We start from the raw sequence: 72089 nt of genomic DNA, 5'->3' as shown, positions 1-72089 counted from the left end.
TCACCGAATAAGAAAAGAGAATTGGGGAAGGCATTGGAAAAGCTCTTAATTAGTATCCGAATTAAGAAGGGCAATTTTCTTACAATTGACATAATCAATCAATCGGATAATTAATGAGTAAAATGGCTATTGCTATCGATTTACATTTGGCTCATTAATAGCAATCGCGATGGCGTTAAAAAAAAAAAAAAGTTTCAATAGAACGGTCCAAAACGGCAATTATCAGGTTGTGGAATTGAATGTTCTAAAAGGCATCGTTGTTGAACGGTCCAAAATAGCAATAGAGGTTGCGAAATTGGATATGGGCAATACCATCTCTATTGCTACAGAACCAAACTAATAAGCGAGAACCAATTAACAAAAAGGTTGAAAAAAAGTTGACAAGGAAAGGTTGAAAAAAGGTTGAAAATGGTTGGAGCAAAAAGCTGAAGGCAACGATTATACAACTTTATATTTATATAATGGAGTTGAGTCCCCAGTAATTAAATTAATGGAGTTGACTCCCAGTCTACTCCAACTCCCCAACAATTAAATTAATTCTCCTACCTACTATATGTCTCATTTCAATTTCATATCAACACAAAAGAATACACTTTTACAATTTTATATAGATGGGTCTAGGCGGAGTGATTTCAAACCTTTTTTCTTTGGGCGCCAAATTGCTGCCTGCTATCAGAGCAACTGCTGGAGATCAAAACCACAAAATTGAGGTTGAATTGGAGAGATTGATGAGGATGCTGGAGCGGATCAGTGTCACGCTGTATGATGCCGAGCAGAGGGAGATCAGAGACTTGTCAGTCAAGCTGTGGCTGAAGGAGCTCAATAGAATTGCATATGATGCAGAGGATGTACTGGATGAATACCACTATGAAGTCTTACGGTCACATGTTGAAGCAAGACATGCTTCTCCACCAGATTCTCGTAAAAGGAAGCTAATTCAGGTAACTTATTTAATACATTTTACTAAGTCTCACTATCAGGTTCTAGTACAACCATATACCAATATGATGATCCATGCATATAAACAACATTGCAAACAACAAATATGTAGCAAAGACCTGTAATATATAACTACTATAATCTGTGTACATGAACTTTAATTATAGTAGGTAATAGACTCTCAAGGTAATTATTACTATCCAGGTTCCATACGGCATGCTCGATCAAATTCGGCAAATAAGGAGCAGGTTTGATGAGATTGCGAATGATCGGATAGCACTTCAACTATCTGAGGGAGATGGACCCAAGCATTGCATCAACGAATTGCAAATAGCTCCATCTAGCTCCATCTAGCCACTTTGTAGTTCAGTCGAATATCTTTGGTCGAGAAAGGGAAAAGGAGAAACTTATTGATTTGTTGTCCTCCGAACTAGATGTTGTTTCGGTGGTGGCAATTGTTGGCATGGGAGGCATTGGCAAAACAACCCTTGCACAACTTGCCTATAATGATCAAAGAATTCGACAAAGGTTTGATAAATTTGGGTGGATTTGTGTATCCAAGGATTTCAATGTTGAAAGGCTCACCAAGGAATTAGTGGAGTCTATTACAGGAAGTAAGTGTGGTCTTACAAATTTGAGTGCTTTGCAAGAGAAACTTTGGAATGAGATAAATAGGAAAAAGGTTCTTTTGGTTCTTGATGATGTATGGAATGAGAAGAAGAGTCTTTGGAATACATTTCAGGCCCCTTTTATGTCAGCAGCATTTGCAAAAATCCTAATTACTACAAGGAACGATCATGTCGCACGAATCATGCAAACAGAGCCAACATTGAACCTTGGCTATTTATATGCTGATCAGTGTTGGCGATTGTTCAAACATTATGCATTTGGTGGAATAAAACAAAATAAGAACCCAAAGTTGGTAAAAATTGGGAAGCAGATCATGAACAAGTGTGGAATGTTGCCCCTGGCTGTGAAGTCAATTGCCAGCCTTTTGAGGCATGAGGGGAAAGAAGAGAATTGGAAAGATATTTTAGAAAGTAACCTATGGGAGTCTGATGCTAGCAATGAGATATTTCCACCTCTTCAAATAAGCTATGCACGCCTTCCCCCATACCTTAAGCCTTGTTTTCTATATTGTTTCATGTTTCCTAAAGATTACTGTTACGATGTAGGAGATTTGGTGAAATTATGGATGTGCCAGGGTTTTATTGAGTTTAAAGGAAACAAGACCCCCGAAGAGATTGGTTTTGAATATGCACAACAGTTGTGCCAAAGGTCCTTGTTTCAAAGAGAAGACAGATGTGAGGGGAATGATTTCGTTCGGCCAAAGTTTAAGTTACATGATATTGTTCATGATTTAGCACGACTTAATTCAGAAAATGGATGCTATTCAATTGAGGCTAGTAAGCTCCCAATTGTTCCTAATGTACTGTACCATTTGTATATAGCTCATTATGTGAACCTAATAGATCCTATTCCCTCTGAAAAGTTCACTACTCTACGCACACTCATTACAGGCTATTCTGTCAAAAACTTTTTTAGTACTTTTGACCTTTCAATGGCACCAAAATTAAGAGCTCTAGAAATACGGGTATCTCGTTATTGTGAATTAGAACTTCTTTCCTCCATTGGTAATTTGAAACATCTTCGTTATCTTTCACTTAGTTATATGCTCTGTGAAACACTTCCAAACTGCATATGCTCCCTTTATAGCTTGCAATATCTAACTCTTAGCCATAGTCCGCTCAAAGAGTTGCCAACCGAAATAGGAAATCTAATTAGCCTGGAAGAGCTGATAATTGATCATTGTTTTGGCCTCCAAATGTTGCCTAGGACCCTTTGTCAACTCAAAGCCTTGAGGAAACTCTGTCTTATTAAATGTCACCTACTTAAAGAGCTTCCCAGTGACATGGGGAACCTAACAAATCTTCAAACTCTGGAAATCATTAGTACTGGTGTGAGTTATTTACAACCTAGCTTGAGCAAATTTGGTGGAATTCCAGCACTAAAGGTGAAGCTCAAATGTGAGACAATAGGATGGTTAAAGAATTTTCCTGATCTGGGAGGAACCCTTTGTCTACATGGATTGAAAAATATTCCCAATTTAATAGATGTCCAATGTGCTAACCTTGTGAGTATATGTAACTTGGAGCACTTGATACTATCCTGGAATGACATTTATTATCGGGACATAGATAGGAGTGTATTTAAGTTGTATATCAAGAGTTGTCAGAACATATTTCTTGAAGATCAAAGTTGTTTTTCGGTAATGGTTAATCTTCAGCCTCACCATAATCTTAGCAAACTACAAATATGGGGTTACGGTGGCATTACATTTCCAGAATGGATGGGCAGCCTCTGCAAACTAAAGTATTTGAGTATTACCTTATGTAATAGTTTGCAATTCTTAAAAGCAGAGTCACTTCCATTACAACTTGAAGAGATGAAAATTTATGATTGCAATCATCTAGTATCTATTTCTGGAATACAAAAGCTGCAATCCTTGGTGAAACTTACTATCGGTTATTGTCAGAACCTGTGCTCTTTTATTATCGAACCTCCTCTTGAATTGACAATGTGTCCACGGGAGAGTTCATATGGGAGCTCATCATTGGGGTTGACGAACCTTGCTTCACTCAGAAGTTTGCAGATTTCAAACTGTTTCAGATTACAAGCATTTGTGGATGAGGCACTTCCTGTAGAACCTTGCAATGTTGAGGTTTCTAATTGTCCTGGGTTAAGGCAGTGGTGCTTGCAACGTGGAATAAACTACAAGGTACTTCCTAGTTTCTATTATTTTATAATATTATTGTTAGATAATTTATGAGAGTGCCATCATATACTTTCTAAGCTTTATTCTTTTACTCGAATACAAAATTAAAATCAGACTATATTTCTTTGCTTTTTTTCTTTCCATGTGTATCATTCAACTCAGTAATTACATTTTTGGGTAGCCGTGCCATATGACTGTTATGTATAAGCTGTACTGGATGCAATATGTTTATCCTCTAGATTATACTGGGTTGTAAAAACGACAGTGCATACACCTCAGATGAAATTTGTAGATATGATGCCAACCATACTACCATGGTGACCTTTGTTGTCTTAATTCCAAATTTAAACATTCAGATCTTAATGTAACAGGAAGATGATTCATTTAAAACTGAAGGAGATGAAGAGGAAGAAATTTTAACAGTCCCACAATGATGATGATGATGATGATGATTGGACAACACTGGCCCAAGGTTAAGGGAATGGTGATCTTGCAATACAGCATTACATACAAGGTTCTTTCTAATATTTAATTTGCGATATTTCCATTAGATATTTAAGGAAAGTATCATCATCAACCTCATAAGCTTCCATGAGAAGCAACACTTTAAACATTATTAAGTATTTACAAGAGATGTTTTAACCCCTTTCAAACCTTCGACCTCTTACATAGGCCTTATAATTGAACAGGACGGCCCGTGGACAATTTTTGAATGGCTGAATTGTTGGAAATTTCGGAAGGATACAATGAAACAAAGAGAAGAAATTTGCTGCTGAAATTAACTTCTATTGCTTAATTAAAAACAGATTACAACTTCTCTATTTAAGGCATACCAAAATGTCTAAAAATAGAGACCACTTACTCCACTAAATGCACGCCTCAACTAAATACAGAAACCACTAAGCCTATTCTAAATTTAGCACCTCACTAATCTGTCCTTGCTATTATAAACATATACTCAAAATAACTTAGCACTACTAACAGTTATTCTAAAAAACGTACTCCTATTTTTGGATCAATTTTCAACACTCCCCCTTGATCCAAAATTGGTTTACTCCAAGTTTTAACATCATCTTCTTCTTCCTCATCATCATCGTCAAATTCTATGCCTTCTTCCATCTCTTCATCAGAATCCGATACAAGTTGGTCGTTGATACCTGCACTGGCTTCTTTAATTTCTTTCATTATCTCCTGAGCTTCTGTATTCTCCAGAATAGCCACACGAGCTGGTTGTGAGCCCAGGCCCTCTCCTTCATTCTCGTCCAGCTCATATCCTGTAAACACCTCACCATACTCATCTGCAACTTCTATCTCCTTTGGTTCCTCCGACCCATCTCCTCTGATTGGTATATTTTCATTTTCAGCCTCAACTTCAGTAGAATTCACAAATGCATCACCTTCTCTGGTCAGATTCTCAGAGTCTGATTTCTCCGTTTCTTTCCATTTTTCTCCCTCTGATTCAACTGGGACCGCAATTTTTGCATCTTCCTCCTCTGTGATTGTAGGCTCTTGCTCAGGATTGACTTCTACAATATGTAGTCTTATCAAGGAAAGTCTCTTTTCTTCTTTCTCTGCCTCCATCTGTACGGGCTGGTCAAAACATGATTCTGCCATCCTCAGCACTTGTGTATCAGTAATGGTAACCAGATCCCCATCAGAATCCTTGTACTTGATCAGCACAGATTTTAATGAAGGAAACATCTTCGTCACAATATCTCTCAACACCTTGAAACTACATTTTTCTGGAATCTGAGCCAGCCGTATATCTTGGTTGTACACCAGCTTCAACGACCTCTGACGAATGAGCCCTACATTCTCCACCTTGAGGGATTTTTCATCAAACAAAATATTTCTACTCACCATGATTTTGCTACTTTCTGGACTGCTGCCACCATTATCTCTTGTGTGCACTGCTACTGTGCCCTTGTTGCTTTCATCAATCTTGCTCTTGGTGTATGCCATGAAGAGTGCCGGTTGCTCATTTTCTTTTACAGCATAGCTTGCTTGATTCTCCTCCCTTTGCTTCTTGTAGCACTCAGATTGGTAGTGCCCAAACTTATTGCAGTAGTAGCATTGGATGTTCTTCTTGGCTTCATGGCACTCAGATTGATAGTGCCCAAACTTGTGGCAATAGTAGCACTCGATATCCTTCTTTGTTGTTTGTTGATGTTGACGGTTGTCTCCACTGCTCGTGCCTCTTCCACGACCTCTACCGCTGCGACCTCTTCCTCTACTTGAGTTGCCTCTGGTGAGGAAAGCCTTAGAATCATCCTTCTCTTCAGATCTGAGAAGTCGTACTTCATGGACTTGCAGCGAACCCATCAACTCGTCGAAAGAGTATGTGGACAGGTCCTTGGACTCTTCGATTGCTGCCACGACATGGTCGAATTTTGAGGTAAGGCTGCGGAGCACCTTCATAACCACGATCTTTTCAGCAAGATCTTCATCACAACTCTTGATTTGGTTGACGGTGGATGTGACTCTTGTGAGAAATGCTTGAACAGATTCGCCTTGATTCATGTTCAGCGTCTCAAACTCTCTTCTCAAGCCTTGTAGTTTTATCTCGCGGACTTTCGAACTTCCCTGGAATGCAGTTTTCAGGGTTGTCCAGGCCTCCTTTGCCGATTCTGCTGCTGCTATTTTTGTGAACACCGTGTCTACAACGGCTTGTTGAATGAAGAACAACGCCTTCGCATCTCGCTTCGTTGTTTCTGCTGGTGTGGGATCTGCGATCGGTGCTCCCGTCTCCACCAATTCCCATAGACCTTGTGACTTGAGCAAAGTTCGTATCTTGATGCTCCAGAACTCGTAGTTGTCTCCCTTGAACAGCGGAATCAACGGATTCGAAACGCTCATGTTCTCTGCCATGGTCGGATCTGCCCTGATCTCTAACCTGGCTCTGATACCAATTTGTTGGAAATTTCGGAAGGATACAATGAAACAAAGAGAAGAAATTTGCTGCTGAAATTAACTTCTATTGCTTAATTAAAAACAGATTACAACTTCTCTATTTAAGGCATACCAAAATGTCTAAAAATAGAGACCACTTACTCCACTAAATGCACGCCTCAACTAAATACAGAAACCACTAAGCCTATTCTAAATTTAGCACCTCACTAATCTGTCCTTGCTATTATAAACATATACTCAAAATAACTTAGCACTACTAACAGTTATTCTAAAAAACGTACTCCTATTTTTGGATCAATTTTCAACATGAATCTGGACGATTTTTTAATGGCTTGTTGAGCAGATCGTTTGGTTCCACCTTAACAGCACCCACCCCGCCTCCATCTCTCAAAGCTCTGTCGCAAGGCTGGCGACATCTCGTCTAGGTAAACTTTGTCTCTCATTTTTTTCTTGAATCTTTGTCTCTTAGTAAGGAACTTTGTCTAGATAAATTTTGTCTCTGAGAAAGAACGCACATGTCTCTTTTGTGCATAACCTCACCTCTATCAGTTTAAGGCCACATGATGACGTAATTTCAGTATATCTTGTTCCTTTTACCTTCATTTCGTTTTTAGGGTTTTATCTAGAAATTGTTTACTGTTGTTCTTGTTCCATTGTCACATGATGGATGTAATTGAATTTGACAGATCATTAGGTGGACGTTTTGACAAGAATTGGCCTCTTGCATTCTTTAATTCATGGTATTTGCTTGAGCTGGATGTAAGAGTTTCAAAGATTGATTAGATTCATGTTGCTCTGTCCAACACAATTTAAGGAACTCAGAGAAGTGGAGGCTCAACGTTTACCTACAAGAGAGTTGATTCACCATTTCCTGTAGGAGAAATGGCACCCTGTCGAGACGGATACCGGTAAGATTTTTTTTTTTTTCGTTTAACTTATCAGGGGTAAGGGTGATGTTTTATTTTCAATAATATAATGGGTAAGGGTATGGATAATGACTATTCCTTATCTTTTATCCTATACAGTAATAATTGAAAATACAAATTATGTAATTATAGATACAAATATATATTTATATGGAGATGATGAATAATATGATATAGTTTTATTCATGGTTCATATATATCTAATCAATAGCATCGTTTTATTTGTTTGCCCAACCCGAACCGTATTCGATAAGACGGGTACAGGTCGGATTTTTTCGCTAAGCTTATCTGGTACGGATAAGAGTAAAGTTTTTTTTTCATTAACATTACAGATAAGAATATCAAAATCTTTCCACCCGACCGGTTTTGTACCGGTTGACACCTCTATACTTACCCACATTCTATAGTGCTAAATAAATTATTTTGAAAACTGCTTTGCTGCATAATTATTTTTACAACTTGACAATTTTTTTTTATCAAAATAAATTAATTTTTACTTCAATTGTGATACCATTTCTGATTTATGGTTGTTAGATTTGTGGATACCCTTAAAAGATTCCCTATTAATTGAATTAATTAGGGTTGCTACCCTTTGGGTTGTTTGGTCACATAGGAATAAATTTTGTTTTAATGCCTCACCTGTACCCTTTGTTAGTACAGGTGCCTCTGCCATAATTTCTCTAACCACTTATTGGTGTAAATCTAAACTTGATGATTCTGATTTTAAATTAACCTTGGTATTTCCTGTGGTTGTTTCACCTTTGACTCAGGTAGGGCCCCTCATCATCATATCGAATACCGATACCTAGGAAAGGGAAAGCTTCCTGTATTCAGAGGAGAATCCTGCACTTGGTTTAGAGAACTATGATCTCTCTGACTACTTGAGGGATTGAGCTGAGATCGATGCTATTGATGCAGGTCCTGGTATTATCCCACTGGAGTCTGACTCTACTGATACTGGTTCTTCTTCTTCTAGTGCCTCTGATGCTGAGTGTCCCACTTGCTGTGCTTGATTTACTTTAGCTTGTATTTCATGCCTCCTAGATGTGTGTTACATCTTAGATGAGGTTTTATATTTTCTGCTATGCTCAGAGATTCTGTTCTCAGATCTCTGTTTTTGTAACCAAACTCAATGAAGTTTTGTAAAACTGGTGGGATTTCCCCACTTTTGTCGAAAAAAAGAAACATGTAATTTTTGCAGTTGGAATTAAAGGAATTGAGATTTCAGACATCAGAATTAGAGGTCATGAAAAATTAATACTATGTTTCTGTTCCTGAACCGGATTTCTCTTTTTTCTTGTGTCTGGTCTCTCCCTTACTTTTTCAATATCCAACAATAAGCAGATATAAACTGTGGCATTGATTGTGTCAGAATTCCTTGAATTCCATTGGTAGTCAAAATCTCAAATTATGGGTGCAATTTTTGGTCTAGTGACCAAAACAATGCTCTTTGTATGGGACATGTATTTCGTCTCTCTACAGACAGATAAATTTGAGATAGTCGAATTGTTTCCAGTGCTAAAGATATAACATGATCAAAATTAGTAAATTTTATTCCAGTTTTTTTTTTTTTTCATCTACTACAATGATGATATGCTCCTTAATTATCTGTAAAAGGAATCAAAAGACCTTTAAATTCTCAATATTGTTCATTTTAAGGTATCAAAATCTCTGTTATTTTTTTAATTGTTGCATACTAAGAAACGCTTTCAACCTTGTTATAATCATGCATACGTGATTTGAAATTGTGATATTTAATTTTTCTTATTTTTAGTCACAGACTTCCGAACTTTTTATATTTACCATTTAAAAAAAAGATAAACCTATAAATCTTGATTTTGTTAGAATTTCATATTTATCACGGACGCAATGACAAATGGCGGACAGAAATTTGACGTCCGCAAAGTGAAGTTGTGGAAAACTACTTTTTTCCACTCAAAGCCGCTGCCTCAAATTTTTTTGGTCAATCAGATTTCGTGGTTTGGTCAAAGTTAACAGGAAAAAAAAAATTCAACCCAATTTTTGTCCGAAATTTAATTTTGCGGCCATGTAAAAAATGAAATTTCTCAGATTTTGTAGTTTTCTGCAATATGTCGGTCTTTTATGAAAGAAGATTGCTTAGCGGATATTAGGCCTGGAAGTCACCTTCTCAACCGATTTGCTATACTTTAGTAATCAGCTTAGGTACAATACTTATTATGCTAATCGATCTATAATCTGTCATAAAAATCACCAAAGATATTGGCTTTATTTAATGAATCTAGGCTTGCATGATGTGCATAAAAATCACCAAAGATACACATAATGTCTGCCTTCAAGAAGTCCCAATAGGTTTAATGAACTCATGCGGTATGCCATCTGGCCTTACTGCCTTGTTATTTCCCAGTTGACAAACCTCCTTATGCACCTCTGCCTCAGAAAAAACGCTTTGTAAATGAGTCAGGTCGCATTCCACAATAGGGTAAAGCAAACCTATATTCAATTTGAGAATTGATCCTGAAATCGAGATTGTGTTTTGGAGATGATCTTTAAATACCTCCCTTATCAGATCTGGCTCTGTTAAGGTCACACCCGCTACCTCTAGGCCGGTTACCATATTCTTCCGTGCCCTAGAATCTCTCTCTCTCTCTCTCTCTCTCTCTCATCAGGTCTGAGATTTTGCATCCATGTCCTGCGAAATTGGTGAAATTATAAATGTCATTTTCTCATGTTTATCTTTTCTTTAGCACATAATTTTAGAAGCGTGGATGCAAGTATTGTTTGCAGAATATGAAATAAGTCGTCAGCAATCCAGAAGTACTACTGAATCAAACTGTATGTAATTAATTGCTAAGATATTGCAAAATTTGTAAATTAGTATTAAGTTTCTTGAAACTGTATGCTATATGTTGATATAATACTTGCTTGAAGTATGGATTTTGCACCATGTAATGTGATGCTTTATGTTGATGATATGAATTCAAACAATTCGATTCAAAGAGGTTAGGTCCAACTTTGCCTTCTCAGTCAGTTGTAAGATACATGGTAAATTTACAAAGAGAGTTGAGAACATTCTAGGCAGAGCTCATAAATTAAAAAAATATATATATAAAATCTTAACAAAGAAGAAACTTGAGCATACTTTGATAGTCAGATTGCAGGAATTGAGTAGTTGAACTCTTATGTTTTGATATATTTATCCTAACCGTTCCAGTATTCTATGTTGTTTCTGGCACGTACATGACCATGAATATGTTACTGGCATGATTTCGAGCATGAACATAAGTCTAATTCTTTTACTGTCTAGCGCCATAGGCCTGATTATGTTTTATGTTGCAACAGCACTAGCTTTGTGTTTAATAAAAAATAAATAAAAATAAAAATGAAACTACTAAACTACCCTTTTGTAAGTACACTAATTCAAAAATGCATCTGGTATTGATGTATAAGCATAAGCATGCTATTGAAAAGCACAACCCTTTTGTAAGTAGACTAATTAAAAATGAAACTGGTGTTGATGCATAAGCATAGGCATGCTGTTGGAAACTAACCTGTGCTATGTACCAGTAAAATTTAATCATGCAATGTACATACTCTATCCAATTGACACATGACACATGTATAGAAGACAGAGTTAAATGAAGGGCAATTTCGTCATAAAAAAATAGGAAAGCATATCTGAGTTGAACAATGATAGGGCAAATTTTCAAAATATAAAAGGAAGACATATCTGAGTTGATATATAATTCATATTAAAATAGGAAAGCATACATCACAATATATATAATTCCCAACAGAAAATTCATCCACATAATCAAAAAGGACATAAAAATCATTCTCAATGACAATTTTGTGATAAAATAGAATATTACAAGAACAATTAAAACATTTTTTAAGTGGAATATAAGCAACTACTCGTGCAATTTTGATGGAGGAACTATTATTGCCATTTATAGCTGCTTGTCGATAACATATGGGCAACAGACTTATTTTTTAGTTTGATGGACTGCAGGACAGTCAGATCCACTTTAAGATCAGTGCACACAAAACTTAATGTAAGTCCGCATGAATATTAAAGCAGAGAGCATGGATTATAAAACAGATCACACGGTACTGACAACATCCTTTGAAAATTGAAATAAGACTGGAAAATAATAAAGCCATCTTCTCCATCTGACTCATCCTGGACATCCTTTTTTGAGAGAAAGACTCATCCTGGACATCTTACAACTATGTTTTTTTCATGTGAAAACACTGAATCATACAGTACCTCCCGAGCTCAGGGAAAAAAAAAGTTGTTTTACATCCGCAGAAGTACTAAACTGTGGTGTCCGGGTTTTATTGTTTATTTTATTGGCTCTGCAGGACGGATTCCATAAACTATGGTGTCTGGAGTACACACTGTAACTATGGTGTTTTTCTTATCTTAAAAAATATTCAAATTTTCATCCGATTTTTATAAATAAAATTTATGAGTAGAATTGGAATGTATCATTGGTTTTGACCCAATCATGCTCCACATCTTTATTTATATTTTTTAAGGCGGAATAGTCAATTCGAACCGCTCAACATCATATTCATATTAAAATGTGTCTAGAGAAGACATTTTATATTTTTTTTTGTATTTTTTTACTATTATTTTAATTAGGGACATCACTATTATTGTATTACTCTGGACTATCGAAAAAAGTCATTTTGTACCCATCTAAAAAAATAGTAAAAAATTTAAAAATATAAAATTTGGTCTCCAAACACATTTTAATATGAAGATATTGTTGAGTGATTGAAATTGATTGTTTGGACTTTAGAAATAAAGATAAAAATAAAACAATACAAAACCAATGATGTATTTAACACTACTTTTTAAAAGAAATTATTGCATCTTATATGCGAAAGATTACGTTCTCTTCATCACGGCGATCAAAGTCAACAATGATATTAAGATAAGTAAATTAAACATCTCAAAAAGTTAAATTTCGCATATGGTTATATGCGCTTCATCTTGGAAAAAGCAAAAAACAAAATTATCTCAATATTTTTTTGGGTTAACTTAAACTTATGGGTCAAACATATACATATCCTGGAAATTGATTAGATCTTCTCTCCACTTTAGTTTTAAATGGATAAATGCTCCTTGTACACTTCCTATTTCACTTTTGGTTGAAAACTCGTAGATGGCATTGATCAACAATTTACAAGGTCCTATTATACAGGTTTTTTTTTGTTTAAAGTTATTTCCTTTAGGAACAAATTAAGAAAAAAATTGAGATTGCTTCATATTAATTTATTTCTACAACTATTAAGATTTTACAAAAAAAAAAACATCACTAATGTTTATAACTTTGAGACATTAATTTAAAATTTTTAATTGTTATCAAACTAAAATATAAAAGCCATCAAAATAAGATAATGCTGTATTGTTCTTTGAGTTGTAGTATTTTTTTTTTAAATTTAAGCAAATAGATGTACTTAACGTTTCTACCTTGTTTATGTTTACATGAGGACTAAATTGAGGAATAAGGGATTTAGTTCTTACTTAGACTATCAACCTCAGAATAGTTAGGTCGATATAAGATGATATAAGATGACATAAGCTTAACTTTATTCCGGTCCAGGTTAAAAATCAATTTAGGTGTGTTAACTTATTACGTTTGTGGAGCCTGCTGTAAGTAAAACATTATAACTTTATCTTTTGTTTAATTTTAGGCCTATTTAACTTTATCTTGAATCAAATAAAAATATATTAAACCTGCCTAATTAACATACAAAACTAGACTTAAGATTCAAAACATTATAAAATTGTACTTGCACCTATATATTTTCTCCAAAATATATTTCCACTTTATTATTTTTGTTATTGCTGAATCATGTTTCTATTATAATTTTTCATGCTCCGTGGAAATTTTGAAAAAGAAAGGCAGCTCAGTAGGTTAAAAAAATTTCAATAACCAACTATAAATAATGAAAATAAGATGTGAAAGGGCAAACGTGACTTTCTCAGAATTTTTTTCCTTACATCCCTCAATACATCAATGCTTTACCAGTCATCTCAATTGGTCTACCAGTCATAGTCCAATTTACCCCAAGAGATCAATAAATTATGGAAAGGCCCGTAGTATTTAGAATAAATAAAATTCCATAATATATCAGATAACAGAGAAAAACTTGCCAGATGTCAGTTGACAAGATTACAAGTGTTCTGTGACATTGCAAGATCAAGGTAAGTTTTGGGCTTTCTCTGTAAATGGTCTAGAAAACCCATCAAAGAGCAAACAGACTTATGGGTTCTATTTTGGGCCCATATATTCGGCCCAATTTTTTTACTTAACGAACAATGCAAACTAATATTAGGATATGATGGCTGGAAGGTGAGGTGTTTATATTTTCTGTTGGCAAAATTGAATTTGGCACTGTTTTGCATATTTGTATTACAAATGAGTAAATTACAGGAATAGTCCTTAAAATGTCAGTATTTATCATTTCGATTTTTATTTTTCAAATTTAACATTTTAGTCCCTGAAGTTATCAACTTGTACCAAATCAAAATTATGTTTAAAAAAAAAAGAATAATGGAACATTGATAGCAATACCCATATCACCGATAGCAATGGTTTGTAATCAATCTAGATGATACCATAAATATTCATGTCATTTTTATTGATCATTTGTATATCAAAATGTATATCTACAATAGAATATATATTAGTCATCATACTATTAATTCTGCATGCATGCACTCAGTATTATAGTTAATGAACAATAATTAAATAGGTTTGTGTGCTGTATATCCAACACTATGTAAGTTTCCATTAATTTGTTTTTCATTTTGTTGAATTTTATGTTGTTAAATCAGCAATATTCTATCATATACATAACTAAAATAAACATTTTTTAGAAGTAAGGAAATGAGAGTACAGGAGAAAATGAAAGTTTCATAAATTAAAATTGAACTCCCAATTCGTGAAATTTTGTGTGAAACATTATCCCAGAACATGTACTGCTATACACCTGCTATGAATATACATACAGCTGTTAAGAACATAATTGTCCAAATTTGAAGTTGCATTTATTGGCAATGAATTATCAAGAAAAATTGTATTTATAAAAAATACATGCATTATGCAAGCATAGTTAGTACTAATAAAATTAATTTCAACAGCATTTAATATTGTGCTCTACGACATGACATTTGACATTGAAAAACATTCCATTGTAGTCACATCCTCATGACCTCTTTGCGATATATGGAGAAACCTTGAATTGCTTGATGTTTTGCGATATATGGAGAATGCGATATATGGAAGCCTTGAATTGCTTGATGTTTTGCATAGTATCCAAACAAGGAGGGCAGTTTTTTTATAATACATATTATCAATCAATCGGATGATTAATGACTCAAGTGACCATTGCTATCGTCTTATAATTTCTAATTAATAGTAATAGAGATAGCCACCAATCTTTAAAAAAAATATATATATATATCAATAGAATGGTCCAAAAGGGCAATTATAATATTGTGGAATTGAACGGTCTAAAAGGTAATGAGGAATTGAACGTTCTAAAAGGTAGTGGAATTGGATAAGGGCAATTCCATCTCTATTGCTTTCACATCTAACCTTGCCTTCATTGCACTTCTCGGGTGGTTTTCTTTCTATGTTAATCCACAACCTTATTTCAATCCCACTGCAAGCACTCAAATATCATGGACGAACTCACCATCTCATACATACAACTTTACTTTTGATGGTGGTGCAATTGTCCGTTCCCTCCTCCTCCGGCTGAACTCTAAAGGTTATGGCATATCATTTGCTACTGGGTTTTACTGCTTCCCACCTTGTAAGAGCTTTTTGTTGAATGTAATCCGAGTCAGCAGCCAAGTCAGCAAGGCACATAAGAGCTGCAGTTTCTAGAAGCTACGTTTTAGTTGTAGGTCTATTTTTGTTAAGAATTAGTTGTAATCTGGTTGTTAAATTTAGGCAGAATCTTCTCTGTTTAGACGTGTTACAGCAGCATTATGTTGGGATTAGTGGGTTTCTAAATATAGCTGTCTGTAGTAGTAATAGTTGGTTCTAAATTTAGATGTTGCAATGCTTTAAATTCTGAAATCTTGTAATCAGGTAGAGAAAAAAAAAAAACACAAAAGTAGTAGAAGTTATTTTCCTTGCAAATCTTCTTCTCTGTTTACTCTTCCATAATTCCAACAAATTGGTATCAGAGCCAAAGGTTAGAGATCAGGGCAGATCCGACCATGGCAGAGAACATGAACGTTTTGAATCCGTCGATTCCCCTGTTCAAGGGAGACAACTACGAGTTCTGGAGCATCAAGATACGAACTTTGCTCAAGTCGCAAGGTTTATGGGAATTGGTGGAGACGGTGTTCACAAAAATAGCACATCTCGCTTCCCTGTTCGCAAGGTCTGTGTGAATTGGTGGAGACGGTGTTCACAAAAATAGCGCATCTCGCTTCCCTGTTTCTGTTGGTGTGGGATCTGTGGATACGGCCATAGATCCCACACCAACAGAAACAACGAAGCGAGATGTGAAGGCGTTGTTCTTCATTCAACAAGCCGTTGTTGACACGGTGTTCACAAAAATAGCAGCAGCGGCATCGGCAAAGGAGGCATGGACAACACTGAAAACCGCATTCCAGGAAAATTCAAAAGTTCGCGAGATAAGGCTACAAGGCTTGAGAAGAGAGTTTGAAACGTTCAACATGAATCAAGGCGAATCTGTTCAAGCATTTCTCACAAGAGTCACATCCATCGTCAACCAAATCAAGAGTTCAAGTCCAGTGCAATACCTGACTGAGTAGAATGAGATCTGAGTCCTCAGTTTTTATATAATTAGACACTTAATTATTTTTTGGCCCGGCTGAAAATTTTAATATGCACTACAAAAAACTGACACTTTTCGCGAGGGTAAAAAGTGACTTTTCGCGACGGAGTACCATCATAAACATATTTTTTCTATTCGCGACAGAGTACCGTCATAAATGCATTTTTTCTCTCGCGAAAAGTGCCTACTTTGTTGTTGTGCTAGGTCCGCCTCTGGCAGAGTTGATACCGACTCCAATTCCATAGAGGTATTCATTTCTGAATGGTTTTAACAACACACCGTCTGATGAATTTACAACTTCTTCTGGGGTCTAATGCTACAGAAGCAAATCAATAATGCTACCCAAAAAGGCTTTGACTTCTTCCCTTAATTTCCTTCGTTGCAATTCTGCTGTGCTTCTCTTTCTCTGTTAATCCACAAAAAAACTATCCCACTGCAAGAGCTCCGGAATCATGGACCGACTCAATAACTTCTAAAAGGCAACTGATCACTTTTAGTTGAGCATAAAATTAACATTATACAATACATAATTATTTGACATATTAGTCCAACGTTGAATTAATGATCCAACAATTCTTACACAATTGTTGAACAGATTTGGTTGTGAATTTGGTCAATTTGAACTACCAATATTTCTTCCTTCTCTGTTTATTTTTAGGTTCCATATTCTAACAAAATAAGTATAACAGCAAACCTTACTTTTTGCTTCAATTCGGGATTACTGAAAAGTATAAATAGAAAATTAAAAACTGTATGTAGCATTCATTAATTATATCTTTATCAGCTTCTTTTTCGAATCAAATAAAATTGCTTAATCATCTTTCTATTATAATCTTTACTTGCTCAGTGGAAATTTGAAAGAGGAGCAACTCAGTAGATTAGAAAAACATCCAATAAATATAACTAATAAAATTAAATTGTGAAAGCGCAAAGGTATCTTTCTCAGATCTTTTTTCGTACATCACTCCTGCACCAGTCGATCTCAATTGGTGTTGAATTAGTACATTTATGAAGAAATTATGAATGAGTACCAAATGTTGGAAATTCTAACTCGAATTGTGGAATTGGATATAGAAGAGAGGAGTTTATATAACTTGATTTCTTTTATCTAATGAAGTACACAAGGTTTACAAGGCTCTGATAACTCACGCCTCACTATGCTCTGATTCTATTATTTCACTTCTGATTGCATACATGGGCTCTATTTATATTCATACATGTCGGTGATAGAATCTTCCACACAATTCATATTATTTCTACCACCTTTGACTAATGTCGGTTTGGATCCTATATTCTAATATTTATACAATTCTAGATATTTCTAGGATACCTATACAGTATACACTACTGACTTCAATTTATTTTCTTGAACAATCTAGAAATGTGTTTGGGCCTTCGATGTTGTTATCTTCAACACCAAACCCACAAGAGATCAATAAATTATGGAAAGGCCCATAGTCATTAGAAATATATGGAATTCTTGATTACACCATTACAACCATACTTACAAAAAATGGTCTTTAGGATATTTGAGGTTCCAGAGCTTACCAGATAAATTCCATAAAGATACGAGAATTTTATAACTCAGAAGTGATCTAGAAAATCCATCAAAGAGCAAAGAGAATTATTGGCTCTATTTGGGCCCAGCAATGTATTAATTTGTACTTTTAAGGTCAATTAATGTACAAATTATGGCTTGCTGCTATGGCGTCTCTAGAAGCGGCATTAAAATTTTATATTTATCCCTTAAAAACTTCGAAATTATGTGTGCCTCCCTCTAAATTCATAATATCATATTTATCCCACTTTAAAATTTATAAAGTTCTCATTTTACCTTTTATTAAAATATAAAAATATGTGGTCTGTGTTCAGTCTTCTTAATTATGAACTTAAGAGGAAGAAATACATAATTTCTATGTTTTTGAGAGATATACGTGTAAGTCTCCCTTTTTCTTTTTATCGTTCTTTTAAGTTGGGGAAAAACGATAGAAAAGAGTTTGATAGTTCACAGGCTACCGTTACTATGTGGCTCTTTATTTGTGACATATTGCAATGAAATTCAATTGGATCAGATTCTCACGGGCTCTAATATGAATATTGGTGTTACACTGACAATGGGACCAATCATTAATTTAGGAGTGAACCGTAGAGCGGGACCCATCCTTCAAGTCCCCAAATATTGGTCTTCGCTGGGGCCTGTAAGGACTTAAGTAGCCTATTAATAGCCAAGATATTAATTAGGCGAGATATTAAGAGCCTATGATATTTCTTTCATAAATTAAAGTAAAATGGAGGTGGACACAGAGTAGCTTTCTAGCTTTACAGCAACTAGCTAGACTTCTTAAATTTTATGAAACAACCGAGATATTAATTACGCGAGATATAATTTAGGTCCTTGATATTTCTTTCATAAATTAAGTACAATGGAGGTGGACAACAGAGTAGCAACAGCAACTAGCTAGACTTCTTAAATTTTATGAATGATATACTTATCTACTTCATTTTATTTGTTCATATTATGAACTTAATTTTAGATTTTTTTTCTAGGAGTTGGGTTCTACTTCACAAGTGATGAATTTAGGTGCAAAGTTTATAAAATTATTTAATGTACTTAGTATAAAAACAAGCGGTAAAATTATGAAGATTATAAATTAATTTTAATACACTTATTATTCTTTTATCATTTTTTTGAAACATATCACTTGTGAAGTAGATCGTTTACTTTCATTTATTTGGATAAAATAAAAAAATCAAATAAAAAACAACCTCAATTCATAATTAAAAGCCACTTCAATTATCATTCCTTCTATTGACTGTAGGAAGCAAGAATATGTAACTAAAATTGATTGCTATGTTCAATAAATATAATTAAGAATGAGAAATCAATTAAGGGTCAAACTATTATTAAGTAAGAATTGCTGAACTAATAAATATTATGCTTTCATATTTTATTTTTTATTTTTGTTGAGAAAGAAAATGGAGATATGGACGTTCAATTTCCAGCTAATGTCTATAAAGGACCCTTATCAAATTCATAACTCAAGATGAGATAGTATTGAATTTTGTGACTAGACTAAAAGTTAGTTCTTTGCTTTCATATTAGTTAATTAAGAATTATAAGCACCAGCTTATTTGCTGTACTTGTCATCCTTTATATTTTGAATATTTTTCAATAAATCTTATTTGTTAGTGGATAATTAATATTCAGTCAATCAGATGATTAATAAGTCAACTGACTATTGCTATTGACTTACAGTCAGCTCATTAGTAGAAATAGGGATGGTTCTACTTCACAAGTGATGAGTTTATATGTAAAGCTTATATTTTTTTAGTAGACTTAGTATAAAGACAAGCGGGAAAAATGTGAAGTTTATAAGTTAATTAATACATTCATTCATTTTTCATTTTTCATTTTTCATTTTTAACTTCTGAAAATTAATAAAAACATCTATTAAACGCTGCCATTGAATTTTATTAAATATGATTTAATGAACGCAGCGTGAAATTACATCCCCATTTTTGGTGGACGCAACTTCAAGTTGCGTCCGTTGTAAAATCCAAATTTTTTGAAATTCATGGTGAATTTGTTTATCTTTTTTCCTAATAATGGTAAATTTAAAACTGATATTAAGTATGTAAGCAGGAGATGAAAAGTAACGAAAGAAATAGTTTCTGGTTTTTGAGCAGTTGTGAGAATCCAGTATTTTGTTGTATGATACAGCCGAATTTTTTATACATAGGAAAATAAAAAATATATATTAAAAATAGGAAATATCGTGTGGGGATTTGAAAAAGTGAAAGGTAGTAGATAGTTGGTAATTAATCTAGATGTTATAATTAATATGCTTGTCATTTCTATTGATAATCTCAATGATGACCCTATTTCAATTATTCACAAGAATACGTATATAATTAAAAGTAGGCTTTATTCAATTAATTTAAATTAAGAATGTGAAGTCAATATTTGTTGCTCTACAGTCAATTAAAGATCAATTAAAAGTTTCTTAACTTATTTATAATATGCTTTTAAAATAAAATTGTCGTGTCATTCTTTATATTTTTTAATTTCTTTTAAAATAAAATTGTCACCGAATAAGAAACGAAAATTGGAGAAGGCATTGGAAAATCTCTTAATTAGTATCCGATTTAAGAAGGCCAATTTTCTTTCAATTCATATAATCAATCAATCAGATAATTAATTGGTCAAATTGCTATTGGTATCGACTTATAATTGGCTCATTAATAGCAATGAAGATGGACTTAAAAAAAAAAAAAAGTATCAACAGAACGGTCCAAAACGGCAATTATCACGTTGTGGAATTGAACAGCCTAAAAGGCATTGTTCTTGAATGGTCAAAAATAGCAATAGAAGTTGTGCAATTGGATATGGGCAATACCATCTCTATTGCTACAGAACCAAACTAATAATGCTACCACAAATGGCTTTTACTCCTTCCCTTGCTCTCGTTGCGCTTCTCTTGTGCTTCCCTTTCTTTGTTAATCCACAACTTTATAACTATCCCACTGCAAGTGCTCCGGTATTATGGACCAACACATTTACTCTCCCGCACAACATTATTTTCTCTGGTGCAGAAATTGTCTGTTCCCTCCTCGTCCAGCTAAACGCAACTCACGGGATGTCATTTGCTGCTGGGTTTTACTGCTACCCACCCTGTAAGAGCTTTTTTCTTTCCATATATGCTGTTGATTATTATTATGGCTTGCACAACCCTCCGCAAGTCATCTGGTCAGCAAATTGAGCCCACCCTGTCAGTGAAAATGCCACACTTAAACTGACATCTACATATGATCTGACCCTCCGTGACAGTGACGGTAGCCTAGTTTGATGTTGTTTAATGTCGTTTGATGTTGTTAATGTTGTTACATCAGTAATACTCTGTCAGATAAATAAACAAAAATAAACATTTTTTTAGAACTAAGGAAATGAGATTCAGGGGAAAAAACTGCTCGAAATTTTTTTCTTTATTATTTTTGAGATGCATAGATGAGTAATATTCTTGGGTCAAAATGAAGGTTCCATAAATTAAAATTGAATTGCCTACTCGTGACATTAATTTTATGTGACAAATTGTCCTGTCAGACACTTGTTATGAATAAACATACAATTGTTAATAACATATTTGTCCGAATTTGCTACAATACCTAACAATATCAATCGACCAATATGAAGTAGCATTTATTGGCAAAGAATTATCAAGAAGGATTGTATTTATCAAATATACATGCATTATGCTTGCATAGTAGTACTAATAAAATTAATTTCAACAGAATATAAAATTGAGCTCTATGACATGACATTTGACATTGAAAAATTTATTATAGTGACATCCTCATTACCTCTTTGCAAGGCAATAGTGACTGTTTAATATAAATTTAATGGTCGATATAGCCAAGGGTTTATGTTATCTCAATAACAAGCAAAAAAATGGTCGACAATAGCAACTATTTAATATAATACAAGTTATCAACAGCGACTGTTGGTATTCTCTGTTTAAACTACTAGTCTATGTTTTCTACAAGATCAACTAAGTTTTTTTTTTCAAACAATAATCAGAAAATCTTGAAATTAACCCTAATGTAGAATTTCAAAGAGATCTTAATTTTCTTATAATTTTTTAAATTAATTAATTTCTCTAAAATTCTGCATTCTGATTATTCACAAGAATACGTAACTAAAATTAAGCATTATTCAGTTCAATTCAATTAAGAATGAGAATTCAATATTTGTTGCACTAAAGTCAATTAAAGATCAACTTTTATTAAGTAAAAGTTTCTTAACTAATTAATAATATCCCTATATGTTAGTTAAATTTTGATTTGTCATGTCATCCTTTATATATTTATTTATTTTTGAATATTTTTTTTCACCGGATGATTAACAAAAGAGAATTGGAGATCTTGAGATTTGCTTGATGTTTTACTTTCAATTCATATAATAAATCAATCGGATGATTAATGAGTCAATTAATTATTGCTATCCACTTAATTGAACGGTCCAATTGAGTGGTCCAAAAGGCATCGTTCTTGAGCGGTCCAAAATTGCAATAGAGGTTCTGGAATTGGATATGGGCAATACCATCTCTATTTTTCAGAAGCAAACCAATAATGCTATCCCAAATGGCTTTGACTTCTTCCCTTGCCTTCGTTGCAATACTTCTCCTGTGCTTCTCCTTCTCTGTTAATCCACAACCTTATAACAATCCCACTGCAAGCGCTCCGGCGTCATGGACCAACTCACCATCTCTCCCACAGAACTGTACTGATGATGGTGGTGAAATTGTTCGTTCCTTCCTCTGGCGAAATGCAACCCCCAGCATGTCATTTGCTACTGGGTTTTACTGTTTCCCACCCTGTAAGAGCTTTTTTCTCTCCATATATATTATCGTACAAAAGTATAACTTGTACGACGGTTATTATTTGTCCTGCTATGACCGTCCACAAGTCATTTGGTCAGCAAATCGAGCCCGCCCTGTCAGTGAAAATGCCACACTTCAACTGACATCCAAAGATGGTCTAACCCTTCGTGACAGTGATGGTAGGCTAGTTTGGTCCACCAGCGGGTTGAATCGATATGTGGCCGGTATTAACATCACGGAAGCTGGTAATCTAGTGCTCTTTGATACAAATAATTCCACAATCTGGCAATCCATTGACCACCCAACTGATTGTCTAGTAATGGGGCAAACGATGGCAGGAGGCTTGAGGCTCATTGCCAATTCCTCCAATACCGATTTGTCTGAAAGCCGGCTTTATCTTACCCTCCTTGCACATGGTTTGTATGGATTTGTCAATTGGGATCCCCCACAGATGTACTACTATAGCATGTCATATGGAACAAGCGACAGTTCAAATAGAACAGTGGATAAGTCTATTTTTATAAAATTCATGAATGGAAGCCTAACTATATTCTCCACATTATCAAATACTAATAAAGGCACAAATATTTTTGAATTTCTTCATGCTAAATCAATACAGTACATGAGATTGGAATCTGATGGACACTTGAGACTTTATGATTATGATGATTTACTTGGATGGAAAATGGTGGGTGATTTATTTGATATGGATAACTGTAATTACCCAACATTTTGTGGGCACTATGGAATTTGCAATAATGGACAATGTTCTTGCCCCACAGGAACCTTGGGAAATTATTTCAAGCCGATTGATGACCAGCAAGTGGAGTTTGGTTGCTATGCAGTTACTAATATAACTTGTCAAGATGTAAATAATCATCTTCTGCTAGGCCTTAATAATGTATCATATTTCGATAATCTTGACAATGTTGTATATGACGTCACAAATGATGAGGAGACTTGCAAAAAGGCATGCCTTAGAAATTGTAGTTGTAAAGCTGCTCTATTTCAGTCACTCAATGGGAACCCATCAAATGGAATGTGTTTAACACTGCCAGAGGTTTTTTCCCTAAAGAATAAACTACCTGATGCACTAGGAAATAACTATTCTGCATATATCAAGGTGCAGGTTGCCCCTCCACCTTCTAGTTCCAAAGTTGGACTAGGAGCAATATTGGGTTCAACATTTGGAGCTCTGTTCATAATGCTCACCTTAATTAGTATATACATAGTGTGTTTAAGAAGACGTGAAGAAGAACAAGATGAGGGTATCATCGAACAATTACCAGGGATGCTAACCAGGTTCACTTTCGAAGAGCTACGAGCAGCCACTGAAAACTTTGTCAAAATACTCGGAAAAGGTGGATTCGGTACTGTGTTTGAAGGAAGATGGGGTGATGAGAGAATAGCAGTGAAACGTTTGGATAATGTCGGACATGGAAAGAAGGATTTCTTGGCGGAGGTTGAGACTATTGGTAGTATCCATCACATTAATCTGGTAAGGATGATTGGTTTATGTGCTGACAAATTGAATAGGTTTTTAGTTTATGAGTACATGTGTCACGGGTCATTGGACAAGTGGATCTATTGCAGAGATGGGAGAGTTTCTTTCGATTGGCTCATCAGATTCAAAATTATAACCGACATAGCCAAGGGATTATGTTATCTTCATGAGGAGTGCAGACAAAAAATTGTGCATTTCGATATCAAGCCGGAAAATATTCTTTTAGATGAAAAATTTAATGCTAAAATTGCTGACTTTGGGTTAGCCAAGCTTATTGATAGGGACATTAGCAGAGTAATGACCAAAATGCGGGGCACTCCTGGATATTTAGCGCCTGAATGGCTGACAGCAATGGTCACTGAGAAGGTTGATGTTTACAGTTTTGGTGTGGTGGTAATGGAGATTCTATCTGGAAGAAGAAACCTTGATGATTCCCTGACTGAAGAGAATCGTCATCTGATAAAACTGTTAGAAGAAAAATCCAAGAGCAATGGATTATCATATTTGATTGACAAAAATCTTGGTGATATCGAATTATACAAAAAAGATATTGTGAATGTGATGAAACTTGCAATGTGGTGCCTGCAATGGGATAGTACCCGAAGGCCTTCAATGTTAATAGTGGTTAAGGTTTTGGAGGGATCGATGGAGGTTGAAACATCATTGGATTATAATTTTGTTTCTTCAATTCCAATGATTGCGAGTATACCTAGCATAGTGGATCAGTCAGATCCCCTTCCAACTTCAGTGTTGTCAGGTCCTCGATGAAATTTCATGATCCTTTGTTCTAAGCATTTAGACTCTCAGCTGAAAGAGTTCTTGGAGCAGTCATTGAACTGGTAAGAAGTGTGTTTTAATACTTAATATTTAATTGTTAGATTGTTTTCTATTTTATGCATGTATATTTGAATGTAATACTATTGTAATGTATGGGTGATTTTATGCTTGTATGTTTGAAGGTATAACTACTGTTATGTATGGGTGATATTATGCATGTATGTTTGAATGTATTACTATTGTTATGTCAATTTGTTTTATTCTCCAGAAAAAAAAAAATCTTGGGTGCTGTTATTTCCATCTAGAAGATCACCCCTTATTTTATGTTTATATTGGTATATAGCTGTTTCTTTTTTTGGCAAAAAGGCACAAAGTCCATTTCAGTTATTCAGTAATCCAGTCATTCAGACATTTAGTAATCTGATCATCTCAAAAACTGTAACCTAAACTGTAATTGATGCTGTTCGCCTGATCGGAAGAGAGCGACGAGCGGGAAAAGAAAAGATTTCATGCGATTTGGAGGCGTCGAAATCGCGAAGGGAAATCCAGCGCAAAAGCAAGAGATTTGGTGAGAATCATCTTCGTCAAAGTAAAAATACACAACTATCCTCATTGGGCTCTCTTTTTACACCACTGCCGGCTAGAAGAAAGGAGAGGTGGACTTGTGAGTCTCGTGATTTGTGACTGAAGTGAAAAATAAGAGACGGAGAGGAGTTGTGGTCTCCGAGATTCGTGGCTGCAGGGAAGAAGAAGAGGCGAAGCTGTGGAGGGTGAGTTTGCATTTTCTCTTTAACCCTCCGTTTTTGTTATTTATGGTAAATTTGGTAATTAAATGAACTTTTAGAGCTATTTCTTACTACTTAGAATTGAATTCTTTCCTTTTGTTTCTGTTCAAGGAAATTCATTCTCAAATCAATTATTTTCGTCTCTTTTCTATTGCATTGAATTCTGTTTTAATTGGTTTTTATTCCGATCAAAGGCTAAAAAGAATTCAATATAAGTTACTATAACTAGTGAAATTAAATGCGAAAGGGAAAAGTCAGTACAAATTTGTGTACCAGTTATGATACATTTATAAATAAATTATGAATGAGTATCAATTTACCCCCAAGAGATCAATAAATTATGAAAAAGCCAATAGTCATTTGAAATATATGGAATTCTATAATACACCATTTAAACATATTTCCAAAAGATGGTCTTCAGTATATATCAGATACCAGAGAAAAGTTTACCAGATATCAATTGACAAGATTACAGCAAGGGCTTACAAAGAGGAGAATGGTGCAACTCTGTGCCATAAGGCCCATAACCATTGCTGGATCAAGGAAAGCTTTGCGCTTCAGATAAAGCAAATAAAGCATTATGGGTTTTATTTTGGGCCAAAAGAGGCCCAATAATTTTACTTGTCTAATAAAGCAAACTAAAATTAGGAAATGATGACTGCACAGTGAGGTGTTTATATGACCGGAGGCATGCTTGGCAGTTGGCAAAATTGCTTTGGGTGAGGAAATTACAAAAATAGTCCTTAAAATATCATTTTTTACCATTTGAATATTTTATTTTTCAAATTAACATTCGGTCCCTCAAGCTATCAACTTGTACCAAATCAGTCATAGTGTTAATATATGTTTGAATAATAAATAAATTATGTAGTTCTAAGATTACAAGAATGTTAATAATAATATTCATAAAACCAATAGCAATAGTTGGTGATTAATACGTTCACGTAATTGGTAACCCTATTGTTCACATAAATATATATATACAAGTCATTTTTATTGATAATCTCAATGATGACCCTATTGTATATCAAAATTTCTATCTACAATGGAATCTATATAATCAAATAGAGGAGGGTTCAAATGCACCCAAATTTTTGTGCACCCAAATGCACCATATCTTTCAAATTCTTTTTCTCTGTTTTCAAACTCCGAATAGTCAATCCGAACTGTTAGATGCGATCTATATATTAAGATGTGCTTGGAGACCAAATTTTACATTTTTTTGAATTTTTTTTACTATTTATTAAGCCACTTTGAAAATCGCTAATTTTACATTTTCTGGACCATTGGATCAGCAATTTTCAAAGTGGCTTAATAAATAGTAAAAAAAATCCAAAAAATGTAAAATTTGGTCTCCAAACACATCTTAATATGTAGATCGCATCTAACAATTCGGATTGACTATTCGGACTTTGAAAACGGAGAAAAAAGATAAAGTGCATTTGGGTGCACAAAAATTTGAGTGCATTTGAACCCTCAATCAAATAAGCATCATACTATTAATCTGCACTATGTATTAGAGTTAATGAACAACAATTAAATAGGTGTCTGTGCTGTTGGGTAACAATGAAGGTTTAATAAATTAAATTGAGCTCTCAATTCATAACATTTCACATGACAAATATTCCATAACATGTGCTATACAATCGTTATAAATATATATGTCAGAATTTGCTTGAACATCTAATAGTATCAATCAAGCAATTTGAAGTTGCATTTATTATCAAAGAATTATCAAGAACTGTATTTATCAAGAGGAGGGTTCAAATGCCTCCATCATGTCTCCATCTCTCTCCATCATTTTCAAAGTTCAAACAGTCGATCCGAACCGTTCAACCTAACCTCCATACTAAAATATGTTTGGAGACCAAATTTTATATTTTTAGGAATTTTTTTACTATTTTCTTAGATAGGTACAAAATCAGTAAATCTGAACCATCTAAAAACAGTATTTTTTTACCTATCTAAAAACAGTATTTTTTTACCTATCTAAAAAAATAGTAAAAAAATTTCTAAAAATATAAAATTTGGTCTCCAAACATATTTTAGTATGGAGGTTAAGTTGAGCGGCTCGGATCGACTGTTTGAACTTTGAAAATAATGGAGAGAGATGGAGGCACAAAAACATGGAGGCATTTGAACGATTATCCCAGAACACTTGTTAAGAATATATACCTACAATTGTTAAGATCATATTTGTACAAATTTGCTATAATTAATAACTAACATATTTGAAGTTGCATTTATTGGCAAAGAACTATCAAGAAGAATTGTATTTATCAAATATCCATGTATTATGCTTGCATAGTACTACTAATAAAATTAATTTTCAACACATTTAAAATTGCATGTGCTCTATGGCATGACATTTGATATTGAAAAATCCATTATAGTGACATCCTCATTACCTCTTTGCAAGGCAACAGCGACTGTTGAAAGTAGTAATATATATTTTGTCCTTCTCCATTAGACAATTGGACAAATAGAAAACGGTACTTCAATTATCTCATTAAAACTACTAGTTTTTGTTTTCTACATCAATAAATTATTTTTCTAACAAAAACAATCTTGAAATTAACCCGAATAATGTAGAATTATCAGAAATTGTAATTTGTTTTTATTTTTAGTTGAGTAATTTCTCTTAAATTCTAAATTCTCATTCAAAAACAACAGCGAATATTTCTTCCATTAATTTATTTGCTATAATACCTAACAATATCAGTAATAAAAATAAATTAATCGAACGGTCCAACCTTTAGAATTATCAGGATGGAATGGATAGTTGAGTAATTTTTGGACTGTTCTTGATTATGAGTCAATCGAACGGTCCAACCTAATTTAAAAGAAATTGAAGTTAACCAACCTTTAAAAGAAAATGGAGATAGGCTCAGTAATAAAAATGGAGATGCACCAAGCATTAAAAAAAAAAAAAAAAAAGCAATAAAGCAATAGAACAGTCCAAAAGGGCAATTATAAGGTTGTGGAATTGAACGGTCCAAAAGGCATCGTTCTTGGATGGTCCAAAATAGCAATAGAGGTTGTCGAATTGGATATGGGCAACACCATCTCTTTTGCTATAGAAGCAAACCAATAATGCTACCTCAAATGGCTTTTACTTATTCCCTTGTTGCCTTCGTTGCACTTCTCCAGTGCTTCTCTTTATCTGTTAATCTTTTTTTTTTTTATCAGTAAATGCCCTTAGGCTTTTCATTAATACCAGCAAATCATTCTTACAACTGAGAATTGATGTAACGTTCACCCAAAGCAGCAAACATCACATGAATATTGTATAATAAACAAACTTCTCTTCTTACCAGGAAAACTACCCCCCAGACCCTACTGGTAAAAACCAAGGAAAAGTAAAGCCCTCAGCATCCCATTGTTGACTTCTGCCCAATTTTGCCAAACAGTCTGCCTCTTTGTTTAGCTCCCTGTTTACATGGAATAAAGTGAATGAGGGCTGCTTCTTCAGTATAGTCCAGCACTGAAGGACCTCAGAAAATGCCATCCAGTCACAATTCAAAGGTGGGCCCAGCTGATTACATAATTGACAAGCTCCCCTTTACATGTAACAAAGAAACCTATCCCCCCATTCCAGCCTTCGACCCATGAACCATCTGAGAAGCATTGAAAGTCAGCCAGCGGTAAGTCTTGCACTGATCCAGCCCCTTGATTGTGACCAGGTATTCCCCTTTTCCCCGTTGCTCTTAGTGCAGTCTCCCAAGATACTGAATTGTAGTATTTCTCCCATTTCTGTCTAGAGACAGCCTTACCCCCAAACACCAAGTCATTCCTGCATCTCCAACTGCTCCAGCAACAGTTAGCAAAGGATTCCCATTGTTCATCATCACAGCTGAATCGATCCGTGGCCGGTATTAATATCACAGTAGCTGGTAATATGGTGCTCTTTGATATAAATAATTCCACTATCTGGCAATCTTTTGACTACCCAACTGATTGTCTATTAATGGGGCAAATACTGGCACTAGACATGAGGCTCATTGCCAATACCTCTAGCACTGATTTGTCTGAAGGCCAGTTTTATCTCACCCTCCTTGCTCATGGTTTGTTTGGATTTTTCAATTTGGATCCGACGTTGGTGTACTACAGAAAATATTTAGCCTTTACCATGTCAAATGGAACAGATCTAGTGGACAACTTTGCAAAGTTCATGAATGGCAGCCTGACTATAATCACTACGTTTCCAACTGATAACCCAATTATTTTTACATTTCCGCCTGCTAAATCAGTACAGTACATGAGATTAGAGTCTGATGGGCACTTTAGACTTTATGATTATGATTATGATAAATTGCAATGGATAATGGTGGCTGATTTGTTCAATCTGGATAACACTTGGGATAATTGTGATTATCCAACAATCTGTGGGCACTATGGTATCTGCAATAATATCGGACAATGCACCTGCCCCGCTGGAACCTCAGGAAATTATTTCAAGCAGGTTGATAGCCAGAGACCAGAGCTTGGTTGTGATGCAATCACTAATATAACTTGTCAAGATGCAAACAATCACATTATGTTAGACCTTAACAATGTCTCCTATTTCAGTGATGATTCCAATGTTGCATTTAACAGAACTGATGAGGAGAGTTGCAAAAGGGCATGTATTGAAGATTGCAAATGTAAAGCTGCTCTGTTTGAATCTTCCAATGGCAAGTGTTTAACACTACAAGAGGTTTTTACCTTTAAGAATCAACCTAATGTGTATCATGCATATATAAAGGTGCAAGCTGCCCCGTCACACCCTTCTAGGTCCAAAGTTGGACTAGGAGCAAAACTGGGTTCCACATTTGGAGCTCTGTTCTTTGTGCTCACCTTAATTATTTTTTCCATAGTGTGTTTGAGAAGGTGTAAAGAAGCGGAAGATGAGGATATCATCGAACAATTACCTGGGATGCCAACCAGATTCACTTTCGAAGAGCTACGAGCGGCCACTAATAACTTTGTCAAAGTACTAGGAAAAGGTGGATTCGGTACTGTGTTTGAAGGAAGATGGGGTGATGAGAGAATAGCAGTAAAACGTTTGGATAATATCGGACATGGAAAGAAGGATTTCTTGGCGGAGGTTGAGACTATTGGCAGTATCCATCACATCAATCTGGTGAGGATGATTGGTTTTTGTGCTGAAAAGTTGAATAGGTTTTTAGTTTATGAGTACATGTGTAACGGGTCATTAGATCAGTGGATCTATTGCAGAGATGGGAGAGTTCCTTTGGATTGGCCCGTGAGGTTCAAAATTATAACAGACATAGCCAAGGGTTTGTGTTATCTTCATGAGGATTGCAGGCAAAAAATTGTGCATTTCGATATCAAGCCGAAAAATATCCTTTTAGATCAAAAATATAATGCTAAAGTTTCCGACCTTGGGGTAGCCAAGCTTATCAATAGGGACATTAGTAGAGTAATGACTAAAATACGGGGCACTCCTGGATATTTAGCACCTGAATGGCTGACAGCAATGGTCACTGAGAAGGTTGATGTTTACAGTTTTGGTGTGGTGGTAATGGAGATTCTCTGCGGAAGAAGAAACCTTGATGATTCCCAGACTGAAGAGAATCGACACCTGATTAGATTGTTAGAAGAAAAATCAAAGAGCAATGAATTATCATATTTAATTGACAAAAATCTCGGTGATGTTGAGTTATACAAAAAGGATATTGTCAATGTGATGATGCTTGCAATGTGGTGCTTGCAATGGGATAGCACCCGGAGGCCTTCAATGTTAATAGTTGTGAAGGTTTTAGAAGGAGCGATGGAGGTTGAAACATCATTGGATTACAATTTTGTTTCTTCAATTCCAATGATTGCTAATATACCTAGTGTGGTGGATCAGTCAGCCCCCTTTCCAACTTCAGTATTATCGGGCCCTCGATGATATTCTATGATCTGTTATTCTAAGCATTCTGATTCCGAGCTCATCGAGTACATGGAAAAATCTTTGGACAGGATTATTTAGAATTGTGTTCTAGTTGTATTTGATTATAAGATTGTTTAATGAAGTCTAGTCTAATTTGTCTCAGTCTTCTATTTTATGCATGTATGAGTGAAGGTATTACTATTGTTCTATATGGGTGATTTATGTTTGTTTGTTTAAAGGTATTACTATTGTTATGTCAATTTATTTTATTGTCTGAAAAGAAATATTGGGTGTTGTTTTCTCCAGGAAGAATATCTCCCCGATATTTCCTGTGTACACTGGTATACTAGTTGTTTCGTTTTTCGGAAACAAAGGCACAAACCCAATTTCAGTTATTCACTAATCCATTCATTCAGTAATCCAGTGATTCAGACATGTGTAATCCGACTATTTAGTAATCCAGTATAGTCATCTAGAAATCTAGTCAGCTCTAAACCAGGAACCCGGAATGAAAACGAAAAGTAGTCTTAGTTGTGGAGAATACAGTTGATTTTGCGTGTCTTGTTTACCTCTGTAATGTTTTTGATTGATGATTTGTGTGCCTTGTTCTATATGGGTGATTTATGTTTGTTTGTTTAAAGGTATTTCTATTGTTATGTCAATTTATTTTATTGTCTGAAAAGAAATATTGGGTGTTGTTTTCTCCAGGAAGAATATCTCCCCGATATTTCCTGTGTATACCGGTATACTAGTTGTTTCATTTTTCGGAAACAAAGACACAAACCCAATTTCAGTTATTCACTAATCCATTCATTCAGTAATCCAGCGATTCAGACATGTGTAATCCGACTATTTAGTAATCCAGTCTAGTCATCTTTAAACTGGGAACCCGAAATGAAAACTCAAAGTAGTCTTAGTTGTGGAGAATGCAATTGATTTTCGTGCCTTGTTTACCTCTGTAATGTTTTTGATTGATGATTTGTGTGCCTTGTTTACTTCTGAAAACTATAAGTAGGATATTTAAACAATGTATATAATAGTGTTCATTTGTTATATCTTTATTCCTATCAGTATTCATTAGAATCAAATAAACATTTCCGAATCAGCTTTCTATTATAATCTTTGCATGCTCAGTGGAAATTTTTTAATGACAAAAGCAGCTCAGTAGGTTAATAAAAATCCAATCAACTTACTATAACTAATGAAATTAAAATGTGAGAGGGAAAATATATCTTTCTCATATTTTTTTTTTCTTATATTACTCAGGACATAGTCATTAGAAATATATGGAATTCCATAATGTATCAGATAGCAAGTGACAAGATTACAGCAAGGGCTCTGTGCCATTGCCAGATCAAGGAAAGGTTCTTGCTCTGTAAATGGTCTAGAAAACCCATCAAAGAGCAAAGAAAATTATGGGTTCTATTTTGGGCCGAGTAATGAGGCCCAATATTTTTACATAACAAATAAATCATTGAGGTGTTGATATTTTTGTCTGTGAGCATTCCGTGAACTATGAACGGAGTCGAGTCTTATTTTGGCACTGTTTCTGCATATATGTATATGACAAATGAGTAAATTACATAATAGTCCTTAAAATATCAATACGTTATCATTTGGACTTTTTATTATAGAAATTTAACATTTCAGTCCCTGAAGTTATCAACTTGTACCAAATCAAAATTATGTATAAAAGTAAATGCATTATTGAATGTTGATAGTTATCAGCTTGTATCATATCACCAATAGTAATAGTTGGTAATTAATCTAGTTGATAACATAAATATGCATGTCATTTTGTATTACTGTTAATGAACAACGTTATATATCTTTGTTATTTTTCAGATGGATAGATAAGTAATCTTGTTGTGTAAAAATGAAGGTTTAATAAATTAAAATTGAACTGCGAATTCCTGACATTTTATGTGAAAAATTATCCCATAACACTTGTTAAGAATATATACATACAATTGTTAAGATCATATATTTGTCTGAATTTGCTATAATTAATAACTAACATATTTGAAGTTGCATTTATTGGCAAAGAACTATCAAGAAGAATTGTATTTATCAAATATACATGCATTATGCTTGCATAGTACTACTAATAAAATTAAATTTCAACAGCATTTAAATTGTGCTCTATGACATGACATTTGATATTGAAAAATCCATTATAGTGACATCCTCATTACCTCTTTGCAAGGCAACAATGACTGTTTAATATAATCCAAATTATTCATGGATTATTTGCAAGGCAACAACGACTGTTGATAGTCTCTGTTTAAACTACTAGTCTCTATTTTCTACATAGACTAAGTTTTTTTTTAATCCAAACAATAACCAGAAAATCTTGAAATTAATCCTAATGTAGAATTTCCGAGAGATCTTCATTTGCTCATATTTTTGTATTTAATTAACTTCTCTAGAATTGTACATTCTGATAAAAAAAAAATACAATCAAACAACCTAAATTCATAATTTTGAGCCACATCAATTATTCACAAGAATACGTAACTAAAGTTAGGCATTATTTAATTCAATTCAATTAAGAATGAGAATTCAATTTTTGTTGTACTACAGTCAATTAAAGGTCAACCTTATGCTAGTTAACTTCGAATCAGAAGAACCACTTTAATTTGATTTGTCATGTCATATTTTATATATTTATTTTAAAGAAATTTTTCACCGGATGATTAAGAAATATTTGCAAGACAACAGAAACTGTTGAATATAATCCAAAGTATTCAAGGAATATCTGCAAAGGCAAGAACGATTGTTGATATTACTAATGAGATATTTTGTCGTTCTCCATTAGGCAGTCGGACGAAAAGAAAATGGCGCCTCCGTTATCTAATTTGAACTAAGTTTCCTACATCAACTAAGTATTTTTTTTTTTTCAAACAAGAACTATAAAATCTTGAAATTAAACCGAATAATGTAGAATTTCACAGAGATCTTAATTTACTTACAAATATTTGTATTAATTGATCCCTCTAAAATTCTAGAATTGTTACTGGATAATTATGAAAAGAGAATTGGAAGAAAGCTATATATACATGGAAATCTTGCTTAATGAGTCAATCGAACGGTCCAACCTTTAAAAAAAAATAGAGATAGGCCCCAACCTTCTACAATGATTGGCTTATAATAAAAATGGAGAGGGACCAACCATCAAAAAAAAAAAAAAGCAATAGAACGGTCCAAAAGGCATCGTTCTTGAGTGGTCCAAAATAACAATATTAGGGGTTGTGGAATTGGATATGGGCAATACCATCTCTTTTGCTACAGAAGCAAACCAATAATGCTACCTCAAATGGCTTTTACTTATTCCCTTATTGCCTTCGTTGCACTTCTCCAGTGCTTCCCTTTCTCTGTTAATCCACAACCTGAAAACTATCCCACAGCAATCGCTCCGTCAACATGGACCAACTCACCATAAAAATAAAGATATAGATCTATAGTATGGGTCAATTTGTAATATACATATCATCATAACATCACTCATATATCTTTTTGTATTCTTGTTGTTCCTAGGCTAGGCCTTGTTATATAATTTATGTTACGCTAGCTTGATCCGAATCATAATTTGAGTGGAATTTTTTTTTTTTTTACAATTTATGCAGTCCAACAATTAAATAGCTTGATCCGAATTAAATTTGAGGACTAATTTGGGAATATTTCACATTTTAACAGTTTAATTTTTGACATCTGAACTTGTTTTATCCAATATATAAGCACCACCCATCAACAAAAAAATTACAAAATTGTTTACCCCCTATGATGTTCATATGTTAGAAATTGAAAATATTGTTTTTATGTTAGAAATTCCAAATACCCACTAAAGGGTTCGCAATACTCCAAACTAGAAGGGCGGGTTGTTGTTCAAGTTGTCTTGTCCGCACCATTGACTCATTGCGGCTTCGCTCCCTAAAAGGTTGGTCATCTCTTGTCTAGATTGTGCATGATTTAGTAGTGCTTGGAATCCACCTTCTTGATTTGATGACGGTAGCACAGATGATATACCATACGTATACCATGCACATTGCCATAGAATAATAGAATGGAAGTTAGTATTATTTTTACATTGTAAGCACCAGACTATGAAGAAGCTTTAGAACAAAATATTTTTGCTATAAATATTAGTTTACCATATCCACCCTCGATATAAATGATTTTGCATTATACCCATTGTATTTACTCATATCACTCAAAATAAAGGATTCATACTTTGCACAATACAATCAGTGCTTCTCTTTGCTGAAAAATTTCCACTTGTTGGTGTTTGTGTAACCTAATTGTGTTTATACTTCCCCTTTTTTACACATTGCGTATAAAAAATGTGGAAGTACAAATCAAACTCCTTACCTGAGAGATGGTCATCTGCATCAGTGCAGCTCCTTCTTGAGATTGAGGTAGAGAGGTGGGACTCTGACCCTAAGCATTAAATATGCAAGCGTAATATTAGTATTTGGAGTGCACAACATGTGATCATAGAGTAACATTAATATCATTGAGTTTTTATTTTTTTAAGTTAAAAGATGTCAACTGCAAATTAGGCAAATTAGGCATATTCCCATTGCACCTGCATGTTGTGGTTCAGAACTGTAACTTGTTGCCTTTGTTAAAAATGCGCAAGAAATAAGGTTAGTACTAGAATGTAGAATGGTATTCGATCAATAATTACTAGGATCAAGAATGAATGACTTTGCAAGCTACATGAGGATCAAGAATTAATGGCTTTGTAAGTTACATGGTACAAATCCAATAAACAATTAGGATCAATTAATCAGAAGCATAGAGACAGAGGAACAGAGAGAGACATGGTTCTCTCTTATTAAGCCTCGTGAATGACTGTTTACTTTCCCAAAATCAAGGAGTTGAAGAGGAAAGCTGAGTTGAGTCGTCAGAGCAGCATCGAGTTGGGCGGACGCTGAGCGAGAAGAGAATGAGAGAGAGACACTGGGGGAGGAGAGAGAGGCGCCGAGTGAAAAAAAAGAAAATTGAAAACCTACCAACGAAATGTAACGGAGCTTTTTCATTAAAAAATTTCGTTCTGTCAATCAAATCAGCCCCTCATCACTAATATTAAACCAAATTGGACGGCTCACATATCTGGCGGCACTTTGCTGTAATTTTGGTTTTTATATTACTTGAAAAATGTGCAATTTTTTTTTTAAGAAATTAATGTCAGAGACCACAAATACCAGAATTTATAACTTAGTATAGACCGGATTAATATATGGTTTACGGAAACAATGGATTCTCAATTCAGTAGTTCTAGAATTTGAATGTAAATTGAATTCAAACTAAATCAAACTGTAGAATGCTTAAATTGCTTAAATTATCATCATCATAACTCATTAGCCCATAATCTAAGTCCTGGTACCATGCTGATGATAGACTAAGAATAGATATCAGGAGCAAGCCGGGGACTGACGAGGATCATGAGCGGCACAGCCTTCTGTATTGCGAGTCCAAATGTCTCATCCATGTTCAGCTCGACACCATTCGGAAGCCGCCAATCAAATGCGTGAATCAACGTGCCTAAGATGTACTCCACAAGAAGCTGTCCCATACGTGCACCGGCACATATCCTTCTACCTGCGCCGAATGGAATCAGCTCAAAGTGGGTTCCATTGGGCTGAATCTTGGAGCCTTTCTCGGTCATGAACCTATCGGGGTTGAATTCATCGGGATTCTCCCAGACGTCTGGGTTCCGGCCAATGGCCCAGATGTTGGTATGGCAGGTTCGGAATGTCAGATTCCACAAGTCGGCGATCTCTTCCAATAACTTGATCCATTTCGGTTCGGGCTTGCTTTGCAATGGACGGGTTTAAGAGCATTTCGGCAATGGTCCATTCAATTGCACTTGATGAAGTATCTCTCCCTGCTGTGAACAAATTCTACTCAAGAAAAAGGTGAAAATAAATTTGACGAATATCATTAAATATACAATTGAATAAAATTAGGAACAAATAATTAAGGTCAAGTCTTCTACCAAAAGAACAGCTCTGATCTGCTCACTGTCCTCGGTGCTTCGGCAAGACAGCAACTCATCGAGCACATCAGGATTTCCTTTCCTATCAGCAGCTGTGGCCTCGTGCATTTCCACCATCCCTCTAAACATCGCGTCGAATCGCCCTGAAAGGTTCTTCATTCTCTTCTCAAGCCCCTGAAGATCCATCCACCCGATTCCCAGTATGTAATCACCGAAGTTCACTAGACCGGCTATTGTCATGAGCTCCACCACCATGTCTTTGAACTGGGTTGCCTCCGGCTGGCCTGTTTGGAGGATGCGTCGGCTAAGGATAACCTGTCCTATCATGTTGGCCAGAGAACTGCTTAGCAACTCGGCTATGTCTACTGGCTCATTGCGGCAGCTTGATTCATACAACGAGTGTAACATGCGGCCCACTTCGGATATTCTCACATTAGCCCACCTCTCAAGAGCAGCAGGTCCTAGCATACCAAAGCTGCAGGTTTTACGAAGGAGCTTCCACCTAATAATTAAAAAAGGTTTTTTCATCACAGAATGTACATAAATTTTGAACTTATGATGTTATATTATATCCATGTGATTGTGTGATATAATTCCTTTCTTGCTGCCAGTACTGTTTCTTTCCAGTTGAAAATGAGACATATACATCAGAGAATATCCAGACCAATCCTCATTTGACATATTAATTTGCACTTGAGAGACGGCATTTTCACCTTTTACATGTTGCAAATTAAGGAAAGAAACTAATTATTAGTCGCTTTCCAGTTAACAAAATTCAATTCACTCATATCCTGATGCATACTAATTGTTTACATTTTTTAGAATATTTGAAAATTAAGATTTTTTGTGCATCTTAATACATATATATGTGAGTTGTTATTAAGATGGATATACAATTTCACCAATTAATAACCAAAAGCATAAATGTGGATAAAGTAAACACACTTTGGTCCATACTCTGCGAAGACCATATCCTCACCACCATATGCAAGGCACCTTGGTGCAATATCCAGAGGGCGGTTTGCAAAGTTGACATCGAGCGTCTTGAGAAAGACACGGGCTGCTGCTGACGTCGATGCAACGACCATGTTTTCCCGGCCCATCTTGAGGTGCATGATGGGCCCATACTGCTTTGCGAGCCGTGCCAAGGTGACATGTGGAGCAGAACCTAGAAGCGGCAATGCGCCAACCACAGGATACCCTCGTGGCCCGGGAGGGAGCTTCCGGGACTTACTGGGGAGGAAGAGGCATACTATGTAGCGAAGGAGGCAGTAACATATGCCTAGTAGGGAAAGCTCTTTGAGTAACAGTAGTGAGTCCATTGTGGATCTACCAATTAAGATATGATAAATGACGGAAAACGAAAGGTGAATCCATTATATATAACGGTATCTTTCGCTGACAGATGGAAATAATTAAGAAGAGCGTAAAATTTATGTATGTGTGGGTCTAGGTTGGTTTATGTTTCAGTATTTTTTTTTCTGTGTATTTAGTGGATTAGAGAAGGAGAAAAAAAAGGGTGGTAAAATATTTTCATATTATATATATAAATACTAAAAAAAATATAATTCTCATAAATCTAAAAGATCTGTATTATATTGCCGAAATTTTTATTCATAGGAAAATAAAAAAAATATTAAAAATAAAAACTGTTGCATGAAAATTTTAAAAACAATAAGGCAGTATTGAGTCTTGGCGTTCCTGAGGGACGCCGTGGCATATCTTGACCCCGTGAAAATAAATGAAATTTTTTTTTCTAAAGTAGGACGCTATGGGACAACCCAAATCAGGAAAAAACAAAAAGTGGGACGTCATGGGACAACCCAGTCCAGGAAGCGGAAAAAAAGAAACAAGCTATCCTGATCAAGATTGAAGAGGCAAGATTTTTTTCGTTTTCTGAGGTGGATTGTCCCATGGCGTCCCACTTTTTTTTCTTCTTTCCTAAGTTGGGTTGCCCCATGGCGTCCCACTTTCTCTCTCTTTTTTTTTTCATTTTCTGGATTGCGTTGCCCGATGACGTCCAACTTACGAAAAAAAATTTATTTTTTTTCATGGTCTTGAGTGTGCCATAGACCCCTACTGCCTTCCCATTTTTCAATTTCCCACACGATATTTCCTATTTTTAATATATATTTTTGTTATTTTCCTATGTATGAAAATTTCGGATTATATTGACCAATGAGATCTTTCTACATATTATATATATTGTCACTAAACTGAAATTTTTATCCATAGGAAACGAAAAAAAGAAAATTAAAAATAGGTAATGTTGTATGAAAGTTTTAAAAATAAGAAGGTAGCTACGACTCATGGCGTCCCTGCGGGATACCATGGCCCATCCAAATAAGGGAAAAAAATAAAAGAAAAATTATTCATGGGACGCCATAGTTCATTCAAACAAAAAAAAAAACAAACTGGACCGCCATAGCCCATTCCTGGTGCATAACTAGATAAAATTTTCAGTATATTTTATTCCAGGTGCATAACCGCAAGTAAGAATTCATGAAGTAATTTTCTTTAAAAAAATAGTAATTTCTTTGGTTGGGATGGGCTTTGGTGGCCCTTTTTTTTTTTTTTTTTTGCTTTTTTCGGTTTCAATTGTCCATGGCGTTCCACTTTTTTATTTATTTTAATTTTTTCTGGTTTGAGATGAGCTATGGCGTTCCGCAGGAATGTGTCATTCTCTAGCTCTTTCTATTATGAAGCTCACAACTCGATCTGTGTGCAAATATATTAGCGGATATGCTGTTGATATCATACATACATTTGACCCAATCACTATTACAAAATTCAAAGAACTTCACGTCTTCTTTTTCATTTCACTCATGTATGAGACCGAAACTGATGTCGAATTGACAAATCAACTTTGCACACAGAGATAACAAATCCAAAACATACTACATAACAATCCCAAAACTTGATGTCGAATTGTAGTATTTAAATAAGACTGTGATCTTGACAGCCACTGTCAAGTTTTCAAAAAAAAAAAAAAAAAATCAGACTGTGGGACAAATTAGACAATAGAAAAGTAACAATCCGCATGACTTCTGACTTACAAGCACGAAGATTGTCAGAACATTGATAAAAACGAAGCATGAAATTAAGTATTTAAATTGGGTGTTGATCAAATTAGGCTATAAAAATGAAGATTGTCAGAACTTCTGATTCAACTCCTAGGTAGAAGAGATTAACAATATTATATATATATATATATTGGACTTGGCGCGCATATCTCTGGCATTAATTTGTAATATTCGTTCGAATTTTTTTCTCTTATTGTTCTAGATCTGGGACATCTTGCTAATTAAGAAGGAATATTTTTAATCCACTTGCAAATGATATCACTCACATCATCAATAAAAATGACATTCATATTCATGTTGTGATCTAGATTAATTACCAACTATTTGCTGCTGGTGATATGAATATTACTATCAAAATAATAATTCATTAATTTAAACTTAATGTTGATTAGATACAAGTTGGTAACTTCAGGTAATGAAATGTTAAATTTGAAAAATAAAAATTTCCAAATAATAAAATACAGATATTTTAAGGACTATTTATGTAATTTCCTCATTTGTCATATATCAATTTTGCCAGCTGCCAAGCTATAAACACCTCACTGCTCAGCCATCATTCACTACAACAAAAAAGACTTTCTGCGACCGGTATCGGTGCTGACGCCGGTCGCAGGTAGTCATTTTTTTTCAAAATCTGGCGACCAATTGTATCAGCGACCGGCAAAAATCCCGGTAGCTGAAAGTGTTTTTTTTTTTTTTTAATTTTATCGCTGAAATTTTGGGTGAAAGCGCCAGAACCATCTCCGCGCGCCAGTCCGCCAAAATCAAAACCCTCACCGCGCCGATCTAAACCCTTTCCCAAAATCATCGCCTCTCTCCTCCGCTCACCTCCATCTCATGCCGCACTGCACCAGGCACCACTAGGGTTCCCTCTCTCCTCCGCTCACCTCCATCTCCTCAAATTTCGCCGACATCACTTCTCTCAGCGGAAGCCATGTGATTCGCGCCTTGGGGACTCGATAACTGAATGAAAATCTCGCCGTTAAGTCTCACCCAACTGTGGTAGTGTTTAGCTCTCTGGCCTCGACTAATTTCAGGTCAATCTTGGATCTGATTTAGCATATATTTTCATGTCTACTATTTTTTTCTCAATTCAAGATTTGCACTCTCTGAAATTTGCATATATGCCCTGAGTTTTTACTGGTAGACAAAATCTAGTTTTTACTTGTTTTACTTTTTATTAAATGCTGGCACAGACTCTAAATTCTTGGTGGTTAGGCTCAGTTGAGAGCAAATATTTGTGAGAATTTAGATGTTTCCTACTAATGATTCATTGTCTAAACTTCCATTGTTGCAATTTCAGTCTAGCCAAATACAAACATAAAATCTCTCACTTGTCAAGACGAGGTATGCTATGCTTCACTTTTAATTTATATTCTTTCAATCCTAATTTATATCCTAAAAGTATCATGTATCGGCAGAGGTGACTGTTGCTGCCCTTTTTGCATTTGTATAACAATTTAAAGGTACAATTGAGAGTTACAAGAAGGCTTATAGCAATGATACTGGTCATGCAAACTCTTCCAATGAACTCACTGCACAGGTAATTAAACCATCTTATACTGAATTATTAATATGCATAAATTGTTTGGTATCCAAGAAATGCCCTCTATGAGAAAACAGACAAATCAGAGGGCATAGGCCATGTTTCTGTCAAATCCAAGTTCACAAACAGAAAGAAGACTCTTTTTCATGCAGTTTAGACCCAAATTTTGTATTATTTGGATTTTCATACTATTTTCTATGAATTTTTGAATCTCAGCTTTTCAATTTGCTTGATATATTTATAAAGAAAGGTCCATGAAGGAAGACTCGGATCGCGAATCCGACGGTCGGATCGGGCTGAAAAGTAAAAAACAACTGCGACCAAAAAATTTGGTCGCAGAAAAAGTATCAGCGACCGGATGACGTCATTCAGCGACCGGTGACGTCATCAGGAGGGTATCTGCGACAATGCTTTCAGCGACCGGGGTATTAGCGACCGTTTTTCACTTTCTGCGACCGGCGCCAATACTTTCTGCGACCGATTTTCCTGTCACACCCCGCAGCCTCAGGATGTGACAGGGCCCTGCCGTAAACATACAGTTTCCTGTATGCTTACAAGGCAAGTACAATATAATGGATAACCAATCCCAAACAAACAAAAATGACACAAATTCACATAACGGTTCAAATCAAAATATCAGATAGGCCATAGTATACAAAACAGTATCTCATATGGATACAGTCAGAGGACATGACATAGAGAATATATCACAACCAAAAATATATGTACATCTCTAGTCAAATACCAAACAAAAACTCGGTAGAGGTGGCATATACCAACGGCCTAGATCCGACGTGCCTCTCCACTATCAGCTGCACCAGAACCTAAAAAAAATAACCCAAAAGTGCGGTGAGAATAAATTCTCAGTGCGAAATTTGCCACAACGAGTCGCTGGACTTGCAATCTAGTTCCATTTCCAAAAAGAAACCACAACTAAAGCATATCACAATTTTATACCAGTATATAAGAAAAATGCATATACCTGACAACAGATGATCAAATGAAATCAATAATACGGAATTGCCAAATTGAAATTCAAACCAACGCAATATTAGGGCTTAACTCATCTTATTAAAGCTGGTAGCACTTACAGATGTTCAACCGAGCTGGACCCTTTTTATCAAACCCCCATCTGTAGGGTTACTGACACCTACAGATGTTCCACCGAGCTGGACCCTTTATCTGACACTCATCTGTAATGCTTTGGCTTAACCATTTCCTAAATTCTGGTTTCAAGTCATATTAAGAAAATTCATTCAACCTTATTCAGAATATCGTAATATCAACCGACCGTCCAAACGCATTATCTCGCCGGATAACGCCCTAGAGTCACAGAGACGTTACACAATAGTCATCCATAATCACAACCATAATAAAGTCACTCGCCCCTCACCCCAACCGGTACTGGGGACTGCAGAGGGCCAGGTAGGCTAAAGCTTTAGGATCCTGCGATCAAAGTCGGCTAGCAGACTTTGCAAATTCCACATTCACCAACCAGTGGTGACACATTCATAATCACATTCCAATTTATGATGACTTTCAATCTAAGATTAGATCATAATAGATCGACACAATCTGGAAACCATACCAGCATGCAAGTTCATTAGATCACAGCAATTCGAGTTTAAATAGATTGGGCTATGCAAATGCAATGCACAATTCAATTAATGCAACAATACGTATTCAACATGACAACCGAATAACAGCTTAATTCTGAAAATGAAATATCAGACAAGTCCAGAAACCCCGCACCTGTTTAGGACGATCAAGATTCGCCCTTATGTCTCAGACGTCTCGAGAGATTCCGTAACTTGTTGCTCTACCGGTTCTATTTAAGATATACACATAAATATAATTTAAATATATACGGTAGCTATACGATTAAAGCTAATACAATTGGGGTTCGATTTCCATTTGATTTGCCCTAATTATACAGCAAGAATCATTTCTGGGTATCTTATTGCGGCCCGCAATGAAACCTGTTACGGCCCACAACCAACCAGTCCGAAATTCTGGTCTGTCTGTTCTCTGTCTTATATCTTGCGGCCCGCAATAATTTTTCTTGCGGCCCGCAATACTATATTCAGATTCATATATTCTCTGTCTCTTATCTTGCGGCCCGTAATAATTCCTCTTGCGGCCCGCAATACTATACTCAGATTCATATATTCTCTGTCTCCTATCTTGCGGCCCGTAATAACTCCTCTTGCGGCCCGCAATACTATACTCAGATTCATATTTTGCTCAGGTTTGTATAATACTAACCTTTTGATTCGAACCCATTCGTTTCCCGCATAACCGAACATGTATTCTTATTTCCTATACCGTTATAATAACATTTACTACCCTTTTTTTTATATAGAAATCTAAATTAGGTCAACTAACCCTAATTCGATCGATATTCAATTGGTATTTGGTTTAATCAACAGATCTCGTTTTTTCTTATATGTGTCAAGTTTATACGGTTAACTAATCAACAGATCGACAAAGTTCACAATTTCTCGAATTCATTACAAAACCCTAACTCCAGAATTTCAAGGTTTTAAATCCATTAAACAAGAATCGATAATTTCCACGAGTTATGATTTACTCCATTAAACCCTAATTTCAATTATCAAACCCTAATTCGAGTTTCAAACGAAAATTCGACAAATCGAGAAAATTAGGGTTTCAAGAAGGGTTAAGAGAGTTAGAGATATACCAAATTGAGAGTTTGAAAGGATCGATAACTTGGTTCTGATCTCGAATCTCCGGACAGTTCGATCGATCTCGCGGCAATTAAGCTTCCTTTCTCTCTTTCTTTTATTTTTCCTTGCGCACTCACAACCACCCTCAAGCCCTCCCCGAAATAAATTGGTTTCGGAAGAGAAGGAAAGGGTTTTTATTAAATTTTGATTCTTTTGCAATTAAGCCCCTCCAATTTGTTAATATTGCATAGTTGATGAATTTTGCATATAAACTCTCTTATATATTTTTATTAGTTAAATCTTTATTATAACGTAACATTTCCAGTCGCAGAAAGTGGGATTTGCTGTAGTGATTTCCTAATTTTAGTTTGCTTTATTTGTTACGTAAAAATATTGCGGCCATTTTTATTAATATCTCTAAAACAAATCAAAATTTTAAATATGCCCCTGTGTGCAACTTTTTTTTAAATATGCCCTGACCGCCTGGACTTTGGGCGGCCCAAAAACCCTGTGAGGCGCCAGGCCCTGGGGCGCCCCATAAGGCAAGTGAGGCGCCAGCCCCCAGGCGCCCCATGGTTTTTTTTTTTTTTTTTTTTTTTATAGATCTTAGTATTTTGATTTGAAGAATTTTGTGAAGAAAAACGGATTAATCTGGACCGCACATCTTAATGGGTAATTTGACTAATCTGGACCGTCGGTTAAAGGATTTTAATGTATATGTATTCGTAGCCTCAGACATCGCTCGCAGGGGGCTGCCGCCCCCCTGCCACCCCGGAGAATTTTATTTTCAGAGAAGTCAATTGCATGAAAATCTTTTAACCGACGGTCCAGATTAGTCAAATTACCCATTAAGATGTGCGGTCCAGATTAATCCGTTTTTCTTCACAAAATTCTTCAAATCAAAATACTAAGATCTATAAAAAAAAAAAAAAAAAACCATGGGGCGCCCTGGGGGCTGGCGCCTCACTTGCCTTATGGGGCGCCCCAGGGCATGGCGCCTCACAGGGTTTTTGGGCCGCCCGAAGTCCAGGCGGTCAGGGCATATTTAAAAAAAAGTTGCACACAGGGGCATATTTAAAATTTTGATTTGTTTTAGAGATATTAGTAAAAATGGCCGAAAATATTGGGCCTTATTTGTTGGCCCAAAATAGAACCCATAATTTTCTTTGCTCTTTAATGGGTATTCTAGACCATTTAGAAAGCAAGCCCAAACCTTTCCTTGATCCAGCAATGGCACAGAGCACTTGATGTAATCTTTTTATGAGTAAAGTTGGAGGTCAAACCATCAAACTATTTAATACCCTTGTTATTACAATGAGTGATTTCCTTCATATGAGTTTTGAACCCATGACTTCCATACAAAGACCATGTGCCTTTAACACTAGATCAAAGGCTAGTCCTCACTTGCTATAATCTTGTCACTTGCTATCTGATATATTATGGAATTCCATATATTTGTAATGACCATGTGCCATTTCCTAATCTATTGAAATGGAGGTATCCATTTTATCCCCCAATGGAGAGAGCTCTTCTTGATCTCTAAAATCTGATCGGTGTTTTTCTCACTCCCCATCGCTTCCTCCCTCTTTCTTTATTTCTCTTGACTTTGCTGGGTTTTTTTTTTTTTGTTTATATTGATATGATAAAAAATCAGATATTGATTTTGGGTGGACCGTAAGGCACATATTTTTTTTTTTTTCAATTGAATCGTGTTATATCATGATAAATTTGCAGAATACATGAGACAGAAATTTAATTGATGGAATTGTATTTTGTATATTGCTCTCAGGCGTATATTCTTACAAATGGGTTATATAATGTATTTATCATAGAAGGAAAAATCGGCTGTTCCGGATCAGAATTGGATGATACGGATCCGATTTCTGACCGAGTTGCCCATTAGACTCAAATTCCGGCTGAAATGGTCCAATTTCAGTCAAATTCCGGCTGAAACGGGTCAATTCCAATCAAATTCCGGCTGGAACATATTAATTCCAGTCAAATTTCAGCCGAGATGATCCAACTCCACAGAAACAATCGAAACAGCCATGTAGCAATCTCCAAAAAAAAAATTTCCCCCAGCGTGATTTGAAATCTCTTGAATAAAAGGCCCATACAACTATCACCCCAAAATACTAACCTTATTTGTTAGAAGAGGAGGGTTCAAATGCACCCAAATTTTTGTGCATCCAAATGCACCCTATTTTTTTTCGCCGTTTTCAAAGTCCGAATAGTAAATCCGAACCGTTAGATGCGACCTATATATTAAGATATATTTGGAGACAAAATTTTATATTTTTTGAAATTTTTTTACTATTTATTAAGCCACTTTGAAAATCGCTGATTTTACATTTTCTGGACCATTGGATCAGCGATTTTCAAAGTGGCTTAATAAATAGTAAAACAATTCCAAAAAATGTAAAATTTGGTCTCCAAGCACATCTTAATATATAGATCGCATCTAACGGTTCGGATTGACTATTCGGACTTTGAAAATGGAGAAAAACGATTTGAAAAATAGGGTGCATTTGGTGCACAAAAATTTGGGTGCATTTGAACCCTTCTCTTGTTAGAAACACAACTATTTTTATTTATAGGGAACATTTCCAGTGTACCCATTCAAACTTTTGAAATAGCCAATTTACCCATTAAAATATTGTAATATCCAATATCTCCATAAAAAATCAACATTATTTCCTCTATCCCCATTTAGTTATTTAACTTTTTATTTAATTATTTTAAAAATTGTATTGACTAATATGCCCTCCACTTATAAATGGAGGTGTCCTGTTGTCTTTCTTTCTCCCAATACTTGCACCTAATATTTCGGAGATGATCACCTGAGAAAAAAAATTTAGCCTCCAATTCTCTGTTGTGTCCGGCTGAGATACATACTCTATTTGTTCGCTACCTTCCCTTTAATCACTTTAATTACTCCCTCCCTGCAGCAAAAAAACTAACTTGAAAGAAATATCTCTCAAATTAATCCTATCTCCATCTCAAATCCCTTCACTCAAACCTTTCTTTCTCTCGACGCAATGGGCTCCCATGACGAACGTAGCTCAATCACTCTACAAATTCAGTTGATGGATTGAAGCAAGATTTCCATACACACTGAGCTTGATCTGACCGTCGAGGAGTTCAAGCTGGTATTGGCCGACTTAACAGGCATACCGTCGGATGAGCAATGGTTGGTTATACGAACTCTGAAATCCTCAAATGCTGAGGAGCTATGGTTTGTCTCTCTCTCTGTTTCATTATTGACATAATTTCTTAAATATCTTGTATGAACCAAGATTTAACAATGAAGAAGGTTTTTTTCTTTTCATTCTCTAAGTTGGTATATATTGAAAATCTTGGTGTGTTCGTGTGGGGAATGGTATGGGATGAATATTTGATTCTAGAGGGTATATCTATACTGTCCCTTGTGGGTCCCTTAGAGCTAATTTAGGCCTCATTTTCTTATGCAAGACAAGTGTTTTTTTAATGATCCTGAAATTAGAAATAAGCACTACACATTGCTGAACACAAGGCGTCCCAGATATACTAATTTCTTGTGATTACACAAACTAAACTGTAGTGGTTCCCAGAGGTAGTATCAATGGCAGCCTTGGGTCGTGAAACTACTAAATCTAAATTCTACTGATTGCCTTGGATTCTAATTGTATAAACTTAACATTCAGAATTCAGTACTATAGAGTGGAGAAGAAGGCATGAGTCATGACCGATAAAAAAAAAAAAAAGAAGAAGGCATGAGTCATGACCGATAAAAAAAAAAAAGAACAAGGAGGAGAGAGAGGTGGAGCAGGAGAAGCACAAGTAGAAGTGGATGCCAACCAAATCGTCAAAATCTACAAGAAAAAGCATTTTCTAGCGACGCGGAAAGGAAACGTTTAGACGAAAAGAAATTTTAGGCACTAATTAAGCATTTTTCATTTTTTTAATTCAATCTTCTTGTAAATTTAATCCGGTTACAAACTCAAAGGACACCTCCATTTAGAAGTGGAGGGCATATTGGTCAATATAAGTTTCAAAATAATTAAAAGGGATAGAGGAAATAATGTTGAATTCTTATGGGGATATTGGATATTATGGTGTTTTGATGGGTAAATTGGCTATTTTAAAAGTTTGAATGAGTACACTAGAAATTTTCCCTTATATATAAGCCTTGTAATTTGTACTATATACAAGTATTGAAATATTTGTATTATATTTTTTTTAATGAATTATTTGATTGTAACTATTTGTTTAAACAGAAATTGTTGACAAATTATATTTTTATCATTTCTTTCCAATTTTTTAGTATAAAACAAGTTTCTGACAAAAAATTTGATTTTCTGAACCGAATCAGCCGATTCCGGCTGATTCACCAATTCTGGATCAAAATCGCCGATCCCGATTATGATTATGATTTTTCATTCTAAGGTATTTATACACACTACCTACCAGTAGCACGTAGCCTATTCTATTCTAACGTTAATTGTTCTAACTGTAACATTTCTCTATAATATAAATATTCTACTTCTCTACAATTTGCAAGGCAACAGCAACTGTTTCATATAATCCAAAGTATTCAAAGAAATATTTGCAAGACAATAGCGACTGTGTAATATAATCCAAAGTATTCAAAGAAATATTTGCAAGACAACAACGACTGTGTAATATAATCCAAAGTATTCAAAGAAATATTTGCAAGACAACAGCGACTGTGTAATATAATCCAAAATATTCAATGAAATATTTGCAAGACAAGAGCGACTGTACAATATAATCCAAAGTATTCAAAGAAATATTTGCAAGACAAGAGCGACTGTGTAATATAATCTAAAATATTCAAAGAAATATTTGCAAGACAAGAGCGACTGTGTAATATAATCTAAAATATTCAAAGAAATATTTGCAAGACAACAGCGACTGTGTAATATAATCTAAAATATTCAAAGAAATATTTGCAAGACAATAGCGACTGTGTAATATAATCCAAGGTATTGAAAGAAATATTTGCAAGACAATAGCGAATGTGTAATATAATCCAAAGTATTCAAGAAATCTCTGCAAAGGCAACAATGATTGTTGAGATATTTTGTTCTTCTCCATTATACAGTCGGATAAAAATAAAATGGTGCCTCTGTTATCTCATTTCAACTAAGTTCTCTACATTAAGTAAGTTTCTTTTTTTCTTAAAACAAGAACTAGAAAATCTTGAAATTAAACTGAATAATGTAGAATTTCGCAGAGATCTTAATTTACTTATAAATTTTTTTATTAATTGATTTCTCTAAAATTCTACATTCTCATTCAAAAACAACAGTAGCGAATATTATTTCCTCCATTTCATAATAAGAGCCATGCACATCAATTATCCTTCTTTTTGTTGACTGTAGTTTTCTGATTTCTTTTCTGACAAAAAAAGTATATATGTAAAAAAATAATTAGGTAGGAAACAAAAAATAAGCTTTATTCAATTCAATTCAATTAAGAATGAGAATTCAATATTTCTTGCGCTCTTCAGTCAATTAAAGGTCAACTTTTATTAAGTAAAAGTTTCTTAACCAATTAATAATGTGCTTTTATGTTAGTTAATTGAGAATAAGAAGTAGCAGTTAAATTTTGATTTTGTTGTGCATCCTTTATATTTTTAGTTTTTTCGAAATAAATTTGTCACTGGATAATTACCAAAGAGAATTGGAAGAAAGCTATACATGGAAATCTTGATTAATGAGTCAATCGAACGGTCCAACTTTAAAAAAAATTGAAGTTAACCAACCTTTAAAAGAAAATGGAGATAGGCTCAGTAATAAAAAATGGAGATGCACCAAGCATTAAAAAAAAAAAAAAAAAAAAAAGCAATAAAGCAATAGAACAGTCCAAAAGGGCAATTATAAGGTTGTGGAATTGAACGGTCCAAAAGGCACCGTTCTTGAATGGTCCAAAATAGCAATAGAGGTTGCGGAATTGGATATGGGCAACACCATCTCTTTTGCTACAGAAGCAAACCAATAATGCTACCTCAAATGGCTTTTACTTATTCCCTTGTTGCCTTCGTTGCACTTCTCCAGTGCTTCCCTTTTGCTGTTCATCCACAACCTGAAAACTATCCCACAGCAATCGCTCCGTCAACATGGACCAACTTACCATATTTCCAACGGGCTTTTACTTTCAATGATAGTCAAACTATCCGTTCCATCCTCTTCCGGCTAAATGCAAATCACGGGATGTCATTTGCTACTGGGTTTTATTGCTTCCCACCCTGTAAGAGCTTTTTTCTCTCCATATACATCATACATGCATATAAAGATGATAATGGTGGCTATTTGTACGATTACTCCGACCGTCCACAAGTCATCTGGTCAGCAAATCGAGCCTGCCCTGTTAGTGAAAATGCCACACTTCAACTGACATCTAAAGATGGTCTAATCCTTCGTGACAGTGATGGTAGCCTAGTTTGGTCTACTGGCGGGTTGAATCAATCCGTGGCTGGTATTAACATCACGGAAGCTGGTAATCTAGTGCTCTTTGATATAAAAAATTACACAATCTGGCAATCTTTTGATCATCCGACTGATTGTCTAGTAATGGAGCAAACGCTAGCAGGAGGCATGAGGCTCATTGCCAATTCCTCTAGCACCGATTTGGCTGAAAGCCAACTTTATCTCACCATCCTTGCAGATGGTTTGTTTGCATTTGTCAATTCGGATTCCCCAATAGTGTACTACTATCAAATCGGCTACGCGTCAGATGGCACAATACTAGTGGGAAAGTCTATAAAGTTCAAGAACGGCAACCTGACTATGTTCTCCACGTTATCAAACACAGATGAGAGCACAATAATTTTTACATTTCCGCCTGCTAAATCAATACAGTACATGAGATTAGAGTCTGATGGACATTTAAGACTTTATGATTTTGATGAATTTCAATGGAAAATGGTGGTTGATGTGTTCAGTATGAGTGATGATTTTTATAAGAAATTGGATAACTGTGATTACCCAACAGTCTGTGGGCACTATGGAATTTGCAATAATGGACATTGCATTTGCCCAGGAACCTTAGGAAATTATTTTGTGCCGGTTGATGAGTGGCAACCAGAGCTTGGATGCTCCGCAGTTACTAATATAACTTGTCAAGATGTAAACAATCATCATCTGTTAGGCATTAACAATGTATCTTATTTCTACAGGGCTAACTATCAATTTTACAAAAATTATAGTGCTGACAGTGTAGCAACTGAAATAACTGAAGAGGAGCCTTGCAAAAAGGCATGTCTTAGAGATTGCAAATGTAAAGCTGTTCTGTTTCAGTATTATAATGGAGACTCAACTGGCAAATGTTTAACCCTACGAGAAGTTTATTCCCTTAAGAATCATCAACCGGAGGAACAATTTAACTATATTGCATATATAAAGGTGCAAGAGGGCCCTCCACTTCCTTCTAGTTCTAGAGTTGGGCTAGGAGCAATATTGGGTTCCACAATTGGAGCTCTGCTCTTTATTATCACCTTAATTAGTGTTTACATAGTGTGTTTGAGGAGATCTAAAGAAGAGCAAGATGAGGAAATCATCGAACAGTTACCAGGCATGCCAACTAGGTTCACTTTCGAAGACCTACGAGCAGCCACTGAAAGCTTTAACAAAATACTCGGAAAAGGTGGATTCGGTACTGTGTTCGAAGGAAGGTGGGGTGATAAGAGAATAGCAGTGAAACGTTTAGATAATGTCAGACATGGAAAGAAGGATTTCTTGGCGGAGGTTGAGACCATTGGAAGTATCCATCACATGAATCTAGTGAGGTTGATTGGTTTCTGTGCTGACAAGTTGAATAGGCTCTTAGTTTATGAGTATATGTGTAACGGGTCATTGGATCAGTGGATCTACTGCAGATATGGGAGAGTTCCTCTGGATTGGCCCATCAGGTTCAAAATTATAACCAATATAGCTAAGGATTTATGTTATCTTCATGAGGAATGCAGTCAAAAAATTGTACATTTCGATATAAAGCCGGAAAATATTCTTTTGGATGAGAATTTTCAAGCTAAAGTTGCTGACTTTGGGTTATCCAAGCTTATCGATAGGGATGTTAGCAGAGTAATGACCAAAATGCAGGGCACTCCTGGATATTTAGCACCTGAATGGCTGACAGCAATGGTCACTGAGAAGGTTGATGTTTACAGTTTTGGTGTGGTGGTAATGGAGATTCTATGTGGGAGAAGAAACCTTGATGATTCTCAGACCGAAGAGAATCGCCATCTGATTAAATTGTTAGAAGAAAAATCTAAGACCAGTGGATTATCATATTTGATTGACAATAATTTTGGTGATGTTGAATTATACAAGAAAGAAATTGTGCATGTTATGGAACTTGCAATGTGGTGCTTGCAATGGGATAGAACGCGAAGGCCTTCAATGTTAATAGTGGTTAAGGTTTTAGAGGGAGCGATGGAGGTTGAAACATCATTGGATTATAATTTTGTTTCTTCAATTTCAATGATTGCAAATATACCGCGCATAGTGGATAAGTCAACTTCCCTTCAAACTTCAATGTTATCTGGCCCTCGTTGAACTGCAATGGTGAGAAATGTGTTTCGGTAGTATTTAATTATAAGATGATTTTCTATTTTATGCATGTATGTTTAAAGGTATTAATGTTGTAATCTATGGATAATTTTATGCATGTTTGAAGCTATTATACTATTATTACTGTTATTTGTTTTATTTTTCAAATTGTTGACAGAAGCTGTCAAGTTATTATTTTTGTTACGTCAATATGTTTTATTGTCAGAAATAGAAATTCTTCACACAACAAAAGTAATTCTTTTGTAATCATCTAAAAGTAATTCTTTTCTCCAGCTCTCTCTCTCTCTCTCATTGACTCTCTCAGCTGATCCACTTCAATCCCAGCTGATGTATGGCTACAGTTAATTCTAAAAGTAATTCTTTTCTCTGACTCTCTCAGCTGATGTATGGCTAAAGTTAATCTAGTGATGCACTAGTCTCTCTCTCTCTCTCTCTCTCTCTCTCTCTCTGACTCTCACAGCTGGGGATAGGACGTTGGGCTTTAAGGACTGATTTTAATTGTCTTTAAAATAATAATCTTGTAAATAAAAATATTGGGCTTATCATAATTAATAAGTTAAGATATAATTATTAACATTAAAATATAGTAAAAATGTTGGGATTTTGAAAATAAAATTCAGCCAGCAGGCCAGGAAAAATATGAGCTGGGTGTTAGTTTTAAGCTAGTTGTGTCAAGTTAATTTTATTGTTTTATTTCTGAGTTATATTTTTGTAGCACCAATTATGGTGCAAAATTAGTTTTAGTAAGCAATTTTCTGTTTTGGTAGTTATGGATATGGCGTGGAAGAAAATGGAAAGCCACAACATATTTGTAAACTATTTTTTAGGTAAGTTTTAATTTGTTGTAATAGTGAGATGCTAATAAAAAGAAAGAAAACCCAGAAAATGGTGTAGCAGTTTTTTGCACCACAAAAAATTCTCTGTTGTTGTTCTGTGTTTACTGGTATTTGTTCTGAAACCAGCGTGGTGTGTTATGATCTGGGTCTGATATTTCCAAAATTTGGTATCAGAGCCTAGGCTGTTGAAGGTAATGGAAGATAAAACCGATGAGAAGAAGACCCAACCGCCGAAAGCAATGGCGAGAGGAGGTGTTGTGCCAATTCAGTATCCTATGCTAAGTGACACAAATTATGGCATGTGGGCTATAAAAATGAAGATCATCCTGCGAGCACTGGGTGTGTGGCAGGCAATAGAGGGTGAAGTACCGATCGAAGAAGATAAAGATCATGGCGCCCTGGCTGCAATCTCCCAGGTCGTGCCAGACAATGTAATGATGGCAATTGCGGAGAAGGGTTCAGCAAAGGAAGCATGGGAGGCCATCAAGGAGATGAGTGTAGGCGAGGACCGTGTCAGAAAAGCAAGGGCACAAGTTCTGAAACGGCAATTTGATCGTATTATCATGGAAGACTCTACAAATATTGTTGAGTTCTCTCAGAAACTCACCAGTATGGTGGGTGAAATCCGCTCCCTAGGAGTAGAATTGAAGGACAGTACGGTTGTTGAGAAATTGTTCAGTGCCGTACCGGATAGATTTCTCCCTATCATTGGTACGATAGAACAATGGGGAGATATGTCGGTTATGTCCATTACAGAGGCGATAGGACGGTTAAGGGTGTTTGAGGAGAATCTGAAGGGACGGCGAGATCGCAAGGAAGAAGAAGAGCAGGTGATGCTCACACGTGCACAATGGGAAGCACTGTCCATAAAAGAAAACAAGGGCAGTGAAGGTTCTGGCAGCGGGCATGGGTATAGCCAAGGAAGTGGGCGCGAAAATGATAAAGGAAAAAGGCCATATCGAAAGTTTGACAAATCCAAAATTAAGTGTTTTAACTGTTCAGAATATGGGCATTTTGCATCAGAGTGCCGCAAGCCCAAGAAGGAGAAGGCACTTGTGGCAGAGAAAGGAGATGATGAGCCCGCTCTACTAATGCTTGAAACCTGTGAACTGATGGAAACCAAGAAAGAAACAATTGGTGAAATAACACTCATGGAGGAGAACGTTCAACTCCATCTGCAAGTGGATGAGAAGGATGTTTGGTACCTTGACACAGGTGCTAGCAATCATATGACTGGTTGTAGGAAGTACTTCACCGAACTTGACACATCTATCGGAGGCACGGTCAAATTTGGTGATGGTTCGGCGGTGTCTATCGGTGGTCGAGGCACTGTACTAATTGAGGGTCGCACAGGTGAACACAAGGCACTAACCGATGTGTACTACATACCGAAGCTGACCAGCAACATCATAAGTTTGGGTCAACTCGAGGAGCGCGGATGCAAAGTCGTGTTGGAAGACGGCTACCTGCGTGTGTTTGATAGAAAGGGAAAATTGCTGGTTCGAGTCGAGAGAGCAAGGAACAGATTGTACATCCTTAATCTCAATCTTGCACAGCCAGTGTGTTTGATGGCACGCCTCGACAACGATGCTTGGAGATGGCACGCACGCTATGGGCACCTAAACTTCCAAGCGCTGCGCAAACTAGGCCAGGAGGGCTTGGTTGAAGGCCTTCCGCTGGTTAACCATGTAGAACAGTTGTGCGATGGTTGTCTAGCTGGAAAACAACGCAGCAAACCATTCCCACAAGAGGCAAATTTCAGAGCAAGCGGGGTGTTGGAACTAGTACATGGTGATCTGTGCGGGCCCATCACACCTTCAACTGCGGGTGACAACAAGTACTTTCTACTGATGGTTGATGACTATAGTAGATACATGTGGATTGCACTGTTGAAATCCAAAGATATGGCATTTCAAGCATTCAAGGAGATCAAGGTGGCGGCTGAAGTAGAAACAAATACAAAGTTGAAAGCGTTCCGCACTGACCGGGGAGGTGAATTCAAGTCAAATGAATTCATTGCCTATTGCAAGCAGATGGGCATCAAAAGATACTTGACTGCCCCTTATACTCCTCAGCAAAATGGGGTGGTCGAGCGAAGGAACCAGACAGTTGTTTCCATGGCACGCAGCATGATGAAGAGTATGAAAATGCCTGCAAAATTTTGGGGAGAAGCTGTAATGACCGCGGTGTATATACTGAACCGTGCGCCAACTAAAAGTGTGATTGGGATGACGCCGTACGAAGCATGGCACAAGCGAAAGCCGACAGTACATCATATGCGCACGTTTGGATGTGTGGTGCATGTGAAAGAAGTAAATGGCCACATCAGAAAATTCGAAGCCCGCAGCTGTCCGATGGTGTTCATTGGATATGAGAGCGGTTCGAAGGCATACCGTGTGTATGATCCCTCCACCAGAAAGGTAACTATAACACGTGATATTATATTTGAGGAGGAGAAGGCGTGGGACTGGGGTATGATGCAAGATGCAGAGGAAATTCCAACAGATGATGTGTTTCATGTAAACTATGAACAAGCTATATCTGTAGGCAGCGATGAGAGCATCGGTGAACATGAACTACAGCAGACACCGCCCACTCCAACACACAGTGTAGTACAAGAGGAGGAAGGTGAATCAGAGGGAGAAACAACACCGGAGTCATCCTCAGCACATGGCATAATTGAGGAACCAACTTCATCATGGGAAGCCCCGGTAAGAATGCGAAATTTGCATGAAATTTACGATGTGACCGAACCAATGCAACTTGAATATTCTGGCCTTTGCTTGCTGGGCACAGAAGAGCCAACAAGCTTCCTGGATGCTGACAAAGAGGAAAGTTGGAGGTGCGCCATGCAGGAAGAGATCGACTCTATCCGCAACAATCAAACATGGAGTTTAGAAGATCCTCCTGTTGGCCAGCGAGTCATAGGACTCAAATGGATATATAAAGTGAAGAAGGATCCTGATGGAAAGGTGTTGAAACACAAAGCACGCTTAGTAGCAAAGGGGTATGTGCAAAAACAAGGTATCGATTTTGAAGAAGTGTTCGCACCGGTCGCAAGAATTGAAACAGTGAGATTACTCATTGCACTAGCAGCTCAAGAAGGATGGCGGCTACATCACATGGATGTTAAGTCGGCGTTTTTAAATGGAGAATTAGAAGAAGAAGTATATGTAAAACAGCCGCCTGGTTTTGAGGAGAAGGGAAGTGAACATAAAGTATTGAAGTTGCACAAAGCCTTGTACGGTTTAAAACAGGCTCCAAGAGCTTGGAACTCAAAATTAGACAGCACAATGTTGTCACTGGGTTTTGAGAGAAGCCCATTTGAGCATGCTGTATACAAAAAGGGCAAAGGGGAGAATTGTCTCCTTGTTGGTGTGTACGTGGATGATTTGGTTATTACAGGAAGTAATGAGGAAGAAGTTGGAAAATTCAAGCAGCAGATGAAGGAGATTTTTAAGATGAGTGATCTAGGCTTATTGAGTTACTATCTTGGCATAGAAGTTCATCAATTGCCAAATGGTATCTCATTTTGCCAAGAGGCATTTGCAAAAAGGATTCTTCAAGAATGTGGTATGGCAGATTGCAATCCAACTCAAGCCCCGATGGAAGCAAGGCTCAAATTGAGTAAGAAAAGCTCTTCACCACCAGTGAATCAAACCACGTACAGAAGCATTGTGGGTAGCTTGCGATATCTCACAAACACTAGGCCAGATCTAGCCTATTCAGTTGGCATTGTGAGCAGATACATGGAGTCACCAAAAACCGAACATATGGCTGCTGTAAAACAGATACTGAGGTATGTTAAAGGAACGTTTGGTATGGGCTGTCACTATGAGAGAAGAAAAGCAGGAGTGAAACTGTGTTTGGTGGGTTACAGTGATAGTGATATGGCCGGCGATGTAGATGATCGTAAAAGTACAACTGGAGTCGTTTTTTTCTTGGGCTCTAATCTGATCAGCTGGTTGTCAAGGAAGCAACTGGTGGTTGCACTATCCTCATGTGAAGCAGAGTATATAGCAGCAGCATCTGCGGCGTGTCAGGGAGTTTGGTTAGGATCTCTTCTTGCGGATCTCTTGAACCAAAACACTGACAAGGTGATGATCAACATCGACAACAAGTCCACTATTTCTCTGTGTAAGAATCCAGTACACCATGACAGAAGTAAACATATCGATACACGTTTTCATTACATAAGGGAATGTGTAGAAGAAGGGAAGATTATGGTCGAGCACGTTGGGACGAATGATCAGCTTGCGGACATTCTAACTAAGCCTTTGGGAAGATTAAAGTTTATTGAAATGAGGGAAAGGATTGGACTGCGTATTGTGAAGAAGACACAACAAGCTTAGGGAAGTGAATGTTAGTTTTAAGCTAGTTGTGTCAAGTTAATTTTATTGTTTTATTTCTGAGTTATATTTTTGTAGCACCAATTATGGTGCAAAATTAGTTTTAGTAAGCAATTTTCTGTTTTGGTAGTTATGGATATGGCGTGGAAGAAAATGGAAAGCCACAACATATTTGTAAACTATTTTTTAGGTAAGTTTTAATTTGCTGTAATAGTGAGATGCTAATAAAAAGAAAGAAAACCCAGAAAATGGTGTAGCAGTTTTTTGCACCACAAAAAATTATCTGTTGTTGTTCTGTGTTTACTGGTATTTGTTCTGAAACCAGCGTGGTGTGTTCTGATCTGGGTCTGATATTTCCAACACTGGGCTGGTCAGAGACAGTAAAAACTTGGAGGTGCAAATGGATTGGATACTATTTGACGGTATCTAGCTCCGTATTCGAAAATTCAATACAGATATCCGAATATATGTATGTACGGAGAAGAATATGGATATAATTTTAAATTTTAATTATTTGTATTCGAATAGTAGATATGTACTACATAATTTATTACTAGTACCAAACCCGTGCGTTGCAACGGAGACATTATAAGAAACAAATATATTAATGAAAATAATAATTATCTAAAAATTAAAACACATGTTAATAGAAAATTTATATGATTATGTATTTTTAATTAACTTTAATCGTGATCTCTGATAACAATTTGATGATGTGATGATTCTTTATTTTTAAGTACCAATGATATCAAATAATAGCTCGATTCGAATCTAATATCAAATATCATACAACAATTCAATATCAACATATAATATGATATAAAAAAACATAAATAAAAAGTGTTATCGTGTGTATGTATAGGATATATATATACACACACACACACACACATATTATAAGAAAAATATATATTCACACACACGTTCCAATTTATATTCTTCTTTGTTTTCAATTTAGAATACACACACACACACACATACACAAATTGATATATTCTATATTGAAAATATATTCTAAATTGCCCACACCAATATGTATAGAAACAAAGAAAGAGAAGTAAGGAAATTAAAAAAAAATGATTTCCATTGTGATCTGTATAGAAACGAAGAAATAAGGAAATAATAAGTAAGAAAATGGAAGGTGGAGTCTTCTCAATTGAAGAGGAGAAATATGGAAATAAAGAAATAAGGAAACAGATAAATATATCGCTAAATTTCAGAATTTATTCAATTTTAATTGTAACTTATCGTGTGGCAGCACATGTGGGGAGTATGTTTTTAACTAAATTTAGACTTTTATACATAAAAGAGATGCATTTAATCAAAAGAAGACAAATTATGTAATTGGAGAGCTGAGATCAAATTCGAAGTTTCATCTCTCAATCGTAGCCGTTGGCGGATCGGACACCCAACGTGTTTAATAATATAATGGAGATATATTATGAAAAAAATATGTATATATCTATAGATATCTGATCTGTATCTGTTTAATATTCAATTTGTATCTGTATCCGTCTAATATCTAATCCATAACCGTCTTCCAAATATAAAAGCGCATACAGATATGGTTTTATCACTATTTGATCCGTATTCGATCCATTTGCACTCCTGTAAAAACTGTTTTCTTTCTAAATATATATATATGACAAATTCTGGAATGGACTAAAAAAAATTTGGACCATCCATACAATCAAGATCAAACGGTTCAGATATTTTGTAAGGATCAAAACTCTCCATTAAATTTAACGGAAATACTTTTCGGAAGGGTAAAATAGGCATCAAAATATAACAGCGAATGTCTTATTCGCTTTCGCTCTTTCTGAAATATATTTCGCCGCTTCATTCCTAAGCGCCGCTGCTATGACTTCCTGAGACAGCTTCGATCCTGCGCAATTCATGGTACCAACCATCATGGAAATCTATACATGGAAATCTTGCTTAATGAGTCAATCGAACGGTCCAACCTTTAAAAAAAATGGAGATAGGCACCAACCTTCTACAATGATTGGGTCATAATAAAAATGGAGAGGCACCAACCATCAAAAAAAAGAGCAATGGAACGGTCCAAAAGGGCAATTATAAGGTGGTGGAATTGAACGGTCCAAAAAGCATCGTTCTTGAATGGTCCAAAATAGCAATAGAGGTTGTGGAATTGGATATGGGCAATACCATCTCTTTTGCTACAGAAGCAAACCAATAATGCTACCTCAAATGGCTTTTACTTATTCCCTTGTTGCCTTCGTTGCACTTCTCCAGTGCTTCTCTTTCTCTGTTAATTCACAACCTGAAAACTATCCCACTACAATCGCTCCGTCAACATGGACCAACTCACCAGATCATCAACTGGATTTTACTTTCAATGATAGTCAAACTGTCCATTCCATCCTCTTCCGGCTAAACGCAAATCACGGGATGTCATTTGTTACTGGGTTTTACTGCTTCCCACCCTGTAAGAGTTTTTTTCTCTCCATATACATCATACATACATATAAAGATGATAATGGTGGCTATTTGTACGATTACTCCAACCGTCCACAAGTCATCTAGTCAGCAAATCGAGCCCAACCTGTTAGTGAAAATGCCATACTTCAACTATCATCTAAAGATGGTCTAACCCTTCGTGATAGTGATGGTAGCCTTGTTTGGTCTACTAGCAGGTTGAATCAATCTGTGGCCGGTATTAACATCACAGAAGCTGGTAATCTGGTGCTCTTTGATATAAATAATTCTACAATCTGGCAATCTTTTGACCATCCAACTGATTGTATAGTAATGGGGCAAACGCTGGCACGAGGCATGAGGCTCATTGCCAATTCCTCTAGCACTGATTTGGCTGAAAGCCAACTTTATCTCACCATCCTTGCAGATGGTTTGTTTGCATTTGTCAATTTGGATTCCCCAGTGGTGTACTACTCTATAGTCTATATCACGTCAAATGACAATGTACAAGTGGAAAGGTCTATAAAGTTCATGAACGGTAGCCTGACTATGTTCTCCACGTTATCAAACACAAATAAGGGCACAATTATTCTTACATTTCCACCTGCTAAATCAATACAGTACATGAGACTAGAGTCTGATGGACATTTAAGACTTTATGATTTTGATGAATTTCAATGGAAAATGGTGGTTGATGTGTTCAATATGGGTAATGATTTTGATAGCAAATTGGATAACTGTGATTACCCAACAGTCTGTGGGCACTATGGAATTTGCAATAATAGACATTGCATCTGCCCAGGAACCTCAGGAAATTATTTTGTACCAGTTGATGAGTGGCGACCGGAGCTTGGATGCTCCGCAGTTACAAATATAACTTGTCAAGATGTAAACAATCACCATTTATTAGGCCTTAACAATGTATCTTATTTCTATAGTGCTGACAATCCGTTTTTGGGAAAGTATAGTGTTGATAGTGTTGCATCTAATATAACTGAAGAGGAGCCTTGCAAAAAGGCTGGTCTTAGAGATTGCACATGTAAAGCTGTTTTGTTTCAGTATTATAATAGCGACTCAACTGGCAAATGTTTAACACTACTGTTTATTCCCTTAAGAATCATCAACCTGAGGACCAATTTAACTCTACTGCATATATAAAGGTGCAAGAGGGCCCTCTACTACCTTCTAGTTCCAAAGTTAGGCTAGGAGCAATATTGGGTTCCATAGTTGGAGCTCTGCTCTTTATTATCACCTTAATTAGTGTTTACATAGTGTGTTTGAGGAGATCTAAAGAAGAGCAAGACGAGGAAATCATCGAACTGTTACCAGGCATGCCAACTAGGTTCACTTTTGAAGACCTACGAGCAGCCACTGAAAGCTTTAACAAAATACTCGGAAAAGGAGGATTCGGTACTGTGTTCGAAGGAAGGTGGGGTGATAAGAGAATAGCAGTGAAACGTTTGGATAATGTCGGACATGAAAAGAAGGATTTCTTGGTAGAGGTTCAGACCATTGGAAGTATTCATCACATGAATCTGGTGAGGTTGATCGGTTTCTGCGCTGACAAGTTGAATAGGCTCTTAGTTTATGAGTATATGTGTAACGGGTCATTGGATCAGTGGATCTACTGTAGATATGGGAGAGTTCCTCTGGATTGGCCCATCAGGTTCAAAATTATAACCAATATAGCTAAGGATTTATGTTATCTTCATGAGGAATGCAGTCAAAAAATTGTACATTTCGATATAAAGCCGGAAAATATTCTTTTGGATAAGAATTTTCAAGCTAAAGTTGCTGACTTTGGGTTATCCAAGCTTATCGATAGGGATGTTAGCAGAGTAATGACCAAAATGCAGGGCACTCCTGGATATTTAGCACCTGAATGGCTGACAGCAATGGTCACTGAGAAGGTTGATGTTTACAGTTTTGGTGTGGTGGTAATGGAGATTCTATGTGGGAGAAGAAACCTTGATGATTCTCAGACCGAAGAGAATCGCCATCTGATTAAATTGTTAGAAGAAAAATCTAAGACCAGTGGATTATCATATTTGATTGACAATAATTTTGGTGATGTTGAATTATACAAGAAAGAAATTGTGCATGTTATGGAACTTGCAATGTGGTGCTTGCAATGGGATAGAACTAAAAGGCCTTCAATGTTAATAGTGGTTAAGATTTTAGAAGGAGCGATGGAGGTTGAAACATCATTGGATTATAAATTTGTTTCTTCAATTCCATTGATTGCGAGTATATCTAGCATAGTGGATCAGTCAGATCCCCTTCCAACTTCAATGTTGTCAGGTCCTCGATGAAATTGTATGATCATTTGTTCTAAGCATTTAGCCTCTCAGCTGAAAGATTTCTTGGAGCAGTCGTTGAACTGCATTGGTGAGAAGTGTATTTCAATACTTAGTATTTATTTAATTATAAGATTGTTTTCTATTTTATGCATGTATATTTGAAGTAATACTATTGTAATATATGGGTGATTTTATGCTTGTATGTTTGTAGGTATAACTATTGTTATGTATGGATAATTTTATGCATGTATGTTTGAATGTATTACTATATTGTTATGTCAATTTGTTTTATTGTCCAGAAAAAAAAAGTCTTGGGTACTGTTATTTCCACCTAGAAAATCACCCCTTATTTTATGTTTGAGGAGGGTTCAAATGCCTCCATGTTTTTGTGCCTCCATCATGCCTCCATCTCTCTCCATCATTTTCAAAGTTCAAGCAGTCGATCCGAACCGCTCAACCTAACCTCCATACTAAAATATGTTTGGAGACCAAATTTTATATTTTTAGGAATTTTTTTACTATTTTTTTAGATAGGTACAAAATCAGTAAATCTGAACCATCTAAAAACAGTATTTTTGTACCTATCTAAAAATATAGTAAAAAAATTTCCAAAAATATAAAATTTGGTCTCCAAATATATTTTAGTATGGAGGTTAGGTTGAGCGGTTCGGATCGACTGTTTGAACTTTGAAAATGATGGAGAAAGATGGAGGCACAAAAACATGAAGGCATTTGAACCCTCCTCTTTATGTTTATACTCATATATAGCTGTTTCTTTTTTTGGCAAAAAGGCACAAAGCCCATTTCAATTATTCAATAATCCAGTCATTCAGACATTTAGTAATCTTATCATCTCTAAAACTGTAAACTCAAATAGTCTTAGTTGGGCATGTATGTTTGAAGGTATTACTATTGTTATGTTAGTTTGTTTTATTGTCCGGAAAAGAAATCTTGGATGTTAATTTCCAATGAGAAAACCGCCTCCTTATTTCATATTAATGATGGTAGATTAGCTATTTCTATTTTGGGAAAAAAAAAAAAGGTACAAAGCCCATTTCAGTTATTCAGTAATCTCTAAAACTGGAACCTGAATTGAAAACACAAATACTCTTAGTTGTGAAGAACACAGTTGATGTTTTGAGCCTTGCTCACTGCTGTAATGCTTTTGAGATGGTGAATTGGGCATTGTTTTATACATTGTTGTACCAGTACCCAGTGTACCTAAAGTCCTAAACACTGGTATCAGCGTCTTTAATTAGAACGAATAGATGATGGATTTTTTTATGAATTTGGTTCATAACAAAATATGTGTAGCTCTTATCGAATTGTTGAACATATTTTGTTATGAATTTGGTTCATTTAAATTACCAATATTTTTTTCTCTTCTGTTTATTTTTGGGTCCTGTATTCTAACAAAATAAGTATAACAGCAAACATTTTTTTTGTAATTGGGGATAACTGAAAACTATAAATAAGATTTTAATCACTGCATATAGCATTCATTAATTATATCTTTATTGGATTCTTTTGGAATCCAATAAAATTGCTGACAGCTTTCTATTATAATATTTACATGCTCAGTGGAAATTTTGAAAGAGAAAGGCAGCTCAGTAGATTAAAAAAAATTCAATAACTTACTATAACTAATGAAATTAAATGCGAAAGGGCAAAGTCATTACAAATTTGTGTACCAGTTATGATACATTTATAAATAAATTATGAATGAGTATCAATTTACCCCCAAGAGATCAATAAATTATGAAAAAGCCCATAGTCATTAGAAATATATGGAATTCTATAATACACCCTTTAATCATATTTCCAAAAGATGGTCTTCAGTATATATCAGATACCAGAGAAAAGTTTACCAGATGTCAATTGACAAGATTACAGCAAGGTCTTACAAAGAGGAGAATGATGCAACTCTGTGCCATAAGCCCATAACCATTGCTATGATTAAGGAAAGCTTTGTGCTTCAGATAAAGAAAATAAAGCATTATGGGTTTTATTTTGGGCCCAGAAATGAGGCCCAATAATTTTACCTGTCAAATAAAGAAAACTAAAATTAGGAAATGATGACTGCGCAGTGAGGTGCTCATATGAACGGAGGAAAATTGCTTTGGGGTGAGGAAGTTACAAAAATAGTCCTTAAAATATCAGTATTTATCATTTGAATATTTTATTTTTCAATAACATTAGGTCCCTGAAGTTATTAACTTGTACCAAATCAATCATAGTGTTAATATATGTTTCAATAATAAATAAATTATGTAGTTCTAAGATGACATGAATGTGGATAGTAATATATTCATATAACCAATAGAAATAGTTGGTGATTAATACGTTCACATAATTGGTTACCCTATTGTTCACATAAATATATATATACAAGTCATTTTTATTGATAATATCAATGATGACCCTATTGTATATCAAAATTTCTATCTACAATGGAATCTATATTATCAAATAAGCATCGTACTATTAATCTGCACTATGTATTACAGTTAATGAGTTAATGAACAACAATTAAATAGGTGTGTGTGCTGTGTATCAAAGTTAAAAACTTGTGAGTTGTGTGATCTACCCAACTTCACATAAAATTTCTTCATTGGTTGAATTTTATGTTGTTAAATAAGCAATACTCTATAAGATATATAAACAAAATAAACATTCTTTGAGAACTAAGGAAATGGGAATTCAGGGGAAAAAATAAGAAAGAAAAAATGCTTGAGCATTTTATCTTTCTTTGAGTAATCTTGTTGGGTAAAAATGATGGATAAATAAATTAAATTGAATTTCCAATTCGTGACATTTCACATAACAAATATTCCATAACATGTGCTATAATACAGTCGTTATAAATATATATGTCAGAATTTGCTTGAACCTTGTTGGGTAAAAATGATGGATAAATAAATTAAATTGAATTTCCAATTTGTGACATTTCACATAACAAATATTCCATAACATGTGCTATAATACAGTCGTTATAAATATATATGTCAGAATTTGCTTGAACATCTAACAATATCAAGGCAATTTGAAGTTGCATTTATTGTCAAAGAATTATCAAGAACTGTATTTATCAAATATACGTCAATTATGCATGCATAATTAGTGTAGGTATATTTGCTCCTTAAATGACCACATGTCATGAACAGATCATAGTAGAATATAATATAGCAAAATTCAAAAGCAGCCTCTAACTATTGAGTCACTGAAAGCAACAGGAGAATCTGAGATGTGCTTCAACTGGTAACAAACAAGATATGTAGGTCACGTGCATCCATGTGTTGTCAATTTAGTTTGCACATGGTACCTGATACCACCTCACCTACCCCCTCCTAAACTATCCTAGCATTAAATGCCCATAGCACCTTCAACGCAGGTATGGGTTCTTAGTAATAATGAACAGTATGACATGTAATTGGCTTTAGGGTACCAGTACTACAGTATCATTTTGGTCCCTACTGGTACCACTCTGTACCTCTCAAAATTTCAGTCAAGCTAAACGGCTAGAATTCTGAAGCCCATACCTGTCAACTCAATTATGGGTTCTTAGTAGTAATGAACAGTATAAAATGTATTTTGCTTTAGTGTAACAGTACGACAGTATCATTTCAATCCCTAGTGATACCTGTCAAAGTCAAGCAGAATTGCCAGAAATATGAAAACCGTCCCAGTCAACCCACTTATGGGTTCTTAGTAATAATGAACTACTATGAAAATGTACTTTGCTTTAGTGTACCAGTACTACAGTATCATTTCAGTCCCTACTGGTATCACCCCGTACCTGTCAAAATTTCAATCAAACTTAACAGCCAAAAATCTGAAACAACACTACGGGTTATTGAAGCATGCTATTAAACAGTACTGTTTATTTAAACTTCAGCTAGAAAGTGCTTAAAAGAACATAGCACAAATCATAGAATTGAAAAAACATCAGCAATATGAAAAATCATTGCCCCGTGCCGTGCATGCACCGCAAATAGAATTGCATAGTGTGAAATTCAATGACCGTTTGCAATTTTGGGTGCGTCCTTTGCCTCTTCTCCTTTCTTCTTGTAAAATCTCCGGTACAAGGCATCGACATTTGTCAGATAATAGGTACCGGGAGATAACACGCTTGTGTCGTTGTTTGTTTCAAAATCATTGCCACCGTACCGGTGCTCATTCAGCTTCAGTGTCTCCAGAAACTTCTCAGGTGAAACCTATAATAAAACAAGAAAATCACAAGTGTTATTTATGCCCTTGTATTTTTGTTCTTTTCTCTTTTGTGTAATTATTTAAGCTTTTTTACAGGTAACACCTAAAAGTTTTTGTAAACACAACTCAAGGATAGAAAATTTTCATGTCTGCAAAGCCCAAGTCTTTCAAAACATATCATATAACAAATGCCTAATTAGAGTGAAATATTGACAATTTATCTCCTTACCATAAAAAAAAAAATTAAAAAATATTTTAAGCCTACAATTGACTAAATTTCAACCAAAATTTTTTAACATACTGGCTCTCTAATTCAAAATAATGTTCAAAGAGATTTCACCACGTATATAAAAATCCATGTAATTAAGATATTTTTGCGTAGCCATCTTTTAATCAAAATGCCGCCTAAGTTTCAGATGTGATAAAGCATTGGTATAATTTATAGAGAGAGAGAGAGAGAAATTTAATGACCTCATGTCTTGACTTGAGTTTCCCCGATACATCAAGAACAGAAGCAATGTTAGAGAGAGTGAAAGGATGTTGCGCCTTTTTAGCCTTCAAAGAGAAAACTGTAGCCGTCATGCCACTCCCATAAGAGAACATCATTATTCTCTGACCTTCCTATAAAAATGCAATATTTGCATTAAAACCAAGCATTTATTTGGATTTATAGAGTTTGGCTAGTGTGCTATCTAGATTCTATAGTATAAGACATCACGTGCTATCGCCACGAAAAACATAGTGATCAAAAAACGAAGATTAATAAGTTAATTGAAACAGTCATTTTTCATCACCTTTATACCACTTGACTTTATACTAAATGAATTCGAAAATTTATAAATTTTGCATGTAAACATGTCGCTATATATTGATAGAGAAAAAGGAATGATTAATTACCAGAGTGGCATGCTTGTTGTGAATAACTGATAGAAGCGCGGCATAGAGAGATGCAGTGTACATGTTACCTACTTGCTTTGGCACTAGCGTAGAGGGGCCCACTTTTGCATCATACAAAGCTTTTGCCACTTGTTGAGAAGTCTATACAAAGCATTGTTATCGTCACCATTAAATAATCAGTTTGGAGAAATTAATAACAGGAGAGAAAAGGAATTTAATTGTTTGTTCGCAAAAAAAAAAAAAAAAAAAAAAAAATCGGAGAATAACCTTTTCTAGGTCACGGCTTTGGTAACTTTCGTCTCCGACCAGATCAGCAAAGGGCTTGAGTTTTTCAATTGCATCCTGATCAACCGTGCTAAATTAAAAAAAAAAAATAGAGAGAGAAATCAGACAAAAAAAAAGATACATTAATAGCTTCCCCAATGAATTCTATGGTAAAAAAAAAACCATTTTTTTTAAAATAATAATTAAAAAACCTGCAATTGTGCAAGACGTCATTGTAGTAGACCCGAGCAAAGCTTTTCTGTACAAGCTATTTAAAGAGAGAGAGAGATTGTTTCATATAATTTGGTCCAAAATATTATGTGGTAGAGAAGTACAATAATTAATTAATATGCATAGCTACCTTGTTATAGGGAGAATGGAACACGCAATAATCAGCATCGGCAACTGAGAATTGCTTTCCCTCAAACTTTTCAAATCTATTACCAAAAATGGAAATATCCCAAAAAATTAATTACCACACTGGTACAAACATAAGAATCAAGAATGATAAATGATTATAATATAACAAGGTTTACTTTTCACAGAAACGCTGGTAGCACTTGTCAACTGCCATGAGATAGCAAGTTTGAGAAAGCTTCCCATCTACAACCTAAACATAATATAACATTTATGAAAAATTGCAAAATAGCCATCATAAAATTATAAAATTTATAAATTAGCGAGTGAAAACTAACTGGGTATTCACTGGCAAGCTTGGGCTTGTAAAAATCATAGACATGGGCCATATGTGAAGCCCTATATTTACTTTCAAAAGCAATAGGTGCATTTGGCCCGATTAGCATTGCAATAGCAGCGGCCCCACCAGTTGGCCTTGCAGGTCCCTCAGCATAGACCTAATAAAGAAGTATATTTAGAGAGAAGATATACAAGGAATTCATAATTTAGTAGTTACCAGAAAACAGTTATTTTCCTAAGACATATTTGCCCCTTCCACAACCTTTGCATAAACCATTAGGGTTTAGTGATTTAGAAAAATGCAACAGATAAATAGAAAGGCAACAGTGAATAAAATGAAGATGAATATAAATTAGAGAAGAACAATTTTAATCTCATGGGTCAAAAAGATATTAATTAATGTCAATTCTAGGGTTTTTATGCAAACCCTGGATGATTTTGATACTTACTGCACTATCAGTACAAACAACTAGGCCGTAGCGGCCATCCCAGGAGTTACTCTCAACCCAATTCACGCAATTAAATAAGGCAGCAGTCCCACCATAGCATGCATTGCTCGAGTCAACTCCCTCTATGTCAGTATTGCCATGCTCCTGCCATTTTTTAAAAATAAAAATTTGTGTTTAATCTCCATAACTGTAAAAATTGTAGTTATGTATATATCATGGGGTGTTAAATAAACTACCTCAAAAATTTGCATGAGCCAGGTTTTGATCGATTTGCTCTTGTCAATGACAGTCTCACTACCAACTTCGAGACGGCCGATCATTTTCGGGTCGATTTTGTAATTTTTTAGAAGGTTACTGACAACTGTCAAGCTACAATTCATAGAAACAAATTAAGTTAGCATGAGGCCTTAAACAAATGTAGAAAATGTTGCTTTGACAATAATAATGGCACGTTATATTAAAATCAATACTTTTGAATAGGTAGAAAATCAATTTTGAATGGTCTATAATTTTTAGATCAAGAGATTTTCTACCTATCTAAAAAAAATAGTAAAAAAATTCTAAAAAATGTAAAATTTGATCTACAAGTACATTTTCATATGAAGATCTATTTGAACTTTAAAAATGAACATATTGATCAATAGTACGGACCAAAATGCACTATGCATAGTACAATAGCCTCATCCAAACAATACATTTACCTCATAGAAATTACGTCTTCGACCTCTGTGCAAAATGCCATGCAATCCTGTCCGAGACCAATTGTATACTTCCCCTTGCTTGCTCCATCATGAGCCTCTAGTGCTTCCTAAAAAAGTTGAAAAAATCAAAATTATTATTTTCTGGTAATTAGTTCCTTCCCTTGCAAGTTATAATTTTAGTACTGGATTTAAGGTTTTAACAGTATTCTGGTAAATCGAACAATTTCATTTTAAAAATTGAAAGCAATTTCACAAGAGATTTAGATGCTAACAACTCTTAAAACCCCTTACTGAGGTAAAAGGAAAGGGTTTTAAAATCTCCTTTTTGACAAAAGTTTCCATCTTTAGCACAAACCAGGAAAAAAATAGAGAATCTTTGATCCAAATCTGTACAAACTGAACTTACTGATGACCGACAAAATGAAAAAAAGCTATCAAATTAAACCTCAGAAACATCCAAAATGTCAAAAAAACAAAACCAGCATTCCACCTCGAAATTAGCAAGAAAATCATACCTGCTTAACGAAAGAAGGAGGGAAATACATATCCATGGCGAGAATTCCCACATCTTTCCGATCCATTTTCTCTCTCTTTTTCTTCTCTTCCCTTCTCTCTTTCTCTTCTCTTCTCTCTCTGAACCGCTTGCTCTGTAAGAGGAGAGAATTATGGTTTTATTTTGGGCCCTGAAGGAAGAAATGAGGCCCGGCTATTTAACTTAAATTGAATTCTTAACTCTGAGTTAAATCAAATTTTGAGTTACGATCTAAATCGTCAGATTGAAATTTACACGAATATTAAAGTCCCCGAGTTCTGATCGGACGGTGAAAATATAAATATAAATGGTGCGTTACTGCAGAGATCCTGATTCACTAAAATTAGGAAATGATGACTGCACAGTGAGGTGTTTAATTTTTGTCTGTTAGCATTCCGTGACTGAATTCGCATCCTCTGAGGTATCTCATATTTTGCGTGATTTATAGGAAAAATATCAACTGATGAAATGCGTTCTGCACGAATCTCTAAGCTCAAATAATACTGGTGCCCGCGCGATGCCCGAATAGGCGTCGGACATGTTGGTCACGCAAAATGTGAGGTAACTCAGAGGATACGCACTCCCGTGATGTTTGGGTAAAGATTTTAACAGAGGATTTTGGACTTGGTACAGCGCAGTGACTACAAAATCGAAGGAGCACTTCATATGTTTGGTTCTCTGCATGAAGCTAAGACTACTCTGTTAAAATCCTTACGACGGAGGCATGCTTGGTAGTTGGCAAAACTGTTTTTAACACTGTTTTCCAGATTTGTACATAACAAAGAGTGAGTCTATGGTACTATACATATTACGATTTGGCACCGTGCTACGGCTCTATATT

At 35.5% G+C, this 72089-nt stretch overlaps 6 protein-coding genes, 1 long non-coding RNA gene and 2 pseudogenes across 8 annotated transcripts in view; 6 read left to right on the top strand and 3 right to left on the bottom strand.

The window, feature by feature from the left end:
- The window catches only part of LOC144553781 (uncharacterized), a 7770-nt gene extending 3621 nt beyond the window's left edge, over positions 1 to 4149 (top strand). Inside the window, exons 2-5 of the mRNA XM_078301977.1 lie at positions 612 to 941; positions 1110 to 1187; positions 1274 to 3718; positions 4087 to 4149. Coding sequence (XP_078158103.1) covers positions 612 to 941; positions 1110 to 1187; positions 1274 to 3718; positions 4087 to 4149 — 2916 coding nt within the window. The remainder of the gene's footprint in view (positions 1 to 611; positions 942 to 1109; positions 1188 to 1273; positions 3719 to 4086) is intronic.
- Positions 4150 to 22459: 18310 nt separating this feature from the next.
- On the top strand, positions 22460 to 25276 carry LOC144554676 (G-type lectin S-receptor-like serine/threonine-protein kinase SD2-5). The gene has a single exon (XM_078302989.1). It carries the CDS (start codon positions 22492 to 22494, stop codon positions 25012 to 25014), a length of 2523 nt encoding a protein of 840 aa, XP_078159115.1. The 5' UTR covers positions 22460 to 22491; the 3' UTR covers positions 25015 to 25276.
- A 3657-nt stretch (positions 25277 to 28933) lies between these two features.
- On the top strand, positions 28934 to 31922 carry LOC144554409 (G-type lectin S-receptor-like serine/threonine-protein kinase SD2-5). Its single transcript, XM_078302730.1, has one exon. It carries the CDS (start codon positions 29707 to 29709, stop codon positions 31702 to 31704), a length of 1998 nt encoding a protein of 665 aa, XP_078158856.1. The 5' UTR covers positions 28934 to 29706; the 3' UTR covers positions 31705 to 31922.
- Positions 31923 to 37090: 5168 nt separating this feature from the next.
- Positions 37091 to 39009, bottom strand: LOC144554790 (flavonoid 3',5'-hydroxylase 1-like; annotated as a pseudogene). The gene is made up of 3 exons (XR_013511752.1): positions 38633 to 39009; positions 37688 to 38189; positions 37091 to 37592 (listed from the first exon to the last, which is right to left on the bottom strand). The product of XR_013511752.1 is annotated as a flavonoid 3',5'-hydroxylase 1-like (transcript).
- Positions 39010 to 42954: 3945 nt separating this feature from the next.
- Positions 42955 to 45120, bottom strand: LOC144553955 (uncharacterized). The gene is made up of 3 exons (XR_013511485.1): positions 45018 to 45120; positions 44069 to 44144; positions 42955 to 43140 (listed from the first exon to the last, which is right to left on the bottom strand). It is a non-coding gene; the product is annotated as an uncharacterized LOC144553955 (long non-coding RNA).
- Positions 45121 to 50958: 5838 nt separating this feature from the next.
- LOC144554674 (G-type lectin S-receptor-like serine/threonine-protein kinase SD2-5) lies at positions 50959 to 63768 on the top strand. The gene is made up of 2 exons (XM_078302988.1): positions 50959 to 53638; positions 63712 to 63768. The coding sequence occupies exon 1, from the start codon at positions 51006 to 51008 to the stop codon at positions 53559 to 53561; it is 2556 nt and encodes an 851-aa protein (XP_078159114.1). The 5' UTR covers positions 50959 to 51005; the 3' UTR covers positions 53562 to 53638; positions 63712 to 63768.
- LOC144553780 (epidermis-specific secreted glycoprotein EP1-like) lies at positions 60973 to 62358 on the top strand. The gene is made up of 2 exons (XM_078301976.1): positions 60973 to 61210; positions 61367 to 62358. Exons 1-2 carry the CDS (start codon positions 60973 to 60975, stop codon positions 62356 to 62358), a joined length of 1230 nt encoding a protein of 409 aa, XP_078158102.1.
- Positions 62517 to 63768, top strand: LOC144554675 (G-type lectin S-receptor-like serine/threonine-protein kinase SD2-5 pseudogene; annotated as a pseudogene).
- A 3565-nt stretch (positions 63769 to 67333) lies between these two features.
- Positions 67334 to 71562, bottom strand: HMGS (hydroxymethylglutaryl-CoA synthase / HMG-CoA synthase / 3-hydroxy-3-methylglutaryl coenzyme A synthase). The gene is made up of 12 exons (XM_078302987.1): positions 71232 to 71562; positions 70717 to 70823; positions 70252 to 70384; positions 70016 to 70159; positions 69566 to 69724; positions 69407 to 69480; positions 69232 to 69307; positions 69083 to 69138; positions 68874 to 68961; positions 68607 to 68747; positions 68181 to 68330; positions 67334 to 67714 (listed from the first exon to the last, which is right to left on the bottom strand). Exons 1-12 carry the CDS (start codon positions 71295 to 71297, stop codon positions 67514 to 67516), a joined length of 1395 nt encoding a protein of 464 aa, XP_078159113.1. The 5' UTR covers positions 71298 to 71562; the 3' UTR covers positions 67334 to 67513.
- Between the last annotated feature and the right edge of the window lie 527 nt (positions 71563 to 72089).

Source organism: Carex rostrata, chromosome 5, assembly GCF_964058835.1.
Source record: "Carex rostrata chromosome 5, lpCarRost1.2, whole genome shotgun sequence".
Taxonomy (NCBI): Eukaryota; Viridiplantae; Streptophyta; class Magnoliopsida; order Poales; family Cyperaceae; genus Carex; species Carex rostrata.
This window is presented reverse-complemented; position numbering and strand designations above follow the sequence as displayed.

What these genes read in the sequence shown, in the direction of transcription:
- LOC144554676 (XM_078302989.1), top strand. Translation starts at nt 22,492, where the DNA reads ATGCTATCCCAAATGGCTTTGACTTCTTCCCTTGCCTTCGTTGCAATA.
- LOC144554409 (XM_078302730.1), top strand. Translation starts at nt 29,707, where the DNA reads ATGGTGCTCTTTGATATAAATAATTCCACTATCTGGCAATCTTTTGAC.
- LOC144554674 (XM_078302988.1), top strand. Translation starts at nt 51,006, where the DNA reads ATGCTACCTCAAATGGCTTTTACTTATTCCCTTGTTGCCTTCGTTGCA.
- LOC144553780 (XM_078301976.1), top strand. Translation starts at nt 60,973, where the DNA reads ATGGCTTTTACTTATTCCCTTGTTGCCTTCGTTGCACTTCTCCAGTGC. An exon ending in GTTTTACTGCTTCCCACCCT is followed by an intron (nt 61,211 to 61,366) that starts GTAAGAGTTTTT and finishes TATCATCTAAAG; the next exon opens with ATGGTCTAACCCTTCGTGAT.
- HMGS (XM_078302987.1), bottom strand. Translation starts at nt 71,297, where the DNA reads ATGGATCGGAAAGATGTGGGAATTCTCGCCATGGATATGTATTTCCCT. An exon ending in AGCTTGCCAGTGAATACCCA is followed by an intron (nt 69,481 to 69,565) that starts GTTAGTTTTCAC and finishes TATTATGTTTAG; the next exon opens with GTTGTAGATGGGAAGCTTTC. An exon ending in TCCATTCTCCCTATAACAAG is followed by an intron (nt 69,139 to 69,231) that starts GTAGCTATGCAT and finishes CTCTTTAAATAG; the next exon opens with CTTGTACAGAAAAGCTTTGC.